Source organism: Hyalella azteca, unplaced genomic scaffold (assembly GCF_000764305.2).
Source record: "Hyalella azteca isolate HAZT.00-mixed unplaced genomic scaffold, Hazt_2.0.2 contig7398, whole genome shotgun sequence".
Lineage (NCBI taxonomy): Eukaryota > Metazoa > Arthropoda > Malacostraca > Amphipoda > Hyalellidae > Hyalella > Hyalella azteca.
The window spans coordinates 730266-802354 of NW_025937524.1; the positions used below are offsets into that span (position 1 = coordinate 730266).

The 72089-nt window shown below is 39.1% G+C and overlaps 4 protein-coding genes across 4 annotated transcripts; all 4 read right to left on the minus strand.

The window, feature by feature from the left end:
* Positions 1–4312: 4312 nt before the first annotated feature.
* Positions 4313–17167, minus strand: LOC108673152 (mucin-5AC). The gene is made up of 14 exons (XM_018160938.2): positions 17049–17167; positions 15786–16108; positions 15106–15328; positions 14782–14867; positions 13659–14637; positions 13176–13363; positions 12497–12645; positions 11917–12049; positions 10532–11448; positions 9897–10050; positions 7555–7708; positions 6875–7059; positions 6138–6247; positions 4313–5817 (listed from the first exon to the last, which is right to left on the minus strand). The coding sequence occupies exons 1-14, from the start codon at positions 17113–17115 to the stop codon at positions 5703–5705; spliced, it is 3783 nt and encodes a 1260-aa protein (XP_018016427.1). The 5' UTR covers positions 17116–17167; the 3' UTR covers positions 4313–5702.
* Positions 17168–30732: 13565 nt separating this feature from the next.
* On the minus strand, positions 30733–36893 carry LOC108673144 (transmembrane protein 205). Its single transcript, XM_018160929.2, has 5 exons — positions 36483–36893; positions 34025–34209; positions 33169–33332; positions 32212–32298; positions 30733–31829 (listed from the first exon to the last, which is right to left on the minus strand). Exons 1-5 carry the CDS (start codon positions 36737–36739, stop codon positions 31632–31634), a joined length of 891 nt encoding a protein of 296 aa, XP_018016418.1. The 5' UTR covers positions 36740–36893; the 3' UTR covers positions 30733–31631.
* A 13658-nt stretch (positions 36894–50551) lies between these two features.
* LOC108673153 (RING finger protein 145) lies at positions 50552–61791 on the minus strand. Its single transcript, XM_018160939.2, has 5 exons — positions 61206–61791; positions 55018–55188; positions 53611–53786; positions 53028–53183; positions 50552–52740 (listed from the first exon to the last, which is right to left on the minus strand). The coding sequence occupies exons 1-5, from the start codon at positions 61228–61230 to the stop codon at positions 51046–51048; spliced, it is 2223 nt and encodes a 740-aa protein (XP_018016428.1). The 5' UTR covers positions 61231–61791; the 3' UTR covers positions 50552–51045.
* Positions 61792–62570: 779 nt separating this feature from the next.
* Positions 62571–68440, minus strand: LOC108673151 (U3 small nucleolar RNA-associated protein 25 homolog). The gene is made up of 8 exons (XM_018160937.2): positions 68231–68440; positions 67239–67826; positions 66199–66830; positions 65311–65524; positions 64924–65058; positions 63555–64043; positions 63007–63186; positions 62571–62777 (listed from the first exon to the last, which is right to left on the minus strand). The coding sequence occupies exons 1-8, from the start codon at positions 68399–68401 to the stop codon at positions 62601–62603; spliced, it is 2586 nt and encodes an 861-aa protein (XP_018016426.1). The 5' UTR covers positions 68402–68440; the 3' UTR covers positions 62571–62600.
* Between the last annotated feature and the right edge of the window lie 3649 nt (positions 68441–72089).

A 72089-nucleotide genomic window follows, 5' to 3' on the forward strand; every position in this document is an offset into this window, starting at 1 on the left:
AGAATGAACATCTTCAAAAACAGACTACCTAGACGAAGCTATGCAGGAGCAGGAGCATATGTTCAGTCTTAAAATGCCTAGCATTAGCAAATTACGGATCAGGCAATAAGTTCAGCAGCTATCTCAATCAATCGTCAGCTATGGAAAGATCGGGTTCCAAAGGCCGGATCCCTTGTGAATCACGTCACGAAAAGTTCAAGAATCGGCAACAGGCCATGGGCCTATTTCTTCAACGCCGACACTTCTATTCTATTCTATTCTATTCTATTCTATTCTATTCTATTCTATTCTATTCTATTCTATTCTATTCTATTCTATTCTATTCTATTCTATTCTATTCTATTCTATCACAGTTCAAACGAGACTCCGGAATGTCCGGACCGTAACTTAGACGCGTTCAACAGTAAGCTGCCGACTGCTTCTTCGCACGCATAACGAAACCACGGAATTTCTAGAAAATGCATAAAGTTGAGGTCTCGGATAAATTCACGGCCGGACCCGCGGCCGGTTTCGCGGCCGAAAGGTTTTCTTGGTGTTTTTATGGGTTTCTCTAGGTTTTTTGAGTTTTTAATGGAACTTGTTCCTAACTGGACCTAACCTGCGAGGTTTTCATTGATTGGCTAGGTTTTTTCTATGTATGTAGTCCGGCGGCCGCGAGACCGGCCGCGGGTCCGGCCGTAAATTTGTCCGAGACGTATAAAAGTTGTAGCCTGAATTTTTTATTAAAAGAAATATTAAAACAACAAATAGCTTTAAAGATATTCCCTTATCAGGCTTATGGATGGAGATAACTCCCTTTTGAGTAGATTAGCTAATACGTCTTAATTAAGAGCTTGTAAACATTTATTGTTAGAATTTAAAAGACCAAAAAACAGTAAGGAATATGTATGAACAGTTTTTATATAAACGTGTTATAAACAGTTGTTATCATATCTGTACGCGTTTAGTTCATTTGTATTCATTTTAAATGAAAGTCACCAGAAATAAAAAACAGTGAGCAGAAATTATGATTTCTTGCAAATAATTTTTCTTACACCGGGAAACAAGAATTGTTAGCAGTTTCGGAATGCATAAATCATTAAATTTTGATCTTAATATTGAGTGGTTAAGAGCAAAGAGTGTAGTATGGAGAAGGAGCATTTTAAATACTGCAAATGTACGTGAGAGGTGTCGTCGATCAGTTCCAATAGTACTGCAGTTGTTAAATCTTGGATTGCTATGCAGGATCTACATGACCTCAGTTCGCAACAACTTTAATTCTTCTGCTTAATCTGACCCCAAAAGATCCTAATATAATAATTAGTTAGTCGCCAAAAATAAAAACCGCTGCAAAACTAATTTACACTAATCTGAACTGATGCAAAACTGATTTACACTACTTATTTCCTTTATTTCACTCAAACCTTCAACGCTCACCAAAAGTTGACCATCGAATTAACCATCGTCGCTTTCAATGTTAAATTTCGATATCGTGAAAATCTATTTCGATTCGAAAGAAGAGTTGCTGGCGGTAAACGATCTACGAAAATGCGTTGCACTCGAAAATTTAGAGCTCACAAAAAATATTAGACTCTCAAAATATCTAACACGAATTGAATTAAACAAACTCTAAAATTACAACGAAATGAAGTCTCACTGTAGTTATGCGATAGAGACGAGAAAATATTCCAATTAGTACCTTTATCGTGTCTTCTATCATATAAAAATCTACTAACAGAATACAAATTTTCGAGTTGACACTTCATTGTATGTTGGTAAGCAAAATCTTACACCAATGATTCGGTGCGCAAAATTCTGGAGCCATATCACACCAGTATACTTTTATTGCACTCTGTTAACAGTATAAACAGTTTTTTGTGTTTGTATTTCAGTTAAAATTTGTTAAACATCTATTAGTACCGCATTTCGTTTTGGATAGATGATATTCATTTCTATCGCCCAGACCTTATTGAATCATAAATTTATTACACGGCTGGTTCCCAGCTCTTTAACGAAAATATCATACTGTTGCCTGCTGTAAGTTTGGTGTTTAATAAAACTTGCAAAATTAGTGATAAAATTTGCCAAAGGACCAAAATGTTTTGAAATTTATATAGTTTCCGGGAGACCAGCGAAAAAAACACTAGGCAGACTAAAAACACTAGGCGTAGAAGTGTTATTCTTATTATAAAATAGGCATTAAACCCAGGAGTGAAATTGGATGCATTGAATACAAAAATGATAATTTATTTGTTAAAATATCGAGTAAGAATTAAAAACAAAGGCGGAAAAAAATGATTCCGTTCAAGAATCAATGTTGTGATTCGGGTATAATTCGAAGTTATCCCTTGAAGTTATCCCGGGGTGGCCCAGTGGTTACAGTTCAGAGTACCAAGATTGGCGCAGAGAGACGCGGGTTCGATCCCAGCTCTGTGCGCCAGTTTCTGGTCAGAATCGGCAAGGAGGCCAGGCGGTTAAGCGAAGCAGAATTGTAGCAGTGAGTTGCGAGTTCGAGACCGCAGCGAGCTGTGAATGTTCTGCGATGTTAAGAATCGGCGACAGGCCTACGGCCTAATAAACGCTGAAACCGCTATTATTATTTGACATTTCCTGCTGCAATTGCAACTATTTCGAAAAAGCTCCAGCAGTCAAGTCAAGAAATTGACACCTCAGACCACGCTTTTCTTATGAGCCAACAATCTAACGGCAAGAAGGCAAGAATATTTTAATCAAGGAATAACTTTCAAGAAGTAGTTAGAAAAATCACGGCCAATCAAGAACAACGAAGAAGAACCACAAGATTGTTACTTATTCTTATATAATCATTCCTTGAATTTAATTGTTATGCTTCAATTGCTTCTTTCGATGCTTGCGAGACAAAGGAATTCAGTGCAACAGAGAGACCAAGCGCACTGAATGCTTGTCCCGGACAAAAATTTCCTACAATAAAAATTTTTTGTACAGGATCGTATATCCTGAGGTGTGGTTTGTGGTACCTTCCTGTCTACTTTTCCAGAGCTCAGAGGTATCGCAACAGCAGTACGGATCATGGTTGTGTATTAATTCAACCATGAGCACGGATCATCAATGTGAACTAAAAAAAATCGATTCAACATTCAACATTGCTTGAATGAGGTCGCAATTTTTCGCCGTTTGCTTATCTTCGTAGCTCAAAATTTTTTAACCATAAATTCCATATTCCTTCATTCTATTCATAAAGTTTCATTCAAAGGATTGATGCTATCATGAATGAACTAATACTTTATAGCTCAAACATGAATACTATTTACACAATCAAGTTCAACCGAAATCAACTAGCATGCAGCAGAACGACCTGTTCTCTTCGTAGACTTGCTGGGAACCTGCCGTATTGGTTTTTGCGATATAATTAGATTTAAATATAGTCGACCCGAAACCAAATACGTATTAGTCAAACACAGACAGAAATGTAATACATACGATAAAAAATGATTTAAAAATGGTAACAGAGTGCAATGAAAAAAAAACCGTTGAGCGACGTTAAAACTGTGCGCGAATGTGTCGGACTGGTGCACTGGAAAAAAAATCGTAATAGCTTTAGCCTTCGAGTTTGATGGTCACAGTGTGCATTGTAAAAAAAATATAACTCAGTACTCACTGCAGTGAGTGGCAGAGAGCGCATTTTCCCGTCGACAAAAACGGGAAGTCACGGACGGACAGGCAGACAGACGGACATGGCGAGCACAATAGGGCCTTTTTCTCAATAAATGAGAAAATGTGCTAAAAAAGTAATTTTACGAATGCCCTAAAATCATTACGCAGATGTACTAAAATTCAGAATTGTCAATGAAAAGTAACCAACCATCTTATCGGAAATGGTCAAATGGATGAGGACTCGAGAAACTGTTGCTCCCTATCATCAATCCTATGTATATAAAAAACTATGTAACTAAAAAACTATCCTATGTAAAACGCAATATAACTTGAATGAATAATCAGCAAAAATTCGCAAGGCAGGCGCAATAAATTAGGAATGTTTTAACCTAAGTTCTAAATCTTCCCGTCAGCGCGACATTTTGGTTCAAGTGATAGGTACATATACTGGCACTGCTCCCTGCAACGGCGAACGAAAATAGAAATGGAATCTTCATCCAGAATTTGACAGAAAAAATTAATTTATATACGATTATACGCAAATAGAACTGGCCAATAGAGCTGGTAAGGTTCTCAGCGTAGCTTGGATACGCTCAGAGGAGCAATGATTCTCTTCAAAATTTATGTAAATTAAACTGTTTTTGCCACACAACACAGTTAACACGCAAGAATAATTGGTTATGTATGAAAAAAAGCAGGAGAGGTATAAACAAATTTAATTAAAATCCAAATAAATCGATAACTTCAGAGGCGTGCCCTGAAAAATTATCAAGTTGCTTCAAAGCTTCTTAAATTTTCAGCGGTTGTGTCATCATTATGGAACTAAATATATTCAGGGAAGACAGCAAGAAAGAAGAGAGAGAGTTTTCAAGTAATTAAAATTACGAATAAGAACAAGATTTCAGAGGTAGTCTCGTAGAGTGAACAAACGTTGCTTTGTTAGCATGGCTCTCATGATACGCTGCCAGAGTACCTTGATAGTTGCTGAGATGTAGCGCAGACTATTCGCCAGATAGAAATGACATTCTGAGATATTAAAGACAATACAAGCTAAAACTTAAAATTCTTTTTTGATGGCGAGAAAGTAACAAATTATAATTTTTGTTGGCGCGATAGCTAGGAGCTAAATTTTTTCATACAGAGATTCGACCTCAGAGCTTAACTATTATACAAATAATACGTAACAAAAAATTTACATTTATCAACTCTAAGTACAGATAAGGAGAGGAGAAGCCGTTTAAATTATTGAACAAGTAAGAGCTCAGTCAGGTCAGTAAACTGCCTACGAATGGCACGGGTCTTCAGTGACCTGCCTATACCAATTTGAGTCAAAACCTAAGAACGTACATATCACAGATATAAATTGAACTAAACATGAGCGTAGTCTCCTGGGAAACACACGGGCAAAACTGTCGCACCCACCACTTGCAGGGACAATTAACAGTATCGTAGTAGTTTGCCAGCTAAAGACAGCAGATGAATGCATTAAAACAGTGAAACGTTGGGCGCTGCCGCGCTAAAAAATATCGTCGGCAAACTCAATCATTTAAATAAAAATTTACACTGGAACGAGCTATATAATTAAAAGCATAAGCATCTGTATAATTACTGATGTCGGAAATTGGTCATCAATTTGTAACTAGTTCCTTTAAAAGTACGCGTGCATTGGAGCTATGGAACAAAGCAACAAAGGAAGAAGTTTTAAACTATAAATAAAGTCCAAATCAAATCGTCAAGAAAGAAGACTAGTAAATAATAGTTATATTCAAGTATTTTACTGTTGAGCGTCGATTTTAACCTATCATGTTCTCGCCAAAATACGGACTATCTTATGCTAAACTTGGCCACCAAATTATTTAACTCAATATCACAACCACTCTTGAGATTTGTGACATGGCATAATTAAAAGTAAAGTCAAGAGTTGCAGCCGACCAACATCGCCTTGATCCGTTCAAAAAGATAAGCTCCCAGATCAATTAATACAAACACTAAACGGCGTAAAAATGTTCATTGGAAGATATCTTGCTTGATTCAAGGCTGATGACGTAGCCAGTCTACCGGCTGCAATGAGAGCTTTGTGCCGACGAGCGTTACTTGGAAGGCTCACAGTCTTCGCAGTACCACGAGTAACCACGACGCTTGGGGGTTTTCTTCAGGGGAGGTTCAAGGCAGTTGAAGTGGTATGCCTTGTGACATTCGTCGCAACTGCGGGATAGCAGTAAACATGAGTCGTATGCTTTATTATAATAATTTTCCTTCTTCTGCTTAAGAAGGTAAGAAATTTTCCAAACGATAAACTAGAACACAGTGGAATAATTCACACTAACCAATGTCGCAAATTCAATCATCAAACATGCATAACCTCGATCCAGTCAATAAACCAAGCCAACTTCTTAGTCAGTATGACGCTCTTCCATATCTCAAGATAGTTCAATACAACGACACAACATCAAATAACCAAGTCAGCATTTACATTGAATTAAAGTTCTAAGTTGAAGAAGACATTAGGAGCAGTGAAGACTAACCTGACCGTATTTGTTACCCCGCCGGTCTCGCCACAAACGTCGCACTTGCTGAACTGCTGGCTGCACCCAGCGCTGCCGCCGTCGCTCTTACGACGAGAGCACGCATCACCCTTCACAGTAGCAAATAAATTCACATAAACCTTATATTCGAACTTTTAATTCATTCAAGTCTTCTCGCCAAATTGACAGAAACAACAAAAATGTAACAAAGTATTCTACGCTCGTCAACAAAACCTGTTCCTGCTCTACAACTCACTAATATCAAAACCGTAATAAAATTTGCGGAAGCAAATCAGCAGAGGATTCAGCAATCAGCAGAGGAAAATTCCACTTACTAGTGCCTGTTAATGCAGAACTGGTAATAAATCAGAAGAGCTCAAATCATACTTTTTGTGTGCTTTGTAGAGTTAAATTAATCACTACTGTGACCAAAGTTGTTGAAGTTAAAATCGAAAGAATTGATGACCGCGCATAATCTTCTTGCATAAAACCCAGTCATTAGACAAGCATGGATCATCAGTACTTGCACTTCAAGAGGAGTTAAACCAAGATGGTTGGAGGTAAACATGCAGCAAGGTGGCTTGTAAAACAAAGACCACTCCAATACAATGTTGCACGAGCAGACCAAGCGTCTCACCATGGCAATGATGCTTTTGTGGTGCATAGAATAACAGCCAATGCCTATTTTACTGCAAGATAATCAACGAGCAAGTTTTGAGATTGAAAAGAAAACAAACCGCAGTGGTTGGAGATGCAGAAGTTTTATCAGATGAAGGACGCTGTAGCATGGGTTGGGTAAGGGTGTACCCAGGAGGAAGGTTTGGGTAGCCAGAAGGAGGAGGAGACACCCGACTGCTGCTCTCACTGCTACTGTTGCTGCTCTCGCTTGCGTGGGACGTGGCACTTGCCGGTGCGCAGCCCACTGTAAATAATGGTACTGTGAACAACAGGAGCCATGGCAGGGTCACTGAAATATTATTAATTACATATGACAATTATACTAAAATCAAAAGTGTCAATGCCACGACTGCTGAAATATTACTGAGGCTGTAGAAATTTTGTATAATCCACGGAACCAGAACTGAAATATAATTGATCACACTGAAATTATTAACGGATCACTGAAATATTATTGATTACATAAGACAATTATACTAAAATCACAAGTGTCAATGCCTCGACTGCTGAAATGTTACTGAGACCGTAGAAATTTTGTATAATCCACGGAACTAAAACTGAAATATAATTGATCACACTGAAATTATTAACGGATCACTGAAATATTATTGATTAGATAAGACAATTATACTAAAATCAAGTGTTGATGCCACGACTGCTGAAATATTTACGACGCTGTAGACATTTCGTATAATCCACGGAACCAAAATATTTCGGAATTAGACGGCATTTTTCTAACCGGTTGAGGCAGCACAGGCGTCATCAAGACTTGAAGAGGACGAAGAGGGGAGCAAGACGTTAGCGGTGGAGGAGGAGGCGTTGATTTCTATGATGGTGCACGAGGGGGGGTCAGGGGTGACACCCTCGCTGGGACGCGGAGGCAGCGGTTTGATCTGGAACATTGTGGTTGAACTTGCATAATTCCATTTGTTAACTTAACAGAAGCCACATAATATATAACTTACTTTAGACCAGAGCAGGATAACAATTCATGAGTAGACCATTAGAAGAGATTGATGGTATCAACTCTACAGGGCGGGGCAGCAGTAGTCAGATCTGGTATATTGGCAGTCGCATGTATGCAGACTGCCTGGTTCATTTCATGATTGATGTAATGGGATAATTATCAACATCAGGCCATATATAACCGTGAAAACAAAGTAGGCTTCAATAATCAAACCTGTCAAAGTTTTACTAATTGGGAATATTTTGCATTACATTATGTCAAAGAATGTAGTGGTACGAATTATGAATGTTCTGTTATTATGCGAAGATTACCTATAAACTCTAACAGGACAAGTTTATAATGGAAAAAATAATCTATATTTTGAAGGAAATAATGTAACTCGGGAATTTATAATTAAAAGTTAGCGCATAAAAACAGCCCTAATGAGAAAGTGTATCGGGCTGTACAACATTCTCATCATGCAAGGTTCAGCATCAGAATTTCACTCAAAAACAGAGGCTGTGTGTACAGAACGTAGTTCAAAAACGAATAATTAGATTACTTGTCACAAATTTCAGACTTGCTGCTGATAAGTGCGACCGTATAGTCGACGTTACTTGAATGGGTTTCCGGCTTTTAACCGCTGATAGTCTGGTTGCCTCTCGGGTTGTCTTAAATAACTGCCAACGCGGTCATTGCTTTGACCCCGGCCGTACAGGAATGTAGCGAAAACCTGGGGCCATACTTTCAAAACTCGCTAAGTGAACGTAAGTACTTACGCTCTATTTTCTTGTCTATGATTGGTGAATTTTGCTTGAAAGGCCGTCAATGATTGGCTGATGAACTTACGACCTCTTAACTTTTTTTGAAAGTATAGTCCCTGGTCTTCATTTGTAGATTCTCTTACAGGGATCGTAGCTGTATCAATGAACGTGAATTTATTGCGATTGGTACTGTTCGGAAACGGGCTAGCGGACGGCCACCCGGCCGCGGGCCATCATGACAGAACAACCTTCGGCGCGAGAGAACAACCTTCGGCGAACAACCTTAGCTAAGTGAACGTAAGTACTTACGCTCTATTTTCTTGTCTATGATTGGTGAATTTTGCTTGAAAGGCCGTCAATGATTGGCTGATGAACTTACGACCTCTTAACTTTTTTTGAAAGTATAGTCCCTGGTCTTCATTTGTAGATTCTCTTACAGGGATCGTAGCTGTATCAATGAACGTGAATTTATTGCGATTGGTACTGTTCGGAAACGGGCTAGCGGACGGACACCCGGCCGCGGGCCATCACGACAGCAGCAGACCGTACTTGACGTAACAACCTTCGGCGCGAGTTTTAGGGTCCTTATATACGCCGCCATCACGCAATCTGGACTGATGGAATCCCAGACTGATCGATTCCCCGAGAGATGGAATTTCTAACGCTTGGTCTCGAGAACAATCGTGCCACACACTACACCATTTTAACCCACATTCCAGTAGCCTTCTCAACTCCCTAACTCTCAATTAAATTTATAACTGAAGTAATCTAGTTATTTGCCCTTGAACTACATTTTATCATTACAACTGCATATCATTAGTCAGCAATGCTGAGTTGAGTATGTTAGTTTTTGTGTATATAGACTTACGTTGATCTTTTTATCAGTAGTTAATTCTCTGAAGCTGTCTCAACACTCGGAAAAAACTTCGATTCAGCACAAACTCACAACAAGAGTGACACTGAAATATCAACTTCACGGATGAAAACGTCTCAATTTACTAAAAGATACTTCTGATTTTTTTTTTGTAAATTCCACTTAAAATTAGCCAACATTAACCACCTAGTGAACAAAAAAAAATTTCAGAAAGAGAAAGAAAATTTAGGCTACCAAATAATTAGTATATTTGAAACCCATTGAAAAATCTCCGGATTCAGAGAACTTGGGGAAAGGACAAAAATCCTTTAGTTTCAAGACTAACAACCCAAAATAAAACTTCCGTACTTTCAGACTGAGTGGCAGCCAACAAAGCAATCCTTGACAGAGTTTTGGACAGATTAATTTTCAGTTTTAATCCACCTTATAAATAATATACAGAAAAAGATAATTTAGAAGTATAGAAGTTAAACTAAGGCTAAATGAAGAGTAACAACCTTGAGTCGCAGAGGAGCTAGCATCTCCGACGTCTGGTTGCTCTGCCAGTACGAGTGGTGGTGCTTCTTGCGACGCTTCTCACCGCTCTTCTCTTTATCTCGCTCCTTCTCCTTCTTCTTTTTCTTGGATCCATCTCTGTGTCGCTTTTCTTTCCTGAAATTAGATATTCCGATTATGCACAAGTCTAGATTACAAATGAATCTCTAAAAATAAATACACATCATAAAGATATGCCAAATAAAACAACAAAGCACAATTGATTGCCTTTGGACAATTTTCGCCGCAGATCAAGTTCAAAACACATATATTACTTTTGAAGCAGCATGAGTTTGCGACTTGCAATAATATGGTGACAGGGCCGAGTGAAGGAGTGCGACTGTGAGAGGCACACATAAATGCGATAACTAATGCGGCAGATAATTTTCGTCACTTGATCACGATCTACACATGAACATTGAAATATTCATTGAAATGCTGAAAATATGAGAGCAGTTTCTTAACAGACTTAATGCAGGCTAAGGCCAAGTACTCTAAGCTTTAGTTTAGTCAAGAAATGAGAGGCTAAACATTTCTTTTAAGTTAGTTATTGAACCGAATTTAATGAGCCCATTGAAACAGACTAAAATAATCATGCCTGGGACTGGAGGCAGACACGTCTTCCTCGTGGCTTGGGGCAGAATCAGCAACAGGTGAGTGCAGAGCAGACGGTAACGTGTCAGCGCTGATGTCGAGTATAGACGGGGACGGCGAGCAGACAGATAACGCGGGCGTGACTGTGGATGGAGAGCTGACACTCAACGCTGACACGGATGAAGGGGATGTCGTGGGTAAAACGGAGGTAGGTATTGCAGATACGGGTGTGGATAAAGACGACAAGACCACAGTAGGGGCCGGAGAATAAATAGAAACAGATGATGAGGAAGAAGCTAATGAAGTTGATGAATTATTAGAAGTACTGGATGACGACGATACACAAGACTTGTTTGGATCAGGAAGCGATAAGGGTACACCCGATGCAGTATTGTCAGATGGAGTTATACTTTTTGTCACTGTACCACACGGCTGAGTCAGGTTTGTTGTTTTAGGTTCGGCACACGAAGTTTGGCACTTACTGCTGTCTTTGGTATCGTTTATAGAACTACCATCAATATGGTCTTTCTTCGCACTGGTCAAGTTGCTTTGACTCGCATCAGAAGCGGAAGGGTCTGTATTCTGAAGCGTAGGTAAATCATGCAATATTTTCTTTTGATCAGTAGGCCCGTGTTGCCCCCTGCGTGTTCTGCTACCAGGTGACCCTAGAGGAGATATTGGTGTCGCTTTATCCTGTTTAAGTTTCTCATCTCTGATAATATCCTTGGTGACGTCACTGATAACGTTCTCTATCGTCTTCCTAGCACGCTTCATTGACGACGTCGACGTTCGCTTGGCACCATCGTTGCTACGGCGTCGCTTCACCGGCGTCGTGATGGCGCTGCCACAAGCTTTGTTCTTGGTGCTCGACGCTGGCTCGGGGACAGGGGAGGAGCAAGGAGGGGGGGAGCGGTCCAGTGTCTGACAGAGCAATACATAAAACTGTACTTTTGAGACGTCATGCTGTTTGAATATTCAATATAAATAATAAAAAATATACTATGAAAATGAAAATAATAATAAATGAATACACGCCGAAGGATTTAAATCAAGAGCCAAAATCATCATTTTGACTTGTGAACTTCATTAACTATATTAAATAAAATATAATTCTCCAAAATGATTGTCACTAAATAACAGGATATTTTCTGGGTAATAAAGCAAATACTTAGAATCAACAAATACAGTGGACGCGAGATCCTAGTTATGAACACGCTAAATTTTCAGAGTAAAGACGGGAGGGGAGAATGTGATCAAACTTCAAGATAGCGAGCCCAAAGAAATCCCATGTAACATCACAAGTATTTAGTACTCGTGTGAAAATTGTATTGAATAATATCAACTGCGCTCATAAGTAAAATACACGTTTATGAAGTAGAACTGAGGTACCTTCTGCTCAGATGTGACGGAGGGCGAGAACTTGGCAGGCTCTTTGATGATCCTGCGAAGCTGTCGGGGCGCATTTGTGTCAACTTCAGGCAGCTTTTCCGAGTCTGAGGTGCGACAGCAGTCTGAACATTGCCTGCATACAGAACACGTATTAATAGTCATTACCAAGCATACAAATTGAGAAATATATGCAAGGTGGGCAGCAATGATCATGCTACTATGTCTCGTTTAGAGAATGAGAAGTTGTAATTTCAATTGAAAAAGATTAATTGAGTCAGAAATTTTGTGTGAAGCACAGCATGGCTAACAATTAAATGTATAAAATTCTTTCGACCAAAATAACAAAAAAAAAAATAAAATTAAAATAGTGATAAGTTAGCAATATTAGGAGGCAAATAGGATACTGATGAAGTATTTGAGATCAATTTCTCCAATCCATGCAGAAAGCGACCGAGCTTATGATGAAAATAGTAATTGACATCAGAGACTGTTGTTGGCCACTCGCTGTGCTAGTACTAGAATAGAGATTTAAAAATGGCAATAGAGATTGCAATGGACGAAAAAAAAATGCGGGGTTTACCATCCCATTTGTTTAGTTTTCTTTGGCATCCTAGAGAGGGGCGGGTCGAGGCAGCAGAGATGGTAGTAGAGGGCGCAAGTGTCGCATAAGATCTGCAGGTGCTGGTCATTTGTTTGCAGACACACGCTGCACGTGTGCGTCTCTCTGTCCTGTGTGGACAGTAAATAATGTTAGCTCTTCATGAAACGTGGCTGGCATATGGAATCAACAAAGAAAAACAAAACGTTTGACACAAAACATGGTACAATTGGACAAAACTAATAATACAAATTGGCAAGAAACAGTTGACTCCAGATAAAGTCCTTTAACATCTCAGCCTATTGAGTCCTTTAACATCGCAGCCTATTGAGTCCTTTAACATCTAAGCCTATCGAGTCCTTTAACATCTAAGCCTATTGAGTCATTTAACATCTAAGCCTATTGAGTCTTTTAACATCCAAGCCTATTGAGTCATTTAACATCTAAGCCTATTGAGTCTTTTAACATCTCAGCCTATTTAGTCCTTTAACATCAGTCCTTTAACATCCAAGCCTATCGAGTCCTTTAACATCCAAGCCTATTGAGTCATTTAACATCTAAGCCTATTGAGTCTTTTAACATCTCAGCCTTTTTAGTCCTTCAACATCCAAGCCTATTGAGTCCTTCCACATCTAAGCCCATTGAGTGCCCTGATAATTACACGAGAATTAGATGCTTTGGCAGGAGGCGTGGATGGCGTATCAAGATTCGGGTCTTTAGGAGTCAGTGAGGGGACGATCTCCCCCGCAGACGCGGGAGGTGCAGCTGGCGTTGACGCTGTCATCATCACGTCAGCCGGAGCCTGGCGTTCGGGAATGGTGCTCCCTATTCTCGGCCCTAACACTCCGCCTACAAAAATATTCAAAATAACAGTTTATGATATTTATAATATAAATTAAGCAATTATCAAACTGCAATCATTGATTCGGTCATCACACTATCTTTGGTCATGTAATTTCATTGGAGGTCACGTAAGAATGGATCCACTTTGTGTTCCAAAATAAAGAAATATTGTAAACAAATGATCATATAGAAATGAGAGAAGCAATTGCTACACAAAGAGTTTAACAAAAAGGCAATGAAGGAAAATATGGAAAAAAATTCCCTTTAAAGTTGTAAATCAGTTGCCAGGTAAAAAGCGTACTCATATTAGACGGTAGAGGATCAGACATCATCTTGGCAGCAGCTTTAGTGATGAGCCTCCTTGTCTCCCTGCCTCCTCCCAGGCCAGGCTGGTTATTGACTGGCGGCTCAGGCGGCGGCACTGCCGTCAATGAGTTGTGAATGGCGGCTACCACTGGAGGTAGGGGCAGTGGGCGGCCGGCAAGGCCTTTCAATATATTGTGAAGCTCCAAACTTTTAGCGAGAAGCGAGTCCTTTAGTTCGTTTTCAGCTTTATTTTCTCGCTCTGCTTCAGCAAGGAGTTCACTAATTTTCCTGTCATCTTCTGAAAGCTTTGCATTCTCAGCAAGCAGCTGCTCCAGTTTTGATTTCATCTCTTTCAGCCTGCGGCCCCTGTCGACATAATAGCTTGTGAATTCAACTGAGAAGGCCGGAGGTACGTGCCACTTTTTCCTAATATCCCCAACTGCATTAACTTCCGCCTCGTGCGTCTCAGTGGGCAACCCCATGAGTTGCGTTTTGTGCAGCAGCGTCCTGAAGAGACTGGCGCAGGTGCTGATGGATCGCGGCATCTTTTGTGTAGGGAACCACGGTGTAGGTCGAGCTGCTTTCACCTGGTCGTACTTCTCCCTATACTTCACAAGCTTCCGGTCCAGTCGGCTTTGATCTTTGTCGCTGATGACGGCACTATCGGTGTGCTTGACATGAAGCTGGAGCGTGAGCCAGTTGCGCTTGCGGCGCTTCATGAGCTCTTTGTCTGTGTGTAACTTGCAGTGAGCATAGTAAGGATCCGCTTGATCTGCTTCTCCATGGTTTACTTCTGATAAAAGGCCCTCCCGTTGTGCACACGTCACATGGAAATATGAACGGCACATGCCTGCATCACAGCCTATGCAAACGCCTGTCTTGGCATAACGAATATCCTCACACAGAGAGCAAACTTTGCTGCCCCAGCGGCTGTAGGCCATCTCAAATAACGTCGGGAAAGAGAGCTTATCCACCTGAAATACAAATATGTACTTTAGATGTTTTAATATTTGCATAAAAACATATGCATCAAACAAAAAAAAAACATCTTTACCTAAAGTTACATCATGTCATGATGTCACAGTTGGCTCAGTATCATGGAGAGAAAGTTAGCTTACCTCACTAAAAGCCACACCAGGAACGTAGAGCGCACAGACAAGATGCACCCAGCGGCCCATTTCTGTTTCTTTAAAAATGCTGTGTCCTGTAAAATTGATTAAATATGAACAATGTAGTATAATCGATTTCTAACCAGGTTATACTCGATAAATATATAATATGGACAATTATGAAGTACCGGTAATTCAATAGTGAGTTATAAAAAACACCTAGAAAATTTAAATAAGCCTTCCAAGGCTTTCATCTAACACAAACCAAAATAGGAATTGTTCTTTTGGGAACATTTTTCACAACAGACCAAATATGCAAAAAGTGTTACTGACCAAGATTTGGACAGAGCTCACAAGGTGGGTTACGAACGCCAGCTTTGCAGGCGTCACAGAACCAGGGTTCAGTGGAACATGATGACACTGTGGATGACACTGACACTGTATCACTGACACCATAGCATCCCTCATGCACGCTGACATGACACCAACCATCGCAGGTGACAATTTCATTAGCATCATCTGAGTTGTCTCCAAGACAAACAGCACACACGAGAATCTGCCGAATACAAAACATACAAGTTACACAATTAAAAAATTCTTTATCTCTAGTTTAATATCTATCATTAATCATCATTTGTATATAGAAGGCATGACAACATAAGTTAATTTTTTTGAACATTTTTATCAATGGATAAAAAGAGGTTTATGTGCCTTGAACAACCACTTAGATTAGTTTGTAAAACACATTTGTTCCTGAATAATTACTTAGTGAGACAGGCTAAATCTCTAATTAACCAATCTTGAAATGGTAAGCACATGGATATTAAACAAAATTTAAAAGAATAAATTGGTTATCTTATAAATTGCAATACACACACTACCACCAGTAAAAGTTGAAAAAAATAAGAAAAGTCTAATCCTATCAGAAAACTAAATTGGAATGGTTGACAAAAAATGATCATGGGGAGATTCATTTTGTAAGTTATTTCTACAATAAGCTCTAGCAAACAAACTTTGTGGCCATCAATCTTCTGTTTCTTCTGTGCACTTTCCAGCAACTTTTGCATGCTGAGACCATTTGTTGATGGCTGTGCATCTTCAGGCAGCATTGCATTTTCAACATCAGAATTGCTGCCATCCTCATCTTCATCATCAGAGCTACTGCCATCATCAGCATCAGGATCACTATTGATGGAGATGTCATCATCGTCATTGAGCTTTGCTTCATCAACGTTGAAGTCACTATCATCGCTGCTATCGCCCATGTCCAGGAGAGCAAGGTCTATGAGGGCAGCTTTAGACGCCTTCACTTTCCGCTTCCCAGGCTCACGATCAACTGCAAAAGTACCTTATGTTAATGTAAAATTCATATATAGAAAATATTTTCAACAGAAAATTTGTTTATGTGATAATTTATTGGCTTTTCAAATGTTATTAATTTCATCATTTTATGGGTTAATTGTTTAATTTAAATTGAAAATAATTTGTAAAAGTTTATTAGGTAAATGGTCCTTTCAAAAGAGAACAAATATATAAATCTACTTTTCACCAAGTTAGAAAAATTATTGATTTTTATTATCTATATTTTTTACATTTCAAGACATAAAATACAGATTTAAAAAAAAAATCATGAAATTATGACTTCAAAAAAGTATCCATAGAAAAGCTTGAGTAAAACTTGAAAAATTATTAAAATAGACAAAGTTTAAGCCCTTTTTTGAGTCAAAAATTGAAAATGATTTATTCTTTAGTTCAATGAATTTTCACCATTCTCTTTGCAATATTTTACTGAATGTTTAAACTGACAATGGAATGGAGCTAGAAAACATTACTACAAAACATTTTCTTTATAGATATGATGACCTTTTGTGGACATTTCTCTGCTTTTCAATTTCTAATTTCAATCATCTGATGCCAAATTCTCCTTCTAGGCCTAAAGACTTTACTAAATTCACTTTTAATTGCTCAATAGCCTGCTCAAATAGCTTCCTTCATAAAAATCACATCAAATATTACCTAAATTATTGGAACATCAGTGAATCACCATTGAAAAAAATGGTTTTCAATGGCATTTGCGAACTAATTTTCTCAATGTTTAAAATTTCAATTATGCACAATTTTTTTAAATCGGAATTGATACCGTCGTTCAAGCGCGCTTCAACTTTCAAGCTGCCCTACTACTACTATAACAAACTTCAAAGCACTGAGTGCAGTGCGACGCTAAATTGGTGATTTCAAGTGATTAAATATTTAAACGTAGATAATGATGAACTTACCCATGGCTCTGAGAAAGAGGCCCACTGAATCTGCTTTTGGATCATTGTTTGTGCCGTCTTCAGACATCTCCAGCTCTAACGTGCCAACACGTTCATTGAAGTTGTTTACCTGCGGCGTCGCGTTCGGAACTTTGGACTTGTCTGTGAACAAAACTTTACCCTAATTATTTATTTTTAACCTAAATCCACTATGGCAGCAGAAAATATAATACCTATGACAGTATTTTTGTCATTGCACTGTTATAACATAATGAAATATATTTGGTATTTGTACAAACTTGATGAACAGTAGACAAATTGGAAAAAATGTTAGTTAAAGTTTAAGTTTAAAGTGCAAGGCCTCATCAAAAATAGATCAGCTGAAGAAATCCTTGGACGAGGACAAGGCTAACGTACTTCATCAGTTCTTTAGCAATTGACTTTAACAGTATTTCAGCTATTTAGGAACGCCCAGTGTGCTCGAATTGAACAATTTTTTATATACGCGAAGAGGTTCTCGAGCGCTTGGTCTCTCGGAACCCTAACAAATCATGTGGACCAGACGGTTTCCATCTTAGATTACTAAAAAAATCAGCAACTGTTTTGGTCGGCCCTATGACTGTATTTTTCATAAGACCTTGAACGAACAGACATTGTAGGCCAATTGGAAAGAAGCAAGGGTGATACTTTTGTTAAAAAAAGTGATATTGTTCAAAAAGCGTGACCCCGGTAGCTATCGTCCTATTAGTCTTTCAAGTGTTGTTTGTAGGACTATGGAATCTGTAGTGCAAGATAGGATGACTGATCACTTGACAGTTAACCATATCCTATCAGACTGTCAACACGGCTTCATAAGCCGGCAGATCTTGCGCCACTAACATCTTGTCTACTTTGAATGATTTTGGATTTGCCTGCTGGACGAAGGCGAGGCAGTGGATGCAGTGCATCTCGATTTTGCCAAAAAAAAGTTTACAGTGTTCCGCATGAACAGCTGTTACATGTGGAACATGGGAATAGAGAGAAATGTACTTCAATGGATTAGAAATTTTCTTCTAGGTTGGCGTCGGCTGGTCAGTATTAACGGAATTTTTCAGAATGGGCATAAGTGCACAGCGGCGTGCCTCAGGGAAGCGTTTTCGGGCCAGTTCTATTCGTTGTGTTTATAAAGGAACTGCCGGAAGCAGTTGCAAGCGTGTGCTAATATGATGACGACACAAAAGTTTGTAATACAGTTATGGATGCGTCGAATAAAGGACAATTATTACCAGATGATCTTGATAGTTGGCTAGGCTGATGCACTGCAACTGGGTTTTAATGCTGTAGAGTGTAAAAAGATTTGAAGTTTTTTGTCAACAAGGAGTTGAAATTTCAAAGGCATATAGAAACACGAGTTGATAAAGTCAATGAACTGCTTGGACTCATCAGACGCTCCTACGAGTACCTGGATGCAGGAACGATGAAGCTGTTGTTTTTTGCTGTCGTGCACCCAAACCTAGAGTTTGGAAACGCCGTGTGGTCACCGAAATTAAACAATATACAAATTTAGTTGAGAGTGTTCAAAGACGTGCACCGATGATAGTTTTATGCTTGAAGGGCAAGGCTTATGAAGGAAGGTTGGCAATTATGAAGCCAATAAGTCTTTGCTATCGGCGTCTGCGTGGGGCCATAAGGAAGTATACATGTAAACCCATGTTTTCTGCAGATCCAGAAGGATTACTAGAATTTGTAACAAGAACCAACACCAAAGGCCACGGCTATAAACTAAAAAACTGCGCAGTAACTCCTCCTCACAACACTTATCGCTTCCAGTCATCGACGTATGGAACAAACTCACTGCTTGCATCGTTGGCACTTCGACTGAACTTTACGAAAAATATTGACATGATGGTTCATTATTTTTCTAAATATCTTTGGAAGCAATGACATCCATCGAATTCCTTTGTCTCACAACCATTGAATGAAGCAATTAAAGCATAACAATTCAATTCAATGTTGGATTTTCAGCAGATGCTCTAAGCTTCAACTCCAATTTTTGGATTGATCCGGTCAACAGACCAGTTCTCAGATCTTATAGCATCAAATCAGAGAAGTCAAGAAGTCATCATAGAAGTCAAGAGCATCATTAGAAGAATCGGCGACAGGCCAACTCGGCCTATTCTTTAACGCTGATATTGTTATGTATAATGGCAACATCGATATATAAATATAATAATAAGTAAAAAAGCATGACTGACAGTAGAAAATAACCACATAGTCCATCGACATAGTCCACACATGGTCCCAACGGGTACATCTGCCAACTTCTTACGTGCAAATATAATTTGGTGTGGCTTTCATTATAAACAATTTTCATTCTGTTAGTTTTTACGAAATATTTTGGAGGATCATCAATGACGGCACTCATTTTAACTCAATGCAGCCTTGTTGTTAAGACCACCAAGTTTGAAGCAGCGAATTGCGAAGCGAGATCGAAACTCATAGGTAGCTGTGAAAATTTTGGTGGCGAAACCAGAATTTTGTGTGTGGGTCACGGTTTCGTGACCCGCCGCTCGCTGTAAATACATAGAGATGCTCGGAACCGGTATCTGGTTTTGCCTGATTCACTTTCATTGCCATTCATAGTTTCATTAGGTGCATTATTTTCGTTAGTTGATTGATCATACGGCTAATGAAACGAAGGCAATTTTGACGGGTCGGTTTAAATTGGCAATTATGGCTGGGTTCGGGTGTTGGAACCAAAATTTCGTCGAGATCACAAGGCTTATTTTCTAAAATAAAACAGTTCGAAATCAACCGAAAACCTGACGCTGTTATGACTGCGGAATTTTCAGACTTGTTGATTAGTGTACGCCGTGTATCGTCCCAGACAAAATAGATTTCCGTTCTGAACTAAACTGAAGCTTAGCAGCCTAAAATTCAATTACCGCAATATGATCACTAATTTCTCTGTTGTTTTACCCGTAGCGTGCTGTTTCTCGAATAAAAATTACACTACATTATAGCTTTTAACTGGACATGAGATCACGGTTGAAAAAAATTATCAAAAAAATAACTATTCGTGTGACTTTATTACTGTGAAAAAGTCGCTGTCCACTCGTCCGTCATGCGCCTCCATCCGCAAGTGTCTTAACGATTGAACATTCCAGGCACTGACGCTCACCAAACAATGAGACAAACTATGCACCGGCCGCACTTGCAAGCCGGCCTTCATACGGAAAGGTTCAGTGCGACTCCATGGGGTGCAACAATCATCGATCTAGTGTTATTGTTGCTCCAACTATAGACGTCGCGTACGAATCAACTATTTTGCTGACAGATGATTGAAACACACGCTCTGAATTAGTGATTTTTTAGCCGTGTCTATTTTCTCGGTGCTGTAATCTTCTGAATTTTCATTTATTCGGTATCAATTAATTGTATGTTTAAAATAATGATCAGAAATTGCCAATGGAACCCTTGCGCTAATGATTAACATTCTATTGATGAAACAAAGCTCGATACAGACGAAAAATGGCCTAGGCTTGATTACTCAATAATTATTCCGGAAATGTAACTCCACATATTGGACCGCGATTATTGTAAATTAGATATTATTTTCCTGCAACAATGGGGTGTGCCCCAAGTTCTGTGGCTGATGTAGAAGAGCCCTGCAGCACAGAAAGAACTGATGCCGGCGTTGATATACAAGCAGCAGTAAAAGTTCCAACTTCAGGTTCGATTTGCAATGAAAACGTGGCTTCTCCCATATCTCACACCGAGTCAAACAAGGTTGTGCCGCTCAGTAACGACGCACTCAAGCAAAGAGGGTCCGTTCCCTCCCCTAGTGACTTGTCAGTCCGACGAACCATCAACTCGTTGAGGGGATCAGCTGGTACAGTGAGGAGCGCTAAACTCAGTCAAACTGTGGCGCCTTACGAAGCCGTGCCCATCCCGGGCTTCATGATGGACCCTGAAGACAACCTCATCATGAAGCAACGGACACTGCCAGCCATTGGGAATGAGACGACTCTAATAAACAGTAATGAGAATCCAGAGTCATGTAACGCAATGTCTGTTCATGCTCCAATATCGTCTCCTCTAGGCAGACAATCGTATAAACTGCATAACGATGAAGGTAAAGAATTTTTCGGCGCCAGCGAGCACGTTAAAACAGGAAACAGCAGTGGGTTGGATGGTCTGAGCGAAAATGAGACACACGAACTAAATTGCACCATCTCCAGCGATCCAGACTTCATTGCACCACTACATGAAACCACAATCGATTCTGAAGATGTTATAAACAGTCATGCGGGTCCAGGAGCCACAGTCGCTAGTGAATCTTTGCATAGCTTCATTGTCGATCACGAAGAGCCCAACTGTAAGCAAAACATGATTGACACTGAGTGCGACAGCACCAGCACCAGGTATAGTCCCGTTACAACTAAAACTCAGCCAGGTAAACTGAATGAAATAGACGCTGATGAACTCGTGGATCAGTTTGATAGTCTAGACTTGCATATCAACACGTGTGATTCTGAGGCAGCAGGGAACGTCCGTGAAAAATTGTCACCTAAAAATCTGTCTGAAAATGTCGTACCAGACAATGGCGAATTGAATCCACCTACAAACATCGCCGACCTGCACTTTGACCAACATTTTGAACATGGAAGCGAAGACGAAAATTTTGCAAAATCGCGACCACTTAGTGGAGCATCGCATAATGACGATGAAGAGCATTACGCTTGTAAAGGTGAGTCCGCATTCCACAGACCAGTGACTTATATGCACTAGATGTCAGACAGTGTCAGCATTGCGAGGAACATGGGAGACAGTAGCTGCAGCTAGTGAGTCATGCCAGCGTTCAAGCGTGGTGTAATAGCGCTAAGTGCAATCGGACTTGACAAATATCAGTTATTCACATATAAATACCTGGTATTGATGTAATTTTCATGACATATTTGCATGTTTCTTCTTTCAATTTTTAGATTGCTTCATTAGAATAAACACTAGAAGCAACGCTTTTACATAAAGATACGTTTTCATTATTAACCGTGCGGCATACGTACAGTACCAAAGTCCACGGATTTCGATTGCCGTTATCAAGCAAGCTAACGATCTAGCAAACCTCTAATGTTGTTTAGGGAGAATATTTCTACAATTAAAATTGTTAGGTTGTACATAATTTTGTATTATTTGATTTTTGTATCTTTGATGTAACATCAAGTGACCTCGTCACTTTGATGTAACATCAAGTGGTCTCATCACGTTGATGTAACATCGAGTGGCCTCACCACTTTGATGTAACATCAAGTGGCCTCATCACTTTGATGTAACATCAAGTGACTACATCAATTTGATGTATCATCAAGTAACTACATCACTCACTTTTATAATCAATTTGTCTTGGAGTCGTGAGCAGTGCCACGTTTTGGCCCAACAGGACCGGTAGCAGTGTTCATTTGACGACAAATGTTTTGTTGCGTGCTGGGTGACAGTGCAGTAGTTATAAGAATAGTTCTGCTAGTTCATTGCGGGCACGAGATGAATAACAGTGAAATAATGGCTACAGTAATGTTGATAGCTCCTCCTACCCACAAGCTGAGCAGCAACTAGTATAGGTCCGTTCGCCCCTCCCGTCATCTGTTGCACCTAGTTACGTGGTCGCCCGCCGTCATCTGTTGCACCTAGTTACGTGGTCGCCCGCCGTCATCTGTTGCGCCTAGTGACATAATAGCCCCGCCGTCATCTGTTGCACCTAGTGACATAATAGCCCCGCCGTCATCTGTTGCACCTAGTGACATAATCGCCCGCCGTCATCTGTTGCACCTAGTGACATAATATCCCGCCGTCATCTGTTGCACCTAGTGACATAATCGCCCGCCGTCATCCTGTCTCTTATACANCTGTTGCACCTAGTGACATAACAGCCCCGCCGTCATCTGTTACACCTAGTGACATAATCGCCCCGCCGTCATCTGTTGCACCTAGTGACATAACAGCCCCGCCGTCATCTGTTACACCTAGTGACATAATCGCCCCGTCGTCATCTGTTGCACCTAGTGACACAATCACCCGCCGTCATCTGTTGCACCTAGTGACGTGATGGTGTGACGTGGTGAAGGTGTGGGCATCTGCCACGTTGGTGCCGTGTCTGTCATCGCAGTATCGACATGCAGACGTCACTGTTTACCGTAGCAACGCTACTCCCAGCGCCGACGGAACTCTTTGCCAATGTCCACTATATTAGAATAGAATAGAATAGTATAGAATAGAATAGAATAGAATAGAATAGAATAGAATAGAATAGAATAGACATGGCCTGTTGCCGATTCTTGAACTTTTCGTGACTTGATTCACAAGGGATCCGGCCTTTGGAACCCAATCTTTTCATAGCTGACGATTGATTGAGATAGCTGCTGGACTTATTGCCTGGTCCGTAATTTGCTAGGCATTTTAAGACTGAACATATGCTCCTGCATAGCTTCGTCTGGACTTATTGCCTGGTCCGTAATTTGCTAGGCATTTTAAGTCTGAACATATGCTCCTGCATAGCTTCGATTTTGCAGTATGACTTATCAGCGCAATTTCCTCCGTTGATTTCATATCTTCAAAATGAAATAAATTTGTATTCTGAACTGTGATCCGTTCTTGTAGTTATTGGTCGAGGTGGCGCTCTGTAAGAAGAAAATTTGCTTATTGCCGTTTGAAAATAAACCTACAAAATACGTAGATAAGTACAGTGTTTTAATTTATTTCAAGTAATGAAGCAATGAAACATGTCAGTCTTCCGAACTACAGCTTCCGAGGGTGTCATAAAATGTCTTAATTCTCGTTGTTTTTATCGATTGCGTGTGCCAATTAAGGGTGCTCATGTTATGTAGGTTGTTAATATTTGAATGTTAATTTACTTGATATTTATTTCGGTGTCCGAAACAAATTAGTTTGAAGTAGGGTTTCGATAGAAGTAAAATTATCTGCATCTAAATTCGACACCTTTTTCACTGTACTAAGAAATGTAATCAATGAACTAGCTGGTGCACCACAGTTTCAGTGTCCGATTGATTCCTTCTTTAGCACTAATTAACGCTCCTCTCTCACTCCCATAGCTGGCGCTATCATCGTGGGTTCCAGCAGCGATAGCGACCCGATCGTGTCTCGTCAGCAGATCTACGCAATCAGCACGGATGACGCGGCAGAGCACAAGACACGGGAAGCCACTCTATCAAAGACCAGCATTATCACAAACTTCTCGATCAAGTCTGCTGCTATGTCCACCAACGACCACCTTAGCGATGGCGATTTCATGAATGAGGACGTAGAGCGGTGCCTGAGCACCTCAGCCGCTGCGCAGCTCGCATTTCCCACTCGAAGCGCTACTGCTAAATATCGTCGTACCTTTGATCCAGAGAGCGGCAGGAGCGAAGAAATAAATGAAACAGTTGGTAAAGCGTTGGCGCCTGAGGGTTCAGAGTCCAACTTTACCTCTTATCTTGGCGACGAGTCGCACGAACGCCGCGAGAAGTCCGAGGACAACCTCAAGGGTTCCCTTGGAAGTCGTGATGGAGACGCAAGTAACGAGTTTGCATCGACTCTTAATATTGGCAACAAAGATGATGAGCGCGTTCATCTTGTCGATGAAATCGAGCAGGAACCCAACATCAGTGGTAATGAATTTGCCTCCACGGAGAAAGCTTCAAAAGAGACATCATCGACTACATTTCCATCAAATACAAACAGTGCGGTTGCGGTGTTTGAAAAGACTTTTGAATTTGGTACACTGGGAGCAAGCTATCCCGAAGAAGTTGAACGCAACCTGAAGGATTCAGACGTTGTAAAAAATGCCCAAGTTGAGGAGAGAAAATTCCACGATAACGATGCTAATCAGGAACCAGTTGAAAATTCTTCCATTAATCATGAATGCGATGCAATTGCCTCCGATAGAACCGTCGCGGCCACAACGAATAAAACTTCGAGCAACATTGATGAATTTTCAAAAGAATATCTAAATTCGTCAGCAAATATTTTAACTTCAAATGGCATCTTTGAAACAATGACATTCGATGAAAAAACTTTTATGGATTTTTCGAATATAAGATCAGTTGATGATTATGACAAAGACCCAATTCCGGTAGCTGATGAGTCAATGCCCCAATCGCATACATTTGAGATGAACGAAGAAAGTTTTCCTTCTTTGAACATTGAGGGCCCTGCATCCCGATATGAAGCTCGACAACTTGGTGAAGATGATGGCCCTCGATATTCGTTGGATGAAGAAGATACAAGCGACCCAGCTTTATATTTAGCTCATGATGACAGTCTCCCATCGTCAATGGAAGCTAATTTTCCATGCTCTAAAATAGATTTGGTTTCCGAAGCGAGTGACACGTTTTCTGTTGAGGACGCTTTGAACTCAAATGACGAGTTAAGGACTGATGTGAATTTTGAAATCGTTCAGCAGACCATCTTCGAACAGTACACGGATGAAGAGGCTGAAGCGGCTTCGTCGAAATGGTCGTTTAAATTGAAATTGTACCCAAGTATTGATGCAGATACGACAAACACTAACTTAGATCGCGATTCTTCTCATGGAAATTTGCAAGCGCCTCGAATTCATGGCCCACCAGTGGAACAAACTGAGCCTGATGATATTACATTAGTTGCAAATCAAATGATCTCGGAGCGAAATTCGGAAGAAAGTGAACATCCAATTTCGACAAGCAAGACTGAGCTGCAAGGTGATCAAACTGATGTTGCAGAGGAATTGACAAAACGAAAGTTTTCGATTGAAGAAAGAATGAATGAAATTGACGAAAGAACGGAAGGAACCACGGCTGTGGAATTAACGTTAAATTATGGAAAAGAACATTTATCGGTGGGCAGAACTTCGTTCTCTCCGATAGACAACAGCGTCTTTGGAGGCAAACAAGAAGGTGATTGGGCGATCCGCTCGACAGCAAAAGTCGCTGGTGATGAAATAAAAAGGAGCGAAATGACAGACAGTGAAGATCACTTCCTCTACCTTCGAGAAAATCCTGGTACTTCTGAGCCTCTGACAATCGTGGATGACGTAACCCTTTTCAAAAAGCTGGATCAAAACGATTCGGAAGACATGAACAACGGCGAGGAGGAGAAAACAAACTATACATCAAACTCATTAGTTCTAAATCACGCCGAAGCTCGGGAAACCACAAATCTTGATGACAATTTGTTCATAATTGAAGCTCCTGCTGTCATTCACGACATGAATTCTATTGCTCACATTAAAGTTCAAATTCACTCCGGTGTCGAAGATCATGCTAACATTTTAGACCAAGCATCAGATTACAAGTATAATCGAATAGTCTCTGATAATATGGCGGAGCGGTCTTCTGTTTCCAATGATGCTCATGTATTCAACGAGTCTGGCAACATTCATGAGGGCCCAGGATTAATAACTAAAACTGCGCCAGTATGGTCACAAGACCGCCTAACAATCCAGCAAGTGTCAGGGGAGATGGAAGAACCATCTTCGGATCCCGAGGCAGTCAAAGGAGACACGGATCCTAATGTTTTAACTCAAACATTACCAAAGGAAGAAAATTCTGTTGATAATAATTTTCACGAGCCATCAAAAGTGGAACAAAATTATGACGGACCACATGGATCCGAAATTACAATGAATGATGAGTTGAAAGTCTTCGAAAATGTCAATGCTCGTCAAATGCCGCATGAAGAAAATATTGAATTTATTGACGAACAAAATTTCACTACGAACGATGACGATACAAACGAAATTCATCACAACAGACGTGGCTTTGAATCGCAGCAAGGCAATAATATTTTAGAAACTGATCGATCAGTGGCGAGTCAGTGCTCATTTTCTCCCGAAGAAGTTCATGATATTGTAACAAATCATCCACCGATGCGCGACATTTCTTCCCCCATTTTATCAATAGGCGAAGATTTGATCCGAAACGCCGCCACCGAGTCAGACCGCGTGAGCATCAAGAATCAAATTAACGCTTTGATCGCCCAACAGTACAGCTCGCGGTCAAGCTCTCCGGCAGCAGTAGACTCTAACTCACAGGCCAACTTTCCAGCAGAAACAAATACTGAATCTCACACCAACGTTCCAGCAGCAGCAACAGACTCCAATTCCCAGTCCAACTCCTCAGCAGCAACAGACTCCAGTTCCCAGGCCAACTCCCCAGCAGCAACAGACTCTGATCCCCAGGCCAAATCCCCAGCAGCAACAGACTCCAATTCCCAGTCCAATTCCCCAGCAGCAACAGACTCCAGTTCCCAGGCCAACTCCCCAGCAGCAACAGACTCCAATTCCCAGTCCAACTCCCCAGCAGCAACAGACTCCAATTCCCAGTCCAACTCCCCAGCAGCAACAGACTCCAGTTCCCAGCACAGTTTGTCCCCTAGGAAGCACCTCTCCAGCTCTTCGTCAAATTCGCCCACATCTTCCACCTCAATCCCGCGGTCGCAGTCCACAGCAGCGCGACTGTACGGGAGCAACACAGGACAAGCGAGTCCTGCGTTGATGGCTGTGCCCTCATCAACGGCAGTCGCGCACGCAACACTCGAGCGCGTGTCGTAAAATGCCATTTGAAGATATCACATATTTTAACAAATAATTTTTTTCGAATAAAAACCTTGAGAAATTCAATTCTTTTCGGGATAATGTTTAAAATTTATATAAAAGGTATTTGTTTGTGTTGCAAGAATTCTAAAGCTCTAGGCGGTTGTATTCTGCTTTCAACGCTCTCTATTTTGTATTTGTCGGCCATGCAAAAAGAAATTCCAGATTTCATGTTCCAGCTTGTGGAAGATGGTCAAGTCTGCCGTCATTATGTTAAACAATTTCGCGCTAGTGAACGAGGGTAGTGAGAGCTATTTTTCTAGGCTACCCTTCTTGAGGAAAATACATACGGATGCCAATTATATTATTTATACCATTAAATATGGTGTGAAGAATTTCGTAGATAGAATCTTCTTTGTGGGTAAAATGATTTGATAAGCGTTGAGTGAAGTTACTTGCCAACGGTTTCTGGCGAAGTCAAAACTTTTAAAACCAAAACTAAACAACTTATGACGAAATATAAAACGTGCATATATATATATATACAATAATTGTACAAACACAAGTCAGTAAAATAGCCGCGAATACAGTGGTTTGACTTACCAAATTATTTGGGATAAGCTCGGTTCGTCTATAAGTAAAAGCTTTCGTCGTACAATGACGGTCTATGCTAATAGCAGCGCCCTAGTTGGTTACGCTTGCTAGGGAATGGGACGAATCTAAAATTGTATATCAGGTTCACATGAGAAAACCCTTTACATATGGTATGTGCATTAAAATGGTAGATTGCGGATTTAGGGAAAATATGTGCCGGCAAAGATGATATCCTGAGAGACCGGACATTTAATGGTCAATTTGCAGGCTGTTAACTGTTATAATTTTGATAGAACTTGATAAATGTTATATTATTACCTGGTTGCATTTACTGAGCATATTTAGAGTGCGACTCTTCGGGCGATACAATTGAATGAATGATTTTCATTTGAGTTGTGGATTTTCAGTTGGTAGTCTTTGTATTGCTGCACATCACCATTTTTCTTGTTTATCTTCATAAAGAATATTCAGCATTATATGTCTTTGTTATTTTTCTATTAGCAGTAAACTCACCATCTTCTGATAATGTATTGTACAAAAATGTGTATTTGTACAGTCATATTAGTATTAGATGATAAAATATGTTTGTTTAGAAACGTGCAGTACGCGTAATCAGATAAAATATTCACTATAATAAATAGTGTACATATATTACACTATTTATTTATTTATTTATTATAATATATTATTATTATATTATATTATATATATATATATCATATTATTTATTATAATTCATGTACATATATTGCAGCTTTATTGCTCCAGCCTATACAATAAATATTGGCCTCTCATCCACGGTGTTTTCTTTATTACGATTAAACTTTCTTTAATAATTCTGATTCCCATTTGCTTTGCAGTATTTGAAATATTTACAGCAAGCTGTTTAACATGTTGACTACGATTACTTCATCTTGTACTATTATTTCATTTTTTGTACTGTTTTTAAGCAGGGTTGCCAGACGGTCATTTTTTTCTGGACAAATTCCGTGATTTAGTTTTTCTCAATTGCGTTGGCCGGCTAAAATTTATGATAGGGGTACTTCCTAATTAAATTTTAAATACTGCAAAAAAGAAAATAAATGGAATTTTTATAGCGGAACCTACAAATAAACTAGTATACATTGAATTAACGGCCTTTTTCGTTCTCGGATTTGGCCGATTTTAGACTATACCTGTATTATGTACCACTACCTCCTGCAGAAATACATTTCGTGGTACGCATATGTACCAATACGTAGTCAACGTGTTAAATCATGATTTGGAGCGTTTTACATTTATTCCCTTCATGATCTCCTCAGAAATGAGTTCTAGTGAACTGTCATTAAATCAAGTTGAGCTCTCATGTTCACTTATAATTTAGCTCTCATGTTCACTTATAATTTAGCTCTCATGTTCACTTATAACAGCTGCCAGAACAATTGCACTTCTGTCGCTTATCACGCAACGAAAAATGCAAAGGACTAAAAAATTCAGTGTGATATATGGTGAGGACTCCAAATCGACCCATGATTTTCATTTTCCAGCAATAATATAGCTTACAATTATCAGTAACTGCCGAGGATATGTCTCAGGTAGTCTTCTACGGAACTCCTAAATTTTTTATGACAACTTGCGTTAGAATTCATTTAAGAATTCAAAAAATATATAAACTATATACAACTTTAAATTTCCCTAGGAACAAAGGGTTCAAAGGAAAAAATCGTAAGCTTAAACATTATATTGGATGCCTAAGTTCAGAAAATGTCCTTATTGACCTCGACCCTAATGCAGCTAACGGTGAATGAATCAAATTGCTTATGAGTTGAATTGATGATCATCAAATTCACTGAGAATAAATTGTGTTTTCAAATTGAACAAAATTTCATACCTGGGCTGAAGTAGGAATAAGTCACGGAATTGTAAGACGGAACAATTTTGAACACTCGTGACATCCATGGTTGAACTAGTAGATTCAACCATGCGTGACATCAGCCGCAGTGACAATCAATAACTCGTGAGTACGTAATGCGACCTTGAGAGCGACAGGTGAATGCCCTGCACGGTACAGGGCAGACACAGCAGTAAGACCTGCCATCAGTCAGCAGGCTAATGCCCTGCACGGCACAGGGCCTGTCTCTTATACACATCTAGATGTGTATAAGAGACAGGCACAGTTGAAGGCCCTGTACTGCACAGGTGAAGGCCCTGTACTGCACAGGTGAAGGCCCTGTACTGCACAGGTGAAGGCCCTGTACTGCACAGGTGAAGGCCCTGTACTGCACAGGGGAAGGCCCTGTACTGCACAGGTGAAGGCCCTGTACTGCACAGGTGAAGGCACTGTATTGCACAGGGCAGGCACAGGAGGAAGGCTCATCAAGTGTACCGATCTATTAACAATTCCCCATGTTCAAGTTTAAGAGATTGTTCAGGAGCTCATGACGTGCTTTGTTAAGAAGATAATTCATGAAATCATGAATTATGTTGATGACCTGAAGCCTGAAAGTGATAATATAATGGGTGTCACACAAAAATATTCGCGATATTTAATGATTGCATCTTCGCTCGGACACAAATTGTGGGGCACCCTGTATCTGTTTTTATGACTTCTTGCACAATAAAAAACTTTTTAATTTGGATGCGTAAATGAAACATTCTACAAATGAAATTAATGGACAACATTTAATTTAAGGCATAATTTTTACACTCGCTACAACAAAGATTGTACAACGACACAAATTCGTTTCGTTTCAACAGGTAAGTTCTGCAACTAAACTAAACTGTCTGTCGATTAACTATATTGCCGCATTCAATGATAGTTTTTCTCGTTTTTTTTTCTGCATTTTTGATTGCCCACAATCACAAGCGAAAAAATAGAGACATTTTCTTTCGTGCATGTTCAAGATTTTGGACTTGCAACTATTATTATCGCAAATTATGTAGAAAATCCTCTCAATTGAAGCCTAGTAGTTTTGAGCCGAACACGTTAATTCTGTCCATATGATGAACCTAATCTTGTTAATACACTGAAATATGCAATCCAGTCTTGTTTAAACACTGAAAATCAGGGATTCAAAATACACGAATCTTACGAATAACTAGCAGGCGAAAAAAGTTAACTTCTTTTTACTTTTGCCTTGTAATACAAAGTGATTCTCGACCATTTTAACGTCCAATACGGCTAGACTTAGTAGCTACAATGCTTATTCATTGTGTGGAAATCTACTTATTGAATATTTCACAGACTATTAAGAGTTTTGATTTTCAGTATAAAGCATCAGTAACTACATTGTAGCTACTTAAGCCTTCGAAAGCACAAAAAGCCGTCGTGCAGGTCAGTAGGACGGTAGTTGATCTATAGTCTATACAAATGAATATTTCGTTGACTCGCAGGGTCTTGACAAATACCCTATTAGTATTAAACTCCCCTTATGATACTGAGATTTAGATTATACTCGATAAGTTAATTCTTCATCTAATAATGACTAAGTGGTAAATTTTAGAGCTTGGTATGAGACGAGGATGGCAGTGCACGTGAGACTCGCCATGTTGGCGGCGGCTATAGTGGAGTGGACGCGTCGGAAGGCGCGATGCAGCTTCATGTAGTGAGGGCAGTGACTAAGCCGACCAGGCGCAGTGCTGCCAACCTCTCCGCCTAATCCTTCCTCGCTCTCGATCGCCATCTGCAGTGAGCGTCAGGGGCACGTCAGATCATGGTTGAATGAATATTAATTCAACCATGCGTCGGATGAACAGCGACTAGCATTTAAGTGAGATATGATTAGTGATTTATCTCGTAAAACGGACGGTTATTCGTGTGCTTGGTAAATGGTAAATGAGCTTTGACAAAAAGGATGGTTCCATACAAGAATTGTTGCGGGCAAACGACACAAAAAAATAAAAATTAATAAAAATTTTCAATTGTATATATGTATATAAAGGACATTTAATTGAATCTTATATAATAAATTTGATCCTAATTAACGTAACTTGTAATGTTATACAACATGAAATAGCATTATCTGACACATGACAAGTTACAGAGCAAGGAGAATACGTTGCGACCTTGATGGCGATGAGGCGCGTGAGGTGTGGCGCGAGATGCACACGGACCACGAGGTTCGTCAGAAAGGCCACGGTCAGCAAGGAGCTCTGCCACAACGGTTCACATTAACGGAAGAAAGCTGAGAGCATAAGTCTATGGCAATTGTGAATGACAAGAATTTAGGGACATCATAGCATGTGCAATGTATGATATCTCTGGCAATTGTGAATGACAAGAATTTAAATAGATAAATAAATAGCGGTTTCAGCGTTATTAGGCCGTAGGCCTGTCGCCGATTCTTAACATCGCAGAACATTCACAGCATGTTGCGGGCTCTAACTTCGCAATTCACTGCTACAATTCTGCTGTGCTTAACCGCCCGGCCTCCTTGCCGATTCTGACCAGAAACTGGCGCACAGAGCTGGGATCGAACCCGCACCTCTCTGCGCCAATCTTGGTACTCTTAACTTTAACCACTGGGCCACCCTGCCCTTAAAGACATCATATAGCATGTGCAATGTTTATGATATCTCTGGCAATTGTGAATGACAAGAATTTAGAGACATCATAGCATGTGCAATGTATCACAGTCAGGAATAGTTGTTACTATGGCGAGGCATAATTTGACAAGGACGTAAATATACTCAATAAAGTGCGATACGAAAATTATTGTCTGTTAATAAGAGAATTTGAAATTCTCATTAGGTTAGATAATTATATACAAACTACACAACAGGAATGAAACGGCACCTTGTTTACTTTGGACAAATTGCAATGCAAGGCAATACCTGCGAACCTTCACTATCCTGGACTTATTGTAATGCAAGGTAATACCTGCACCAGCGCCCGGGTGCTGCTGGGCTGTCTATGGACCTTCACTATCCTGGACTTATTGTAATGCAAGCAATACCTGCACTAGTGCCTGGGTACTGCTGGGCTGTCTATAAACCTTCACTATCCTGGACTTATTGTAATACCTGCACCAGCGCCCGAGTGCTGCTGGGCTCGAACGGCTTGTGCACGATGAAGCAGAGGAGCGCGAGCAGCAGCAGTGCCGCCTTCACTAGGAAGTACAGAGGGAACAGTACGATCTGCACCTGCGCGAACACGTGTCGAGGAACACTGAAGAACAGCGCTAAACCTGTAATGAATAGGATTGAGTAATTAGAGAAACTCGTCTGACTTAAGGGAAAACATCGTTGGCGCTCCAAGTATGAACGCGTTCAAGAACAGACTAGATAAAGCTATGGAAAAATATATGTTCAGATTTGAAATGCCTAGCTCCTTATCGAACCCGGTGGAAGTCTAGTAGCTACTTCAAACTATCGCCAGTCATGAAAAGATCCGGTCAAATGACACGAGTTTAGATCTATGAACAAGGCACGAAATGGAAAAGAATCGGCGACAGGCCACATCAGGCCTACACTTCAGCGCCGACATCACTATGTTATGTTATGTTAAATGAGTGATCTGGCGAGGCTTGACCGTGTTATATGCTTAAGTAATCAATATGTCAACTGACGGCAACTTTCGTTGCAAGGCATTTACGTAGAATATCATTGCTAACGTTTAATTTATTCTCCGATAAATTGCCAATGCAGGAAAACAAATACACGAGCATATTTGTTTGTATATGAGCACTTATAAGTGATCTGAACTTATAGTTAATTAAGTAATACGTCAACTAACGGCAACTTTCGTGTCAAGGCATTTACGTACGAATATCATTGCTAACGTTTAATTTATTCTCCGATAAATTGTCAATGCAAGAAAACAAATATACGAGCATATTTGTTTGTATATGAGCACTTAAGTGATCTGAACGCAACTCACCCGAAAAAAAAGTCATCCAGCACTCAGTGCCGAAGGTTGCGCTGAGCAGGACGGCGTAAAGGGTGCGTGTGTGCGCCGTGTAGCGCTCAGAGACGTGCCACGGCACGGGACAGAGACGCACGGCTATGAACACTGACAGCGCCACTGCCAGCAGCGGCAATGGGCTTACCTGCTGCGCCAGCTCTCTGTGCAACATTGAACAATATTATATCGCTTTCTAAGCCTTCATTGACAGTTATAAATAATGTTAAAAAGTTGAATACTTCAAATTGACAGTTACTTTTATATAAATAATGTTAAAAAGTTGAATACTTCAATTGAAATTAGTTTATCTGCTGCGCCAGCTCTCTGTGCAACATTGAACAATATTATATCGCTTTCTAAGCCTTCATTGACAGTTATAAATAATGTTAAAAAGTTGAATAATTCAATTGAAATTAGCTTGGCTGCTGCACCAGCTCTCTGTGCAACATTGAACAATATTATATCGCTCTATAAGCCTTCATTGAGTTATAAATAATGTTAAAAAAACTGAATACTTCAATTGAAATTAGCTTATCTGCTGCGCCAGCTCTCTGTGCAACATTGAACAATATTATCGCTGTCAAAGCCTTCATTGACAGTTAGTTATAGATAAATAATGTTAGAAAAGTTGAATACTTCAATTGAAATTATAGCTTATCTGCTGCGCCAGCTCTCTGTGCAACATCGCATAATATTATCGCTGTCATAGCCTTCATTGACAGTTAGTTATATGTAAATAATGTTAGAAAAGTTGAATACTTCAATTGAAATTAGCTTATCTGCTGCGCCAGCTCTCTGTGCAACATTGAATAATATTATATCGCTATCTACGCCTTCATTGACAGTTAGTTACGTATAAATAATGTTAAAAAGCTGAATAATTCAATTGAAATTAGCTTATCTGCTGCGCCAGCTCTCTGTGCAACATGGAACAATATTATCGCTCTATAAGCCTTCATTGACAGTTATAAATAATGTTAAGAAGTTGAATAATTCAATTGAAATTAGCTTATCTGCTGCGCCAGCTCTCTGTACAACATTGAACAATATTATCGCTGTCAAAGCCTTCATTGACAGTTAGTTATATATAAATAATGTTAAAAAAGCTGAATACTTCAATTGAAATTATAGCTTATCTGCTGCACCAGCTCTCTGTGCAACATCGCATAATATTATCGCTTTATAAGCCTTCATTGACAGCTATAAATAATGTTAAAAAGCTGAATACTTCAATTGAAAATAGCTTATCTGCTGCGCCAGCTCTCTGTGCAACATTGAACAATTATACCGCTCTATAAGCCTTCATTGACAGTTATAAATAATGTTAAAAAAGCTGAATAATTCAATTGAAATTATAGCTTATCTGCTGCGCCAGCTCTCTGTGCAACATTGAACAATATTATCGCTTTCTAAGCCTTCATTGACAGTTATATACAAATATGATGTTAAAAAAGCTGAATAATTCAATTGAAATTAAAAAATTATAAATGCTTATATTATGTTTATTGTACTGTTTAGATTTGACCTGCTTAATGAACGATTGTAGTCTTTCAAGCCGAGGATATCCAAGGTACCGAGCATGTGAAATCATTGAACGCGTTTGGTTGTTCTAACATCACAACACATGCAGGCTGTTCGGTTTTTTGCTTCGTTCTGATTATCTTATCCAATGATAACTCTCATGTCAATGCGACACGAAAAACGCCACGAAGTGCTAAATTTGCAAGCGTGGAGATTAAGGTTTAAGATTCAAGGACAAACCACGAAGTGCTAAATTTGCAAGCTTAGAAATTAAGGTTTAAGATTTTAGGTGCGAATGGCACCTGTATTCATAAAGCTCTACCTCATGGTACAAAATAGACTTTTGAAAAGAAAACCTGAAATGAACCCTTCTATACGAAGAATGAAATGCCTTAAAACGCATCGTTATCGAGGCTTGATCTTTGTCCACGTCGTGTACGACGTGGAGCATCAACACTCCTGCTGACCTCACCGCCATCACTCCCGCAGCTACTGATGCAATCTGGTGAAACTTCGATTGATATGCAAATGAGGAGCGACAAAACGATCTGCCTTCAGTGGGGCAGCCTTTCAGACCTGTAGCCTTTCTACCATCCGCCGAGACTTGTGTTATGCACAAATCTGGCATTTCTTCACTTGTTAAACGATTCAAGATGACGGAACTATTGCAATGTGTTGACAGACAGCGAACAGGTAATTAAATTTTTACACCTTAAGCAATTTTTCATTATGAAGAATGATATATATTAAAGTATGATCTTTAAATATTTATGAACTGATCTGTCCATAACGAATAATTTATTTAGATATCGTTTCTCACGAAAGAACGGTCAAGTTTGACTTTATTTAAGAATTTACAAATTTTGTACCATGAGTTAGTTAGAGAACACTATGTTTAATTTATTACACTTACTCGTACCAAGGTCTCTCTCCGGAGCCGATACACTCAAAGTCTTTGTACTTAGCAGCAAATTGTTTGATTTTCTCTTTGGTTTTCTTAGTTGGCTCTTTAGGACTTGCTCCAAAAAGTTTCTTCACCTCTTCCAAACTCAGTTCCTCTTGCTGTGAGAGTCCTGGTAAAAGTCCGTAGCCTCCGAAAGAGTAGGACTTTCTTACATCCTTCAGGAAGGTCTGGCCCCCTAGTGTGCTGGAGTTTTCTCGTCTCTCCATTATAATGATTTAGATTCAATATCAACTAAAGTTTACGAGCACTAGCAGCACGATCACCGATTAAATTTAAATAGATGCAATTTACGATTTGTTCTGGTGGTGATTATTTAAATCAAGAATACTCCAAAATACTGCCTGGTGAACTAGTATATGACTGTAAGTAGAGAGCCACAATTAAGCCCGACATAAAATGATATCAAGTAATATAAGAATGTCTTAATATTTAATTCAATCGTCTTCACCCTCGCATGCCAAAAGAATGTTCAAAAATATTTTAAATATTTTATTAGGGTCTTTCACCGAAACAATCGTATAAGTTGCCTACCAATTATAGCTTTTTCAATTTCACAACGTCGTTATCTGTAAATGCGCTCTTCAAATTCGACTGTTATTTCATGCTCAAACCAGCAACCAGCGTCACACATTTCTCTACAGTCTACATGGTGAATATATTCCTAGCCATAGGAGGTTCTTAAGCTTATAGCAACAATTCTGAGGATGACGAAGTTGATGCGTTGAACCTGACGATGATTTGGAACCATGGGACTCGACCATTTCGACCAAAAACTACGAAAACAAACGAAAAAATAAAATGATTTACATGCAACCGAAGAAAAAGATGTTTTCGGTATTAAAAAAAAGTTAAATTTGTTGACATCGATGAACTTATACATATACTGTATACTTCAGACGGAACAAGTGATACAAAATAATTTGTTTATTATTGTTGAAAGGGAACCATAGAATTCTCTAGAACCATGCTGAGTCACATGAAGAACTTTAGACCAATTCTTCGGTAAAGATGATGTAGTTATTTAATTGACTTATCTGAGTCTGGCCAGCAGGCAGCTCTTCAGTACAATAGTAGTATATTCTCTATGTATAGTATATTCATTATGTTGTCCATAAGCAGTTACACCTACAGAGAAGGAAGATAGAAAAATGCTCGGATTGCGCAGACCAGATTTGGATTTTTTTTGTAAGCACCAAGAGAAAGTATTCACTAGTCAGGCGCGGCATCAAAGCAAAATAAGAAATTCGTTCAGACGTGGGTGTAAGAAACAGGGATTTAAAACATATTAACTGAACGTAACAAATTTAAAGGCAAGTTCAGTTGCTATCGAACAAATAAATGAAAACTGAAATATGTTGATTCATGCCTCGTCACTATAAAATTCGACTACTTTGGACAATACAATTGTAGGATAGTTATTTTTTAAGCTTATAGACTCGTTCACCTTCCACACAAATGTCAGCTGAGACGGTGTAGCGAAGTCCTCGGCGTTGCAGCGGACGGACTTCTAGCATTATTCGGGCACAGCGCCTCGGAAATAACTCATCAATGTGCAAATATACATTGGAATGCATTTTCATACTATAAAAATTCTACAACAATTTAGGACTGATCGGGTAGCATTTAAAAGTTGTGATAGAGCCTAAAAAAAGACCCTATTTCAAACTTTCGTCAGTCGTGAAAAGATCCGGTCAAATGACACGATTTTAGATCTTCTGTGAACAAGGCACGAAAAGGAAAAGAATCGGCGACAGGCCACATCAGGCCTACACTTCAGCGCCGAGATCACTATGTTATGTTATGTTTTGAATGATCTGAATTTAGGCCATAATAATGCAAAAATGGACTGGTGCATTATGGCTTGGCTACATTAAATAAAAATCACCGTGATAATCGTTTACCAATACACGCATTTAACATTGGGCCTTCTCATCCCCAGTAATGTTGCACGAGTTAAAAAAGTAGCGATTTAATTTCCAAAATTGATGAAGAAAAGATTTTGTTTGTAATGTTGACAGTTGACAATAAAGCAGCGAAGAATTATCGGAAAGTTAAATTTTACGAGCATTTTTGTACAGCCACTGGCAATGCTTGCGAAATCATAAGAATTCCATAATATCTTGAATTCAGCGTCGCCCATGCAGAAAAAGGGCGTCGTGAAAAAAGAAGTGATGTCGAAACTGCATTATTAGGAAAAAAAACAAAAAATCGAAGCAAAGAAAAGCAAGATGATTCGGATAAGTGTCTATAAGTAATAGACAAGATTTTTTACTATAACGAGTGAGCGCCAGAAAAAAACTCATGAAGAACGACAACAAACACCCGTGTTGTCAGTAAATGAACATTCAACATTTATGAAAAAAACATGACAGCGGTGGGATTCGAACCCACGACGCATCGACAAGATTTTTTACTATAACGAGTGAGCGCCGGAAAAAAAACTCATGAAGAACGCGTAGTTTGCTTTTTCTTCATCCTAAGAAAAAGTACCATACTTCGTCGTGATGCAAAAGACAAAAAAGCCGAGTGAGCCTATATTATCTGACTGCAGGTTGTCAGAAAGTCTTCGACTGACATAGCAGATTAAACGATGTTAATTGAACTGCGGTTATGTTCATGACTATTTCAACGCTTTGGCCGTAACCCAGCTGAGTTCAAAGTCGGCTATTCTTACGGTCGATAGTACAGAAGTCTGAAAGCTGAATCCAGTTTAACCGTTTTAATTACATTTATACCTCGATTGCACTGGGATGAAAAATAATCACCAGATTTTCACAAGAAAAATAAACTGAAAACGCCTTTTGATTCATGCATCTAGCAGAAAAATTATTAACAACTGACCCTTCAGAAGTTATCGAGAAACGAATATGCGCATTTTCAAAACTTTATAAACTAAGCCTCAGTGTCAAGGTGGAGTTGACATCAAATGAAGGCAATGGAGTTTGAAATAACAGTAACAAATACTGGCAGGCTGAATGAAGCATGCACACTTCTATACATTGACATGCACACTTCTAGCATTGACATGAACACTTCTAACATTTACATACACAGTTCTAGAACAAATAATGCGGATAGAGCTGTTGTGGCCGACACCGTGTGATGGATGGCAGGATGGAAGTCGTAGCGGTAAGTTTTCTTAGCACTAAAAGAGCACCAGAGATTCAGGCCGCGGCAGAACAATTTGCCCAATACGAACATACAAATATATGTCCCTATTGCAAGATGGAAAGATAACGAGTGAAATAGAAACAATGTTTTCAATGTAACTACTTATAATAAAATACAACAAACTGTCATAGATGAATGATGAATAGAATCAGTTTCTTACGCTTGTTGTCACGTACATTTAGGTAGAATCATTCGAACAATAAGAAATTTACGACGAAGCAGTGAAGGCAATACACTCAAGGAATCAACGAGCTAACTGACTAGTTCGTGATGACTTGCGATATCATGGCAAAATTTTGTTATTTTATATAACTTAACTTTATCATTTATCTGATATTATAACTTATAAGAATATTTTTCGTTTATATAATTCAGACACTGGTGGTAGATACTCCCCTTTTACTACGAGTATTAAATTCTCCTCTCATATATACTGGGTCTCTAATTTTTTCAACTATAAAATTTTATTTAACTATATATATAGTTTCCATTAAACGAATCATATATAAACCCATGCCTCATCAGAGCTTTGGGAAGGAAAAAAGTGTGTATATGGACTTACGTACGGAATGCATCACCCTAATTTACGTGCTAGTCTAGTAAATACACCAAAAGTTTTTAAAGTTCTTGGAAGGTTTTTGTTATTATTTCACTCTAGGGCGATTGCAATAGACCAGATTTTTGTACATTCCTCGCTTCAATTGCAAGGCTGCTTCGTGTACTGGGAATAACTGTGGCTTGCCGTGACATTTGTTCTGAATCTCGTAAAAACTAATAAGATTATAAGTGAATTCATTTTTAACTTTCGTGATTGTAGTAACTTTTAAAAAAACGCAACAAAAAGCTTAGGGACGTTGCTGTCTTCATTCCCATGCATATATGAACCGAGGTGCATATTGCGGTGTTATCATTGACGTCTTTCTACACCTCAAGTAGGAGGCAGACAAAAATACAAAACAGGATAAAATACCAGCGCAGTAATTTAGACAATAATGAGAAATAAATAACTGCTAAACAAATGAACAAATTACATAAATCTCCATTTCGACAAATAAACAGAGACCTCTGAATGATAGGGATGACATAGAGTCTTCGGACCCAGTGAAAATTTACAGACGCGGCAGCATCTGACTTGGATTACCAGAAGCTGGTGCGACTCTAAATTTTGTTAGGAGAGTAGCCCCATGGTTGAACTAGTATAAGTTTGACCCATGAGAAGCTCATTTTCGCGGATGGAGCTTTTTGTTCACATGTGACGTCACGATCTCAGTGACGTCATGGGCATTACCCAATCACCGAAATGCGTTCAAACCTGACGGCCGATCATGGGAATGACGGGTTTGTTTACGTTTCTCGATCTACGTGGCGTAACAATAAAGGTGAACTGAAAGACGGAACTTCTCGTGGGTCAACCTTATATAGTTTAACCATGAGTATCCCTGATACGCGCTGAGGAACACGTGGTCTCAAGGAGCGGAGGATGCCAGGTCAAGGACGCCTCCGTCTGCCGTGCCACAGGTCACGTAGCGAAGACGCTTCCTAACGGGACCTTAAGTTCTAGTAAGGAGGACGGTGAATATAGAATAGAATAGAATAGAATAGAATAGAATAGAATAGAATAGAATAGAAGTGTCGGCGTTGAAGAAATAGGCCCATGGCCTGTTGCCGATTATTGTACTTTTCGTGACTTGATTCACAAGGGATCCGGCCTTTGGAACCCGATCTTTCCACAAGTATGGAACGCGTCAAGATTCTCGCATGGCTTCTCATGTCAATTATATTATCTATGGCAGCAAGCTTGGAGTACAATTTTAAGTCTAATTATGTTTATGTAAAAGAGAATAAGAAGAAAATTTGAATACTTTATATTCGTGTGTAAAGATGATGAACAAAATGTAAAGGAAACTTTGTGAGCGAAATTTACCGAATTTAATTTTAAAGTTATTTATGCAATAATATAAAAAAATATAAAAATAGGGCATTCGAACACAATAATATACAAATGAATTAAGTCATTCAAAAATTAAATGGGTGAAAATTAACCGGGCAGAGAAAGGCTGAGCGACACGCGCCCCAGTTGCGTAAGCTTACCATCAGTCCGCGACATTTTAACGGCACAACGGAAAAAGGCAATCGGGGTTGCGGAGGCTACGAACGATTGCACAATGCACATTACCAGTGGTGTACAACTTAATGCTTTGTGGGGAGGCTTGTGGGTAAGCTCGAGACAAGAAAAAATATTACGTAACAGATATCTTTGATACACTTAAATAAACTCGTGAATAAATTTCTGGAAGTAGAGTCATATTCTCTATCCGGTAGATCAAGTAAGTATCTATCATAATCAAGTGAGGGTTGAGAGGAAAAATATTTATCATGCCATTTCAAAGACGTTTTTCCCAGTGGTAATAACGGTTTCCGGTGACTCATTTAGAAGCAAATTTGGCTGATTTGAGCACATTAATCTAATCTTCATCTGCCAAAACACTCTTTGTAGATATAAAGAATGGGACGAATCTCACTTTAGGATCACCAATAATTAATTCAAAATTTAGAAAATTCTGCTTTCAGGTTAAGCAACACGTCAAAGAAGACAGTCGGCAGCTGCCGCAACCGAGGCGGGATTGCACTCCCTGGCTGCACGCAGATGCTCTCGCTTATATAGCCCACCCGGTGCTGCTGTGGATGTCAGCCTCTGGCCGCGCCAAATCCAAATTCAGAGAAAAAAGTGAGAAAAAATACAACTCAGTTCTCACTGCAGTAAGTGACAGAGAGCGCATTTTCTCGTCGACGAAAACGTGAATTCACGGACGGACAGACGGACATGACGAGCACAATAGCGCTTTTTTCTTCCATAAATGAGAAAATGCGCTAAAAAGTGAGCATTTTCCAGACCTGCAGCACGAACTTTCTGGAGCGTCAGTTGTTCAGCTCCCTCCGAACGATGATGAACATCGGTTATACACACTAAGTGTTTGCAGGGAAATAATCCAACCTTCAAGTCTTGAAGTTCTTTTTACGCCAAGAAGCCGAGCTTTAATAAAAGCTTAACGCTGTCCAGTTGCAATAGCAATACTGGCAAAGTAGCCAGAGAAGATCGTTGTTCTCAATTATCATTTAATGCAGGTTTCATTGAAGACCAGAGAGTATTTCTTATCGACAATTTTCTTATTATTTTTCTCGATTCGGCGAATTAGGCTCTTGATAGGAAGTGAAAATTCAAATAGTGAAAATCCAAATCTTCCTATCAAGAGCCTAATTCGCCGAATCGAGAAGAATAATAAGAAAATTGTCAATAAGAAATACTCTCTGGTCTTCAATGAAACCTGCATTAAAGAACATCTTCTGCCAAACTACACAAATTATCATTTATTGGACAAAAGAAGCATTCACTTCAATTGCATTCAGTAGCTCACCCTGACATGCTTCAAGGTCGACGATCTCGTTCGCGTTTAGTTACACTGTTATATCAACAGCCTTGTGATTTTAGTTGCTGAATATTTCCGGTATTTAACTTTTAAATAAAATTAAAGACTAAAAAATAGGCTTCAAGATTGCAATAGCCACTTCACTTCTGCCAGCCATAAACATTTCGTGATTTGTTTCATCGTCTTCACGACTAAGAAGTTACTTAGTTATTTTCTATGAAGCATTCTATTGAAATATACCCACAACCACTGATAGAGAGCCAAACCAATTGCAGTAGCTTGGCTCACTGCGTAGATTACTGCGTCAATTGCAGTAGCTTGGCTCACTGCGTAGAGTGTTGGCTCACTGCGTAGAGTGTTGGCTCACTGCGTAGAGTGTTGGCTTACTGCGTAGAGTGTTGGCTCACTGCGTAGAGTGTTGGCTCACTGCGTAGAGTGTTGGCTCACTGCGTAGAGTGCTGAGTCATGTGGCCGAGACCTTCTTAGTAATACACGCAAGCGGTGGGCGCTAGACCCTGCGCCGCATGGATCAAATTACCGCATGCAGTGGCTGATCTCCATGCCAAGCCATCATCGTTTAGGGCCTTTCATGGTCCAGGAGATGAGGACATGCATACTGAGCAATAATAACTTCTCGCAGCCACGTAACCTTAAACTTAAAGTCGAATGAGACATTAGCAGGGTGAAAACAAGAAATGAACAAGAGGGAAATAAGAATGAAGCAAGAGTGCGAGCAGGAGTTATTTCTAAGCGGAGATCACTCCAGAGGAGTTTGAACGCTGGCTGCAACTCGGTTAATTGTTCTAAAGCAGTGGCTCCCAAACTTTTGCAGGCTGGCGCCCCCTTATATTTCCCCTCCCTCCCCCCTCTTCCACAGACACACAAAAAATCCAGATTTTGAATATTTTCGAAAATCCACACTAGAAACTCAGGAGAGGTTTAAAAAAGACCAGATCTGGTTGCAAAACCCAACGCTAGGAGCTGTGTGCTTCACGTGTTGTGTACAAATCGTCAAACGTTCGAACTTCTGACGTCGACTTCAGACTGCCAACCCCTACCGCCCCCTTCTTCCTCACCGCTCCCCCAGATGTTTTTACCACACCCAGGGCGGCGGTACCGCCCACTTTGGGAACCACTCTTCTAGAGGGACCCTTCATTTCGCGAAGATATATAACTATTAGGTCTCACTTTCAAGTTTAAAGTCAGTCCGGTTATCATCTTCCAACTGTACAGTACCTCTCCCTCCTCCTCTAGAGTGAGTACAATCCCAGGAACTCCAACCCATGGTTGAACTAATATAAGGTTGATCCATCAAAAGCCCATTTTTGCGGATGTAGTTTGTTGTTCGTCTGTGACGTCACTGAGATCAGTGACGTCACGGGCATTGACCATTCACCGAAGTGCGCTCAAACCAGTCAACCAATCCGTCGTGGGAATGAAGGGATTGTTTACGTTTTTCGTTCTCAGTGACGTAACAAGAAAGCTGAACTGAAAGACGGAAATCCTCGTGGGTCAACCTTATATTGTTCAGCCATGCTCCAACCTGTCTCAGTAGAGCAGGTCCCTCTATACCCGCTGATCCTGGACGTGAAGGTTGCCTGCAATGGCCGCACTACTCCCTCTTTTTATTCAAGACACGACCGGGGATTTTTCTGCATGTCTTACCAAAAATGCATTAAAAAATCGTGTTGCAACAGAATGATATGTGCAATTTAATTTATTTTGCTCTAAATTCATTTCATGGTGTTTGAGAACATTTTCTCTCATCCGATCACCCTTTAATCCTATTTTCTTTCTTTCCGTTTCCAAAAATAATAATCTTGAAAGTAAAGAATAATTAATTAATGAAGTAACCGTTCCAGCTTAGAGCCTAGCATCGGCTCTTACTCAATTTTTTTTTAATTTGAAACAAACTTAAAATTCACTCACTTAAAAAAGAATGTCTCTAACATATTATAAATAGACAAGAGAAGTGAGGTGGTCAGGCGCAGTAATAGCTCCTTACACTTGCGGCGCCGGGCGCTATACAAACAACCCTTGGGCACACAAACACACAGAAACCTACACAAATATGCAATAGGGTGGGTTATTACTACCAAGGTACATAATTTTGCTCTGAAGGATCTGTGTATAGGAGCATGTTTATGCGATAGGTAGAAAAGTGAAGCATTATGCTGTTGAAAAATGAGCTATAATAACTGGACATACTTGAAGGCATTCGAACGTTTGAAGTCTGTGTATGGATTGTGTATAGTATGCACGAATAACACGAGGAAACTAAATTATTGATGTTCTAATAATGTGTGTAAGATGAATGATCGAGGTTTGAATAATTTGATGTATAATGGATTATTGGAAAATGAATGGAGAATGAATTCATTGTTATAGCTCTGCATGAATTGCAGCAATATTACGTAGGATTACAGAATCAAATGTCAATTCTATTGTTAACCTATCTTGCCCTAAATTTTCCATAAATAAAAAGTGTAATTCTCGTCAAGTTCAAGATTTGGAGTCGCTTGAGGGTTTAAACATGCTCAACCACAAGTCGCTTGCCTTCCCTTTGAAAGCTTTTGTGACATCTGGATAGACGATTTGATAGGAAACGAGATTTTCTCGTTATCTCTCAAATGTTGGAGATAAACAATCTGGAGAAACAATTGGGTAACCTGCTAGTCAATTTTTAGAACTTTTTTTATCGCAATAGGTCTAGAAATCTTAGCAGTAGAAACTCCTAAGCATGGTTGAATTAATAGTGTCGAGGATAATTTTAGTCTAATATACCAGAGTAGCGTTACCTGCTAGGAAAGGCGTACTCTCATGGAGTTGTTCTTGTTCGGGGGCACGGAGCGGAGCGACTCACGCGCGTGCAGCGCCCATAGGCTTTACCATGCCATTGTTAGATACGCTCTGTCGTTCCAGAACAGCCTTGTATGAGCATATTTTTTCTGTTCAAACTTGTCTAGCTCATAAAATGGAAGACGCTGCTTAAGCACATTATTGTAGACATCGTGGGATGTGCGACGATAGAATTATACTATTGGTATTGATATTAAAATGTAGGGGGCGTAAGGAAACTTCTGGTTCTGAGGAAAGTCTGTTAGTGTGCTTGTTTGAAGCCTATCTACAATACCTGCCGTGTTGAGATGCTGCCACAGGCTGATATTGTATTCATATATATGGATAGGCAGTAGGCAGGGTGGCCCAGTAGTTATAGTTCATAGTACTAGTATTAGAGAAGTGACACGAGTGTTGAAGAGAAGAGCAAGCTGAAGAAATTTAACTCAGTACTCACTGCAGTGAGTGACAGAGAGCGCATTTTCTCGTCGACGAAAACTTGAGGTCACGGACAGACGGACGGACAGACAGACACGGACGACGGAAATAAAATAGGACGGACGGACATGGCGAGCACAATAGTGCATTTTTTTCCATAAATGAGAAAATGCGCTAAAAAGATTTATAAGAGAGCGAACTGCGGTGGTGAATAATTAAATTGTTTGAAGTAGCCCCAAGGGCGAACAAGACTCAAGATAAACAAAACTCTCGTATGATCATGACTCAGTGAAGCACATGATTGAATAATTCACACACTCGAGTAAGCTTCGACATTCCCCTCACGGCATCAGGCGCAGCTTCTGTACAAAAAGAAAGAAGAGAGTCTACTAACATAAACAGTTTATGAGAGAGCGGCGGGCGTGGTGCGGTCCAAAGGTCAACCACAGCTGTTTTCACGGGGCGTCTGATCACTTATTCTCGATGTTGCCAGATTTTCTCGATTAACTATATTGTTAAAACAAAATATTGCAGATATTCATGAAAATAACAAAATTTCCCTTCCGCTAGTCGCGCTCCACCTGTCAACGCGTTTAGTGGGCACCTTGACAATATTTTTAGTTTTAATATATCGTTTTTGCTGTGATTATTCGTATCTAACTCCACCTACAACTAATATTGGACGAGATGCTGATACAAAGCTAATTAGAGAGAGTAAATTCGGCAACGAGCTACATTCATGACGAGAAGTGTGATCGAGGGTGACGATGCTGTGAGACCTCACACATTTATCAACTCATTAAACTGTTTTGAAATAACAGTTTAACAAGTTAACAGTTTTTAATAAAACTGAAGTTTCATTAATATAGTGTTAAAAGTTTTTAATAAAACTGAAGACAAATAACTCCAATGAGTTGATGCAAGAAAATCGGATGAAAAAAACGGTAATACACTGGCTCCCAGCCAGCCATCGATTACTGACAACGCTTAGTGGACTTACGAATAAATAAATAAAGCTTTGAATAGTGACCACGTGATCATTGACGTGCGTAGCTCCGTGGACTTGAACGAAAAAAATCGTCTCGTGGTCTGCTGATCAACTGTCAGTTGACAGGAGTAACTGTCTCGACAGTGAGCTCGGAGTTCTACGCAGACAGTTTTGTGGTTTTCATAAACTTTTTGCGTGGCTCATTTACATTTTCACTATGGAGTCAATTAACCATAATAAGAGAAATCAGCTTGCAGATTAGGCAAAACCAACCGCGAGGGAATTCTCATTAGCCCTCTATCGTTCAAGAGCAAGGTGAAAGAAACGAGGATTTTTAATTCTTAATGAAATGCTCGTGAAAGTTTAAGAAAATTTATTTAAAAGAAAAATAAGATTGAAGCTACAAACCACGAACAAAAAATTCTAATATATAAAAAACAGCAAAAAAAAGTTCGAATTTAAATTTCGAGCATGCGGAATGATTAAGCTCTCACAAAAACATAGTATATTACAATATACTAAGAAACGCACAATAAATATAAGAAGTTTGTCCGCATGACCGATTTGTTCAGTTTCGTCGTTGTGTGCAGCTCAGGGCATGTCGTGACCTGGATCCGCGCTATCAAAATAGTTACGAGTTTCAATTCGTGAGCTAATTACTAAAGTCATGTAACTCTAAACCCACCAATGACAGACAAGAAATCGGTCGCTACGTGTACTTTTGTGAGTTAAAGACGTACGGTCGCTGGAGCATGCGATGGCACAGCCAATAAGAGTCATCACATGGAAACTTAACTACCCCCCAGTGGCCCAGTGGTTAAAGTTCAGAGTACCAGGACTGGAGCAGAGAGGCGCGGGTTCGATCCCAGCTCTGTGCGCCAGTTTCTGGTCAGAATCGGCAAGGAGGCCGGGCGGTTAAGCACAGCAGAATTGTAGCAGTGAGTTGCAAGTTCCAAGCCCGCAAAATGCTGTGAATGTTCTGCGATGTTCAGAATCGGCGACAGGCTTACGGCCTAATAAACGCTGAAACCGCTATTATTATTATTTATCTAATTGGAGCATTAATAAGGGGTTTAGTATTGTGTTACGGCTTTCTTTATCGAAAATAGTTATGTGCGCGCAAGGTTTGTAAGTTATGGGTCGTCGAACACAGGCGTGCGGTCGCCATGTGCCTGGATCAGTTGGGAGACTCATCAGCTGCTTTGCTAGCGCATCATCGTGGCTTGGTGCAAGCTGGATTAGTTAGGCTGGATGCAAGCAGGATTAGGCCACTTGTTAGCAAGCAGCTTCATCATCGTGGCTTGGTGCAAGGTTACTGAAGGATTAGTTAGGCCACTTGTTAGCAGGCAGCTTCATCATCGTGGCTTGGTGCAAGCTAAATTAGTTAGGCTACTTGTTAGCAGGCAGCTTCATCATCGTGACTTGGTGCAGGGTTGCTGTAGGATTAGTTAAGCCACTTGTTAGCAGGCAGCTTCATCATCGTGACTTGGTGCAGGGTTGCTGTAGGATTAGTTAAGCCACTTGTTAGCAGGCAGCTTCATCATCGTGGCTTGGTGCAGGGTTGCTGTAGGATTAGTTAGGCCACTTGTTAGCAGGCAGCTTCATCATCGTGGCTTGGGCAAGGTAAGTGAAGTCAGTTTTAAGCAGCCGCCGTTCAATTTTCATCAAAGTTGGCACTACAACTCGCATAAAATATGCGTTTTATGATATAACACGAAGGAATAATTTGTGTGAAGTCGCACTAAAATAATGTAATATTTGACTATTGGCACATTTTTAATCTAGCACTACAATAAAAGTACATTATTGTCATCAAGTTTTCAATTTAAACTTAACAAGAAAACAGAAATTTTTATAAGACGAGCACGCAGAAAAGAATGAAATCCTGCGTACAATTCGTTACCTTTTCAGTATGTGGACACCAACAAGTCTAGGGGGAAGGGGATGAAGGGTCGCATTGTGCTCGACCTCACAGACACATGGTAATTGTAATATCACGAGCGAAATTTAAAAGGAACCGTCCCTTGAACGAGGAGAGTGAACGAGCTAGTGAGCGGTTATTATAGACTTATATGCGGTAGAATGCCCTGACCAGACGGCAGCCCAGACGACCAGAAGGCAGTGCAGCTCCATAGGCTACATCACGCAGGTTCATGCATAGGGTACGCACACAGTGGAAGCAGGTTTGCCCGCGCGGGCAACCTGCTCCAACCTGCCACAAGAATGAACATAGGATAATAATGTAAGTGTTCACAGTGAAAACCTGTACGATCAGTCTTCTGTATTCTATGGTTTCAGGAGCCAGCCTGAGCAGGTAACCAGCACGCTGGCAACCTGCTTTCACTGTGTGCGTACCCTAACGCTTGGGTGACGCATATATACTCGCTTAATTAAGTAACGACGATGTGTTCCTCCAGTTTGCAAACAATGGCGAAAGAAACGTACCTGATTTCGTAGAAAGAAAGTATTAGCTTGATTGATAGCACCGTTTTCCCGCTGATTATATAAATAAGGAACGTGGAATAAAAAACGATGATTATGACAACAAGCATTAGCTGTTTGAACTTGGGCATCACAGAGATCTAGTTTGGTATTTCATTGCGCAACCTCAGACGCGATCTTGTCGAAACTTAAATATCAGAAGATTTTCCCAGTAAAAATACATTTCTTTTAACAAAGTCAAAATGAAACAAAGGGCCTTTTTCAGATTTTCAAATGGGCAGAACAACACCGAGAACTTTCTACTGAATAGCACATGATTTCTGAGATTTTATCCACATCAAATTCACCGGAAACGTTTAGGGACAATGCACGTATATATTAAAGACGGTACGAAACGATAAAGTTGGTGTTAATTAGATAGCATTTGAATATCATAGTTATGATTAATGCACAGAATAATGAATATCAGGAATGACAACCACACATCAAAGTTTAATTGTTCTACAATTAGGACCTCGTCAGAAGAAAATCTACGAAGATATAGAAATGTAGTTTGGCCACCAAAAAGGCCTCTTACTGAGGCAAACCTATGCTGCTTTATACAAACTTCAGATTAAAACTGAGATTCAGTAAAACCTGAACCCGTCCACTGGATTTTCTTACTCCACTATTCATTAACCAGATATTTATACTCTGATTAGGAAACCTACGGCTTCACATTTAATAACATCTACAATACGTACATAAAAACACCATTTGAATGAATTCAGGTTGGAAACAACTTCTATTTGAAATGGAGTGGGCAAACAATTCAGCAGCACAACTCGACAACATATGCACCAGAAAATCAAGCAATCACACAGAAGTTAAATTGAGCGTCTTATTCCTGCTTGAAACTTAAAGAAAAGCGCAAAAGTTAACTGAGAAAAATATCTGAAATGTAGGTTGATATGAGTTGGAACGCATGTTTGACGCTCGAAATTAATAACAAATTTAACTGATATCATAAGATATTAAATTAGAAGCGCCCAAAAGCAGAAAGTAATAAAATTTCATGGAAGGTTCACAAATGAAATAGGCAAGAATTTTAGTAATGAAAATAATTATCCCAGCCATGACTAGATCAAACAAAAACTACGTTAAACTAGACTACAATATCGTCGACATCAGCAATTCTATTGTTCATGATGTCTCGTACAACCATCATTCATTGTTGCTCGTCGTCTGAATCTTGAATCATCGGTATAGTTGCACCGACTTCTTCTTCAATGCTCTTTCGAGACGGCTGAGCGAGAGATCTCATCGTTTCAACTTCATGGGCGTCCTGGCACGATGCCTCCAGGCAGCGACGAGGTACGGGATCAATAGAAGAGGAATCCTGTACATTAACTACTGGCGTTTTAGTTACCGGTACTGCTGTTATTGATGCTTCCAAAGTATCGGTGCTTCTTACAGTATTGCTTGAAGCCTCAGAATGAGCGTCCACAGCAGCAGAGGAAGCAACACTTGGCGGTTGTTCTACATTATCGACAACATTAGAATCATCTTTGCCCTCGGTGCCAGAGATTGTGATGCTCGTTTGGCAAAGAGGGCACTTGTCCTGTACATAAAGCCATTTTCTGAGGCATGGTGGGTGAAAGAAATGATTACATGAAGTAATGCAAGCATTCTGCAGCTCCGAGAAACATATAGAGCAAAGATCGTTGTACTTGTCGAGCTCTTCTTGCGTAGCATCGGGTAGTGCAGATATTTTCTTCGCAGCTTCAAGTCTGAGCAAGAAGCTCTTCCAGCCAAGCTGCAGACGCTGGAACACATTGAAATAGCAGTGAATGATGAGAACCAGGATGTTCATGAGCGTCCACTGGCCGGCTAATGTTTCCTTGATGCCCGCACCCACCACAAATACCGCCACCAAGAACTCAAAGACGCGGGTCGTAGCGCGGCTGTAGTATATGACGTCATCAAGGCCTGGCCAATCCTGAGCGCACAGAGCATCGTAGGTGAGCAGGCAGTAGGTGGAGAACAGACCAACGACTTGCACGGCAGTCATGACGCTCGTTGACACCACAAGTAGAAGCCAGAAATCCTGCTCGAAGAGTAGCGTGAACATGTACACCATGTACACTGGGAAAGCGAAGAGCGTAACACACATGGTGACAATGCGCAGATGTCGAGAAACAGGCGCCACGCCCTGGGCGCTCAGTGCCAATACTTGAGGCTCGATGAGCTCATAGGTGCTCTGTATGAGCGATGAGAGCACGATCAGCAAAATGACGGTGAAAAGACTGAAGCGATCAGGCATCTCAATGGAACACAGCGAAGTCTGCAGGGACAGCAGGAACATCGTGGCGCCCTCCGTAACGCCGTTCTGAGTGAGGTCCTGGACACGGGGATACGAGCGTCTTCCCATCACGAACCACTGAGCGCAGTACAGCAGTGCACGAGATAAGTAACCAACGGCTGTACACGTGCCCACCAGCAACAGTGGATTGTAGCAGACCTTGGCGGCAGAAAGGAGCAGAATGTAGGGCAGGGGAGGCAGAGAAGCAGATGCTGCAGGCAAGTCATCTCTGTCTATCCCGTCTCCAGCAGGTGATAGTACGCTCACGTAGAGGCTGCTGCTGTACATTGACAGCCAGAAAAGGAGCACTTGAACTGGGACAAAGAGCCTATTGATGAGGCTCATCGCCAGCCCCAGGGCGCCGTATAGCTCGAGCATGAGGCACAATGACAGGTAAGTGTCACGCACGAACTTGAGTACGTGAGGGAGGCACACAAAGATGTACATGACTGTGAGGAAAAGCACAAAGCAGGAGGAGAAGTTGTGCACGATGATCAAATGTTGCACAGGCAGGCCAGCCAGCCTCGCAAACACCGGCACCACGTACACCAACAGGAGGATCTGCAAACCAGGACAACTTTGTTCCACCTTCTTATGGGTATTTTTAGTATGAAATTTGTTGATATAAAGAAAATGAAATTGTAAAAATAATGATATTAGGTCAGAAAGACAAAAATATAAAAAATCATTCTAAAAACAATCTTAGTAAGAAACTTGCAAAACTGGGACCTTCTAATAAGGCAAGTCAACATGATCAAAATAATTGAAGATATGGCAGGTAAAATATTTGCCAATAATACAGGACTTCTAAGAAGAAGAAGCCATAGTTGATGCGGGAAGTTACATACCTTTTCCCTGTTGTTGTTGAGGTCGAGGAAGAAAGTTACGAAGCAGGCCACAATTGTATGGAAGACTATGGCTGATATTTGTTGTCTCATGAAGGAAGACTCGGCGGGATCGTCGTCAAAAAGAGGCTTGTGAGGAACCACTATGTTGGAGAAGCCCTGCACGTCACACAAATAAGCACCAATAACTTTATCTAAAAACAAATGCAGACTTAGCTACTGCATTTCAACCAAGAAATTGCATATAATGATTAAGCAAACTCCAGCTTTGATAATATCACTTGATTGCAAATCGGACTTGTGAAGAGAATCAAAATGCTTCTGAACATAGAAGTTAAATATATGCCAGGCAGGCATGAATGCAAAACAATGAATAAACTGATATAACTGATGATGAGAATCGAGTAAAGCCCAGAAGTACCTAATTAAAGGATAAAAGAGAACTAAGAATGAGAAAATTAATTTCATAGGGTACATTTTATCAAGTTTTGCACAAGAGTAGGAACTAGTCTGTTCATATGGGACAGTCAACGGAATTGGTATGAGATTGATGAGATGGAAACATATCTCAAATATATTGTCTTACCTGGAAAACCACAGCTTCATATCTGGGCCATTCTTCAACTCTGGTGCTCTCTGACGAGACATAATAGCGGGAGAACATATCTGCAGCAGCCAGTACGGCTATTGTGAGGTAGTGCATGTACAGCGTTACCAGCTGACGGAGTGGCAGAAGCAGCAACAACAGCCCCTGAATTAGAACTGCAATAACAAATATTATTAGGAGTACAATACAAGTACTGAGCACAATACATACAATTATGCGAGTACTTAGGAGTACAATACAAGTACTGAGCACAATACATACCTACAATACATACAATTATGCGAGTACAATACTGCCAGGCATAATGCTCAAAATTGAAGAAAAACAGCTGCCTGTCATAGGTACGATATCTATGCTATAGTGAAGGCTAGACCCACAAGTTAAAGCTGCACAAAGCATGAGCATGTTGGACATGTTTGGTTCACTAAAATAAAAGAGAAATTCTAGGACTTTCCATCACATTTTTTTGCAATGATTATTTCATTCAGAATGATTACTGGTACAGTATATACTGTTCTTCATTGAAATTTGTCTTTAAAGCAAAAATTGATAAATGAAGAACATCCAAAACAAATTTTTAAATGAGTGAAACTGTTGAACTTCTTCAACTGTGCTCTGTGATTTCCACAACACAGTAAAATTAATCAAAAACAGTACGAGATCTTTCTGTAATATAGTGGCTGCTGGGAATGAGTTCAACCTATCTCCTTGAATGATACCCTTCAGGCGCCAAGACACGAGGCAGTCATGGGAAGACTCGGGGAAGCAATCCCAAGAACTTCCCAAGATGACCCCTCAGAGTCGCCACCTCTCCCTATAGAAGTTTCTACAAAATACCATTGCCCGCACAAAAATTTTTATAGAATTTGCCTGGCCAGGCCAAGGACTGACTGTGCAGCTCAATCACACAAAGATTTCATTGGTTATGTCAAACTAACATACTCAAGCAACAGTCATGATGAGAGGAACCTAGTTCAGCTTAATAAATATTCTATATTGGCAGAAAAGCCATAAAGGTATCATTAACATTTCTTTGGAGGTTATTTGGAGAGTATAGATTTTTGGTTATGGTGGCAATCTAATGGTTAATCCATTAATGAAGAGCAAATAATGAAATAATGTAGTAGGCAGGAAAAAATTTAGCAGTAATGTAAACCAACTTAAAATAATTCAACTTTGTAGAATATCAATAGTATCAAATCACACATGATTTAGAGCTGCCTACAACAGCATCCTTAGTGCAGGACATATAAAACTCATTGTTCATGTTTATGACTAGTGAAAACATAAATAAAATACAAGCACCTTAGAAGCATTCAACTGATAATTTTATTGCAAAAAATTAATTTGCAAAGTACTTAGTAAATGGGTGTTGATATGCCTCACCAAATACAACAAATCCAGATGACACAACATCAGACCAGGCCATGGAGCGTGGAACAGAATTTGCAATGTCAAACTCCCACCAGAAGTTGAGAACAAAGTAGCCAGGGATACGCAAGATGATGGTGGCTATCGTCTCAAAATGCTCACAGTGCATCTTCCACCGCATCCCACCTGAAATGTAAGCAAAACTTTAGTTAAAATTGTCAGGATTATTATTAAACATTACACTTGGAGACTTCAGGAGCTCCTAGTACAATATTGAGGCAAATGAATAGATATATACTATCAAATGGTGTAATAATGGACAGTTTTTTGTTTTTCATTGATAACTTACCATGAAACATTTCATAAACAAGTTTAGGCTCATTCCAAAGGCCTTTGCAAGGGCTATTGTATTACATCTCTAAAAAATCCATATGCTATTTGTAAGGTGCCAGAAGCAAAAAGAGTTTCCTGAATTACCCCTGGAAGCGGGGTAATCCGGGACATTTGAAATAAAACTCAATTTAAATGTTTGAAGCATGCAGAGTGTACTCAACCATTACTAACAGTACTTTGAAGTCCTCCTCTTAAGTTGTAGATGATATAGATGTAGAATAAATGATGTTTTCTCTTATTTATACTTGTTTTTCCCTCATTGATTTTACCATATCCAATTTTCATTAACAAAAACTACCATCAAATGGGGTAATGAGGGACGAGCGGGGTAATAAGGGACAGCCCTCTGACATTTCGTAGAAATGTCAGCAAAACTAATTGAAATATTGAAAAACTACAACTAGTGGCATTAAGTTAAGAAAGTTAAGAAATCAAACATTTACCACCTCTAAAAAAAACCCAGAAAACAGTGTGAAAAGTGAGACAGACCACTGCTAAGGTCTGTAGGAAAAATATTTGCTGTATTAAAAAATGTTACTTGCACAAAAGTTGCACACAAGTGTTGCCTTAAAAACGTGATTGACGAAATTTGCATAGCTCATTCAGAAAAAAAGGCAGCTATTTCTGAGTGACAGGCCAATAAGGTACCCCCCCCCGGGGTAATAAGGGACCCCTACAAAAGCACATTTACAGCAGAACCTTGGTTAGCAAAGGCTCCAGTTAAAGAAAAAATCAATCAACAACAAAGAATTTTGATTACACATGCCTTGCTGAGAAAAAAAATTTAATTCATGAAAAATTAATGCATCATTATTCATCAGAAAATTGTGCATAGAATGTCATTGATAGAATGAATTGTGCACTGAGCAACATAGAAGGGAAAGTAATTAACCTAAACCATGATTAATTTCTCAGAAATTATTATGGTTGTCCTTAAAATATTCCCTGCTGTTTCAGGTATGTTTTTATGATCTTTTTTGTTATAGTGAATTCAATTGCATCAATTAAAATGGTACAAAATTATAAGCCATCCTGTAAGCTTATAGATGCAGAAGAAATGCTATATGGCTGCTGATATGAAGCTTGCATTGGACAAGGGTGTTGTCAAGGCTCAATGGCATGTTCATGGATACAGTAATACGTATCACATTAATAATACAATATTTTTTGGAAATGGTAATTTCAATGAGGGAAAAACTAGTAAAAATCATAGAAAAAGTCATTTATTTTACATCTACATCATCTACAAAGGAAGAGGAGGACTTCAGAGTACAGTTAGTAATGGATGAGTACACTCTGCATGCTTCAAATGTTTTAAAATTATGTTTTATTTCAAGTGTCCCTTATTGCCTTGTTTCCAGGGGTAATACAGGAGGCTTTTATGTTGTGTCTGGCACCTTATGAAGAGCATATAGAATGTTTTTGGAGATGTCATACGATAGCCCTTGCAAACTTGCAAAGATCTTTAAAATGAGCCCAAACTATTTATGAAATGTTTCATGGTAAGAAGTTATTAACAAAATATACAACCGTCCCTTATTACCCCTGACTTTTCCCAACCTATTCCCGTAATAGGTACCCCATCTTGCGGAAATGGCTTTTTGTTTTGAATTGATGTAAGCAAATTCTGTCAATAAGTTTTAAAGCCAACACTTGTCTGCAAGTTTTTCTTAAACCAAATTAACCCTCTAAAAAACTCTCTGCTTTGCCACTAAGCCACCATAGTGGCAGGCCACAGGCATGGAATATATCTACTTGATGAGCTGCAACTGGTCAGCTGTGATTCCATTTTGAGCCGTGAATTCAATATCTTGGCCATGAAAAGCCATCTACAAGGCGCAAACTTACTTACAAAATTCCAAGCACAAGTTACATCAATACCGTACCTCAAAATAGTCAAACCAGCAACACTAAGATTTGTCTTCACTTAAGTGGCAACTGAACATGTGATGATGCAGTCTGACCACTCTGATGAGACCGCAACTATGCAATCTTCAACTAAACATTTTGAGTTGACTTGTTATCAGGCATGGAATATATCAACTTGGCAAGCCGGCGGAGCCGCAACTGAATTTTTTGAGCTGTGGTTTTATGGATTTGCCAGTCATGATTCCATTTCTCCAAGCCATGATTAGATTTTTTGAGCTGTCAATTCCATATTTTGGCCATGAAAAGCCATTTAGGGTAAATGCACCCTATTCCGACATCGTGGGTAATTCTGATACTTCTCTCAACTTTTTCCTTTATATTAAGCTTTGTCTTAGTTCTATGCATGCGTAGATGGTTGAAATAGTAACGTCATACTATTGCCCGCCAGATTTACGCAAAACACTAGGTTTGGCAGGAAAATGTTAAGATCCTCAGAGCGAATGTCCACGCCACCCAGTGAGAACATCGAAAAACATGTCAAAGTTGATAGCTGACCTTGCTCTACCAAATAGTGATAAAACTGTTTGTGTAGAAAGAATATTATGGTTTGAGACTTTTAAATAAGTCTGTGAATATATTAGGAATCCTTTAGGTATACTTGTATTTGCTGATTTTAAGTGGCAAATAAATTAATAGATGATTAACTTAAGAGATGGTTTTAGACACATAAAAAATAATTCCGATACAGCTCAGAATTAGACACACAGCCAGTGTGGAATTCTGTATAGGTAATATATTCTCATGTTAACATGAGAAAATGTATTGAAAAACCTACCCTACCATGTTACACCACCTTCCACTGCAGTGAAAATTGGTTCACGAAAATTGGTTGAAAATTGGTCGCACGTGGTTTGACATCCAATCCCATGTTGGCAACGCCTCAATCAAGTTAACTAGTCATCTATCTGTAGGGTAGTGGACAAATTTTTGCAATGAATATGTTCTAAAATAAAAAAGAAAACATCCACATTTGCAAAAAATTCTTACGATTGGACAATACCAACAAAGTTTTTGATATCACACAAAATTATGCGATTAACTGTAACTTTTTCAAGGCGTATGTTCACATCGTGCTTCTACAATTGCATTTGACATGGCGGTGGCACACACACATTTCTTTTGGTCATGTCAAGTTCAATTTCACAATAAATAGACTTGATCCACATTCCATCCTGAGATTAAAATGATTGAAAGTTTTTCAAATTTTAAAAACCCATTTATACGTTCCAGATTTGAATTTTTTCAATTTTTTGCCCTATTACGTTGAATTTATCTCAATAAATTCACTTCAAATTCTGAATGATTGCATCTGCCATCGCAAGTTTTCAAAGGTTTTGTGTCTTTTAGAAAATGTTTGTTGTTTAAAATGGATAATTATTTTATTATATGAAACATAGAGCATGTACCATATACCTAGTGCATTAATACCGTTAATACACTTTAATTTAATAAAATTGGATTTTTAATTTTAAAAATATTATCAGATTTTTAATTCAACATTTTTCTAATAGAATTTAATTCTATAGCATGTACCATCTAGTGTATTAAATAATAAAATTTAATTTAATAAAATTTAATTTTAATTAATTTTTTAATTTAATTTAATTCTACAGCTTCAACTGGTAAAAATGAGCATCATAGGAATGAAAGTAAAAATGTCATTCATATATTACAAATTGAATGACATTGGGTGGATTTGATAATTATTTTATTAATCCTGTTTATATATAATAACGGAAATGACGCTTCTATTTCAGAATGATAATGGAAATGTTTCTACTATTTCAGAATCTTTTCTTGAATACACTTGCAAAAAATAAAGTTCTGTAATCAATGGAGTCTTTGAAATGACAAAATCGTTCAATTTAAAATTTTTAGCTATATGAGTGAGATTGTCATTCATCAATCATCATAGGAGCTGGAAGAAAAAATTTGTTGTTTTTGATGTAAAAGAATGTTTTTCAATTAAAAGAAATGTAATACTTGATTTTTGAAAATATGATGCTAAAATTAATGATCCATATTAGGATTCAATAGATGTTACGCTTTCAGAATTATTTTCAAAAAGTTTGTTTTGTTTGTTTGATCAGAAGTTTTTGTTCATTTGATCAAAAACAGAAAAAGTTTTCGTTCATTTGATCAGAAACAACATAATTAATCATTCTCTTGCAGTAAATATATAAATGATTAGTCAGACTCAGTTAGCGTCCGCAATGATCATCCCGCTAGCATAGTGGCAAAGCAGAGTTTTTTTAGAATCACTTCATTTTTAATTTCCTCATTTATTCAAGATCTAAACCAATTTATTATGTATGATGATACTGGTTTCCATGATACTTTACTGGTCTACTTATAGGACTAAAAAATGAACTTGAGGGAGAGTCTATAAAAACTCTCTGCTTTGCCACTATGCCCGCTAGATTATGCACCGGGAGCGGGAGGCAGGAATGAAGCTAGGTATTTAATTCAGTTGCACGCTGGCGACTGGCCCACGTGTTATGTAGTTCTGCTCGTCTTAACTCTGAATCCAGGGTGCAGAAGGTGGAAGCAGCGTCACCAATATATGGGTTTTTAAGCCCAAAGAGTCGCTAACCATTTTCAAGATGCGTTGCCATGTAATTTTTAATGAAAAGCCATTTACGCTGAGTAATGAAAAACTATTTACAAGCTGCAAACTTATTTACAAGGTTGCATGCACGTGTTACCCCAAATAACTAATTTTACCCTAAAAACAGTCCGATTGTACAGCAAGCATCAACTGAACATGTGATGAGGCAGTCTGACCGCTCTAATGTGATCGCAACTATGATTTTGTTTATATTTTTTTGGCGAGAACTCATCGCAACCAAACTCTGGACAAGCTTTACTCTTTACTGCATGCTGATCCATCCAACGTACCAGAAACCTTACTTTTTTCTAAATAGTTGGCCAAAGATTGACAAATATATTAAATGCAAGAATTTCAATCTAAATCTATACCGTAAAATGGGGTAACTTAGACCACTTTTTTTTATAAATGATGCCATTTTTTTACTAGCTAAATTAAACTTGAATTGAAACATGCAAAATACAAATTTTTTAACCTATTAGATATGCAAACTTTTCAAATCTTTCTATTGTGTTATGTAGCCTCAGTATTAGGCCATTAATGCCCATTGACAAAATTTTTCTATGTCAAATCGTTTTTGAGTTGTGAGGGTTTTTGTTAAAAAAACGAAAAGTGGTCTAAGTTACCCCGCCGGTCTAAGTTACCCCATTTTACGGTAGGCAAGATCTTCTGATGACATAAATTTTGCTACTGAAGCCGTGAAGCGTTGCCAAAGATCTTGCAATTTTCACACACTCTCTGCACAGTGGCTCTGAGTTGCGTGTTTAGTATGCATGAAGGAAAACTCTGCTTTGCAGCGTACTTATAATTACTTAATGAAGTTTAGTTCATTTTGCTAATTGTGGTCAACTTAAAAGACAAATTTTCAAATTTCAACTAGGTAACTAATACTTTTTATAAGTCTAATTTTAATTGTTGAGTGAAAGACTGAAAGGTGCAGGGCAGGCATACCTACAACTTCCAAGTGATTAGGTACTTTATAGATTATATTTATAGAAACTAAGCAAGTTAGCGTGCGTGTTTTAAGCATTTAGGAAGTTCATTTTTTGCCTCAAATAACGATGTTGGACAAAAAAAGTGGTCTTGGTGGATTGAAATAATATATGAACCTTCAAAATTAGAAATCCATCCTATGATCCTAGTTCAGAGCACAACAGAGGTTGGCACTTGGCAAGTTGGCAGTTGGCTAAAGATATGAACTCAACAAATTTAATTTACAATGTAAAAATTGAAATATTTTGCCAAGTGGCAAGTGCTTACCCTTACTGCTTACCTGGCAATTGTTGTCTTAAGTCCATTTTTCTGTTATTTCTAACATTAACAATGTTACAAGTTACAACATTAAACAATTGAAGTTTTCAACTCATTAATCTTAATGGTGATCAGCAGGAGATAACAGTATTTAAATAATGCTAGGTACACTCAGTAGCAAGTAGAGAGATTTTTGGCAAGGTAAGCTGGTAAGATAGTTCCTTAGTACAACAATAATATTAAAAAAATCGAATGGCATCACAAGAAGTTGCAATCTCGCACAAACTTTTCAGTCAACTGTCAACCTTGACTTGCTCATCTTCACTCTAAAAGTAAAACGTCATTGATTAACAAAGTAAGTTTTCACGTTAGTACCGACTACGAAAATTATTCCTTTGCCTTGATTATTTCGATACTTGTTGCTGTTACCACTTGCCAGGTAATTATTTCGATACTTCCATAGTGATCATGTTACAGCTGAGCTGAGCTTTTGTGGAAATGTATCGGATTCGGATGCTGTCATTATCCGTTGCTCCGTAATGTTATGCCAAGACCGTCTTTTGTCAATTTAATTTTGGAAGCGCAGCGGAGACCATGGTCGAACTATTAAAGCGGGGACCACAAATGTAGAAAAGTACGTTAAATCTCCAGTTAGTAGTAAAAATTAGCGTTCTTTTCGAAAAATTACTTTTAGTATAAGTTAGATGAATGAGCGTATGTTAGAGCGATTCCAATTAAGCGAGTTCGCAGGCGGGTCCGGAGAAGTGTCGATTCAGTGAAGATTTCTTACTCCATTCTTCTTTCCACCAGTGGGCCGGGTGTTTAAACGCACAAAAATTATTGATGCCAGGAAAGCCAGGTTCAGGTTGAAAGGTAGAAGCCGCAAGGAGCTTCCACACGAAAATTTTAGCAGGCTCTCTAGCGGTCAAATCAACAAGTTAATGTTAGCCTAATTCTCGAGTTAAATCGAATTATACAACATTATTATCTGAACAATGGAATTTCCTCGTCAATATGACAATTCAGTTGTCAAAATTCTGCCACAACTTGACACTTACTTACAAGGACATCTGTCACCTTAACAATGCCACTGCATCGAACTCGCTACTTTTAAATAAAACCGTACTGATCAGATACACATTTAATTCTATTCGAGGTTTGTCAGAAATTAACAGCTGTACATATAATACCTATCATAGCCTATGCATCTTTTATGAAGGATCGCGGCAGTCAAAGTTCCATAGACATTAACTATTCTTGCAACGTAGCAGATGTGCAGCCAACAAGCTTTGCCTGACACAATTGCTTCTAACGACTGAATTAAAACTTACCTTGAAAGTATACAAATACATCACAGCGAAGTCTCATAAGGAAATGAGAAAGGGTAGACAATAAATGATTTTATTGAACATTAATATCAACTCCCTGAAATAGCGCACATGTGTACGTTTTTGTTCGAAGATAGAAGTTCTTTTGCGTTGGTGTTGCCCATGACAGCCGCGAGGCGGGTGACATCAGAGCGCTGGTACAACACCGTGATGGAAGAACGGTGCTGTAGCTGGGACCGAGGAGCCGATTGATTCTGCAGCGACCCCTAGTAAAAACATGGGTAAGATAACCGTATTATCTACTCCATAAGCAGTAAGTAAAAAAATTAACCTTTATGGCTGAAGATTTTCCTAATATTTTCAAAATTTAATCAATACATTAAAAATTGAATAACCAAAAACAAAATATGTTAGCACATGTGTTTTAGTTTTATAATTATAATCAGAGGTCTAGCCAAAGCCATCTTGATGACATAGTTCGTCATCTGCACTCACAATCATCAAGTTGCACATTTCACTGAAGAAGGAACTGAAGGAAGGCAACGCATAGAATATGAGGTGTCTGATACCCTTGATGACAGGACGCTTGTAGTAGTGGAAACGCTCCGTGTACAGCAACAGTGGACTCGATCCTTTGAAGAAATCACTGCGCGCTACAGCAACGTGACTCATTTTCTGCCATAACAATGAAGTTTCGATTAACAACAGGACTTAAAGTTCTTCAGCTTTAAAGGCAGACATACGCAATCAAAGCACAAATCAAGCGCACTTTCTTTTATAAATTTTGTAAATTTCAAAGCCAAAGTTGGGTACGTTAATGGCAATGATATTCGTTTTACATGTTGTGGTGCGAAATAGATTAAGAAGGTAAAAGAATGAATAATAATAATTTCCTGAGTAAACACTTATGAGGTTTGCCAATGAAAAACGCAATACATAACAGAAAAATTAAATTTAAAATACCAACGTATTAAGCTGTAGTTCTTAGCGCTTATTTGTGATGGGATAAATATGAATTAGTACGTTCGTCTGCAGATACTTACGGATGTAAGGTACTCGTTAATAGATGAGAATTCGATAGCCCGCTCCTGAGCCAGGAACTGTGATAGAAGATAGTAGTCACTGGTGTCCGGGATGTAGAGCAGCGTGAACGCCTTACGAGAGGCAACGTGTTTAGGGAAGAACTCTTGCGTGAAGTAAGCAAGTCTTTGCTCGCCATCATTTAATCCAGGGCACCTCAGTAGCACCAGCTCAGCACTCACTAGCAAGTCACCGAGCACGCCAGCAGAGACAGGCAGCACTTCGAAGCGACCAGCGAAGTTACAAGAGCGGCTGAATAAGGCACGCTGCAGGTCATCAATAGCGGCGCTGAACATGAGTGTTTGGCGATAGAATTTGGCATGTCCGTCGACGCTCCAGGACCGCACTCGGCGCCCGTCGCTGACTATGTCGCGCACGTTTTTGATGGAGAGGTTCACGCTCTCCAGCACGGAGAGCACGTGGTCCCAGTTCTGCATGAGGAAGCATGACGCCTGCACTGGTAAAGGGCGTCCTTATGTCAGTACAACAATTTAATGAAATACGGGTTGAGGAAAGAGGAAGTAGATTGAAAATTGATGAATAGTATAAAAAGATAATTGAAAGGGGAAGACATGTAAAAATATTCAACTCGGTACTCACTGCAGTGAGTGACAGCGCAAATTTTCTCGTCGAAGAAAACGTGTGAAGTCACGGACGGACGGACAGACAGGCGGACATGGCGAGCACAATAGCGCATTTTTCCATAAATGAGAAAGTGCGCTAAAAATTAAGAAAAATCAAACAATAAGAAGAAAGAAACAAGACGATGACAAAAAAGACGACTGAAGGGTATGATGAATTAGAGTGAGAAGCATGAGGACGTAGTAGAGTAGGGGAAGGAGAAAAATAAATGTTACGAAAAAAATGGTTGAGAAGAAGAATCAGGAGGTAATTGATGAAAGAGTGGAGTGAGGGAGGAAGAGAGTGAGTATAAGAAGAAGCATAAGAATGAAAGCAATTAAATCAATGAAGAACAAGAATTAAGACGAAGAGCAACAAAAAATAATAATAATAAAAAAAAGAGAGCGATAACAGAGCAGAAGAATGAAGAAAGAGAAGAAGAATGTAGACAAAAAATAAATGAGATAAATGACGGAACAGAAGAATGGAGAAGAGATCTATGAGAAGAGACGTAATCATTATGATAGATTACACAAATTTGAAAAGTAAAAACTTAGACTAGATGATTTTCATACCACTATTTCTGGGCTGTAAATTTGCCATAGAAGATGCCCAGATTCGGGATACCACCGTAGAGGGATACTACCGTAGAGGGATACCACCGTAGAGGGATACCACTGTAGAGGGATACAACCAATTGCAGTGACTGGCCTGGTCAAGCACGAGCATCTCAATGGACGACAAGAAGCCTGCATTGTTGTCTTCCTCGCCCTCCACGCCCGCGACGAGACGGAGACCCAGCGGCGAGGCCAAGATTATGTCCGACCGTGAGAAGTTCGAGTACAACTGACCAAAGAAAAATATTTATTTAAGCTGTACACAAAAGAAAAAACTTCAATGGGTCATACAGAAATGAACCATCCAGCAGGTGAATGGTGTAGGTTCATTACACAAGCGTTTGAACTGGTGCTAAAAAATATAAAAGCTGGTAAATCATAATATATTCATGGAACGTGATATGCAAAACACCAGTTGATGACTGAAAAACAAGGAATATATACGAGTTTTTCTGCCCATTATACCCTACATCTCACTCACCCCTAGGCTTTTATTGCTGACAGTGATGCCAATTTTAAAGTTTTCAGATGTGTCACCAGTGAAGGTTGCAATGAAGTCTTCTGATCTTCCTTTCAGAGCTCTGGGTAAGTTGGTGTTTGTGTCCCCAGGGCCAAAATCGTCTTCAAAGCGCGTCAGATGCTTCACTTGTTGCTTGTTTGATAGTCCGAGTAGCTTCTGCATTGCCTTCACGACCCTGGAAAATAATACAACATTGAATACATTCTTGTTTGGTTTTGATGCTATGGATTAAAATGGAGCCTCATAAAGTCAGGAGTGCAATCACGAGCATTGGTTCAGTCAGTGTCAGTTGGTTGCGAGATGTCAATGAGTTATCTTGAGCACAGACAGCCAAGTCATGCCTTTCCAAATATGAACTGTGAAGTTGTAATAATGACCAACATTCACCTAGGAAGAGGTGATGTTCACTTGTGCTATTATGATAAAATATTTTCTTTTTCGGACCTCTAATATAATATACAAAAATCTGCCATCCTGCAGAGCAACATTGATTATGAACATTTAGAAGTTCTGCATGCATCTTACTTCCAAAATCTCGCAATTCAAATATGTAAACATTTTTTATTGTATTGAAATAAGTAATTCATGGAAAAATACCTAAAAGATATAAGAATGTTGACTAAAATCAAGGTACATATACTGCCATTATACTGGCACATTAAATTTATATTGGTTATAGCAACATGGACAAACTATTTAAATAGTTGAGAAAGCTTTAATTATGAACAATTTGAAAAGGAATGAGTACTGAAGATCACAGCAAATAAAACATATTTCAGTAAAAATATTGAACATTATTGTATGAACTAAGCACTCTTTTCTAGTATAGATGCTTCTAGATTTTCTTACCTGAAAGCAGAATGTTTGGAGGGCAGCAAGATGAGCACCTTGGCACGGGAAAGACCTTGATCTCTAAACTGATCAAGGTCTACATCAATCTTTGCAGCCCTTAACTTACTCAACTTGGAATTATTCTTCAGTATCCTGGTTCTTGTTTTCAAAACGTGGTTAAGAGCATGTATACTATAAACTTTTGTCACATCATCCCACTTTTCATGAGTTGATGATGGATAGTAAAGATCAGAATAATTAGCTATGGCATGTAAAAGGTGCTGCTGAAGAGGTGTTAGATCTCCTATATTCTTCAACACAGAGTCTTTGATGAACATAGAGTTTACATCGGGAAATTCAGGAACCTTGAATGGCCCTCCATACACTGGAGGAGGTGCATCAGAGTCAGCAGTTAGAAGAAGTTTAGGCTTGTTGCTCAGCGCTGGCAGTTTTGTAGGGTACGAGTGTTTCACAGCACCACTGAGCTCTGGCCACTGGTGATTGTCATGCTGCCAGGTGTTGCAGTCAAGCAAGCGCTCGGCTGCTTCATGAGACAAGACACGCTCAAAGTGAGTACAGAAAGGGTCATCAATGCTGGGTAAGCTATTCTTTTCTAGCTCATCCAGATCTTCATCATCACACTGCATCACCTGCCCAACACACAAGAGGCTTGAAAACTAGCCAATGTTAATAATAAACACAATAGATAAATGTTTCAGAATATAACAATAACACTATACCAGACTATACCAATACCACCATAGATAAATATTTCAGACTGTAGGCAATTTGAGGGCTTGTTCTGTTAGAAGTTGGTGGTCTTAGCCTATACCAATAACACCATGGATAAATGTTTCCAACTATATCAATAACACCATAGATAAATGTTTCAGGCCTCAAGGTTATGAATGCACCAAGACTTGTAATATGTAATAAGCTTCACAACTATTTGTGCTGAATACAGAACTACCCAAATTTATTAAATAACTTGATACATCACCAATCAAATTTTAAATATACAAATTTTAAATGCATATATAAGAAGCATATAAACAAACCTGTTTGCCGCCCTTCTGATTCTTCGTAGGAACAACCAAGCCCCCCAGATTTGGTTTCCTAGATGTGGAATTTTCATCATCAGAAGCACACATTAAGCTGTCAGCATCACTTTCTGCGTCTTCAGCAATTCCGCCCTCCAAATCTTCCTGTTCATCACTTAAATCATCACTTGAATCACTATCTCTGCTATTACATTCATCACTTTCTTCAGATTCATTATCATCATCATTGGACTCGTCATCTGACTGCTCATGACTTCCTTCACTCAATTGCTCATCCATGAGAGCTTTTTTTGCATTAGAAGAATTCAAATCTTTAATTTGTCTCGTCACCTGAACTTCTTCTGACTCATCTTCAGTGTCTTGTTGATCATCAGAATGATCTTCACCCTCATCATCACCCTCACCATCACCATCATCACCCTCATCATCATCATCTTCAGGGTCACTGTGAGTAGCCGTGCTAGCACCAAAGCTGTGCAGAAGTAGAGCATGGCTGTCAGTTGGCAGCTGCTCGGCATCCGACAAGTCACTGGAGCTGCTCTCTTGAGCGTCTTCCTCCTTGACAGGATGCGTTGCATTATGGGCCTGAATAGAATGTTCAAAATCAATATATCACATTTGGAGGAATAAATTAACAAAAATGATAAATTCAAATATAAAATTAAAGCTGTGTATTTATTGTATTCAAAATCAAAATATTACATTTGGAGGAATAAATAAACAAATATGATAAATTCAATATAAAATTAAAATTGTGTATATATTGTCAAATCAAATATGAAACCCTCAAAAAAATTCACATTCAAATAAAAAATTAAAGCTGTGTATTTATTGTCATATTAAACATCAAACCCTCAAAAATGATAAATTTACACAAAACACTTCAATGCACTTTAAACTATCACAATAAAAAATGATGACTTGATAGTTTTGAAATTGACAAATAAAGATAAATGTTTTGCTAAGAAAAAACAAATTCCAGCTCCCACCTTAAATTTTTTGTTGTCCTCTTCACATTCAATATTGTCTTCAAGTTTTCTTTTTCTAAGAAGAGCTCTCCTATAACTGGCTGTGTTATTCCTACTCTTGAAAGGTCTCCTGCCTCCACGACCTCTGCTGCCTTGTTTGGCTTTTGACCTGGAGTTTATGCCATGAGCCATTTTGCAAAATGAAAAATTTTGATGATGTTGACTGTTGCTGCAAAAAAGCAAGAAAATTAAAACCTAAAAAAGCTGCATTATTGATAAAGTAATCAATTAATACTTACTTTTATTGCATGAATGTACCCTATTAAAATGCACTTTAGGCAATGGTTTATACCTACTGTAACATGCTTGACATTGTAAAGCATGTTACAATATAAACCATTGTTGACAAATTGCGCAAACAATTGACAATTCAAGTTGACAAATATTTCAGTCCAGGGTGTCAGAAGCATAAGCAGTGACCTCAAGGGTTAAGGAAAAATAAACGTAACTTGTCAAAAACAATTTTTTCTTCACTGAAAATGAGCCTTCTTTTATCCATATTCTTTAAATTGTACTTTGTCTTTAATTTGGTAGTAGAATGCTTTAAATAAAAAATGCTACAAAAATACCTTAAAAAATACTTGAATGAATTTGAATTTCTTTGACTTACAAATGTTTAGGAAACCAATGATTTTAATGCACCCAAATAAATTTGTAATAAATTTATACATAAAGCATTCATAAAACATTTCTTTTACCCAAATAGTTGCTTAGGATCTTTGGCACAAAACATCAGCTACCGTATCTAGTGACAAACCACAATTTTTTTAGAATCGGTGCATTCTTTATTTCCCCATCTACTCAAGATTTAAACTAATTTCTTAGGTATGATAGTGCTGGTTGCTGGTATCCATGATTACTGGTCTACTTATAGAACTAAAAAAAATGAACTAGAGGGAGAGTAAAAAAAAAAGTTTCTGATTTGACACCATGTGACAGACACATCAATAACATATGTTACAAAATTGAGAAAATTGTTCTTCAAAATTTCCAGATGTTGCTTTTGAGGGAAAATGATCGTCTTATACCATCAGCTGTACTAGCGCAACTGAGTGCTTTTTAGCCTTATTTTTAGAGCTTAGAATGGTAATGACATGAAAAAGCTATGCAAGTCAGTGACAAAGTTTTACTGACATACAGTATAATTCTGAACTTAATGTAGGTGTGTTTCAAAACTCTTATTGATACGCTAAATAAATTTTCATCAACTAATTTTAGAGCACAGGGAAGACAGGCCAAAATCAATTCCATACACTTAGTACACAAGGGACACAGCCCCCAAATCTGTATTGCACTGCTTCTCCATGTTACAGTAGCAAATGATGTTAGCCTGTTAGTTGCAACAGCACACTAGAAGAAAAGAGAGATGAACAAAACACTGAATGTGGCACATATTTGACACTTATGCAAGATAGGTTTGAGGTAGGATCACTTTTCAATTGAAAATGAACTGCACCATGTGTTGCTGTTTTGTGACTTTCATCCAATCCAGACTCACAGAAGTAATTGTAGGCATCAATCAGCATGGGTTGTTAACTATGAGTATTTTTTTTGGTGGTTTGTTCTATGAGGGTTTAGTTGGTGCCTAACAGCCATTAAACAATGAAATAAAATAAAAATGTGGAGTAGCAGCTAGTGAGCTGAGCCATTATTGGTTTCAAGTTCAGATGATGACATGGGTCAATTTCATTCTGCATAGATACCAGAATGACAGTCTATGGCATGTGAAAGGTTTACATTGGCTACAAGGCTAAATTGAATTTTTGAATTTACAAGGCAAGTTGAATTTTTAAACTTCTTCTTCTTCTTGTTACTTCTTATAGGAGCACTGGAAACTGGTCCATTTAGCCCCTTGCCTAAGCCGGGTTTGGTTATTGCCTAACAGCCATTAAACAATCTGAAAGTCTGAAAACCTGCAACACACAAAAATGGAGAGAAAGAAAAGAAAAAAAATATAACTTGGTACTCACTGCAGTGAGTGAGAGAGCGCATTTTCTCATTGACAAAAACATGAATTCACGGACGGACAGACAGACGGACATGGCGAGCACAATAGGGCATTTTCTTCATAAATGAGAAAATGTGCTAAGAATGGCAGATGACAGTGGACAAAAGAGCATAGCACATTTTAGGCATAATCAGATATTAAGATTTGAAAGCAAGATGAAATAAAATAAGAGAGGAAGGGATACAAGTAAATGCAGGCAGGGCACATGTATCCACCCTCCTAAAACTTCTTTTTGTCCAATTTCTGAGAACTTGGTTCTTCACCATTTGCTTCACATTTGGACGGGCAGCGGAGGTTGGTCTGGACAAACCTGAGGGCAAAGGCCTTGGTAAGTTTGCAAGTCTGAGAAGATGTTTTGTTAGTTCATCCAACTACTAGGCCCTGGAATTAGTGATACATGCATGTTAGTAACCCTTACCTAACCGGACGTAAGAGTTACTAACATGCACTGCTACTACTAACAGTAACCTAACCTGGCTCTCTGACCCAGACAGAGAGCTAATGCTAATTGCTAATTTATTGCTAATTTATCAATTTAGATCTTGAACCTTGCCTCAAAGTGAAGTGTGAAGCAATGGCTATTAAATTTTAAAGTGAAGCAAGTGACTACATGTTTTCTTGGTTATTCAAGTTGATAGGACTGGTAGGTAAGGATGCTGCTCATCTCCATTACTCCTTACTAACGGGCTAGTAAATGGCTGGAGAGCATAACTTAAATCTATTGTATTTCAGTTGTTAAAATAAATTTTCCCCCATTTTTCAACATCGAATAGTCTATATTTTTGCTCTGCTCTACAAATGTTTTATTTAAATTTACAAGCTATTGTTAAACAGTGGTATAATTACGTAGATTTTGATGTGAATTGGCTTGTCACAATCGAAATCTGATGGTGAGCAGGGGCAGGGGTCCATCTCAGCTATTCCAAGCTGTGCAAGCTGGCAGCTGAGCCTGCGACACTGCTTCTCAGTGCGATGCTGAGTGAGCTCCACGGTGGTCGTGGGTGCACTACAAAATTCCATAAGTAGATGGTAATCCAGGGTGCAGCAAGTGGGTGAAAATCGCAAGATCTTTGGCAACGCATCAGCAGCAAAATTTATGCCTTCAAAAGATCTTGCTGAAACATTTAAATTGAAATTATTGCATTTCGGATATTGGCCAGTCTTTGGCCAACTATTTAGAAAACAATTGAAAATCTGAAAAACCGCAAGCACACACAGTAAGGTTTCCAGTATATTGGATGGATCAGGATGCAGTGAAGCTTGTCTGGAAATCAGTTGCAATGTGTGTAAGTGTTGCAGTGCATAAAGAGTAAGGGATATACCATCATAGTTGCTTGCAGCATTTTCTTATTGAAAACTACAAGGCAACGCATCTTAAAATGGCTGGCAACATTTTGGGTTAAAAAAACCATATCTTGGCAATGCAGCTTGCAAACTCTGCACCCTGGAATCCATTCCAGGGTGCAGAACGCATCCAATTACCATCCAGGCCCTGGATTAAAGGGAGCATGTAGGTCAAAATCTATTTTCTATATTTAGGGAAGGATCATCTCCAAACTTGGTACACATATGTAAAATCGACTATTTTGTTCATGTGAATTTTTCAATAAAAATGAAAGAGAACGTGAAATTCATAGAAAACGTCCAAAAAGGGGATACTCTAAAAAATTTATTAACTGTTGCAAATCACATGCTACAACATCAAGACACATATCATTCGATGCGTAAAGACCATATCTAGCAATTCTCGGTCACTTTTTCAATTTTTTTCTTGGTTCTCATGTTATGATGATTTTTCTGAAAAATTTTGAA

Bases quoted from the DNA above. Each gene is read 5' to 3' on its own strand.
- LOC108673151 (XM_018160937.2), bottom strand. From the start codon at position 68,401: ATGGCTCATGGCATAAACTCCAGGTCAAAAGCCAAACAAGGCAGCAGA. The intron at 67,827-68,230 runs GTGGGAGCTGGA...CATTCTATTCAG, and splicing joins AGGACAACAAAAAATTTAAG to GCCCATAATGCAACGCATCC. The intron at 65,059-65,310 runs GTGAGTGAGATG...TTCTTTGGTCAG, and splicing joins TCAGCAATAAAAGCCTAGGG to TTGTACTCGAACTTCTCACG.
- LOC108673153 (XM_018160939.2), bottom strand. From the start codon at position 61,230: ATGGACTTAAGACAACAATTGCCAG. The intron at 53,184-53,610 runs GTAAGACAATAT...TGTGACGTGCAG, and splicing joins ATGAAGCTGTGGTTTTCCAG to GGCTTCTCCAACATAGTGGT. The intron at 52,741-53,027 runs GTATGTAACTTC...CCTGGTTTGCAG, and splicing joins TCAACAACAACAGGGAAAAG to ATCCTCCTGTTGGTGTACGT.
- LOC108673144 (XM_018160929.2), bottom strand. From the start codon at position 36,739: ATGGAGAGACGAGAAAACTCCAGCACACTAGGGGGCCAGACCTTCCTG. The intron at 34,210-36,482 runs GTAAGTGTAATA...AATGTTGCACAG, and splicing joins GGAGAGAGACCTTGGTACGA to AGAGCTGGCGCAGCAGGTAA. The intron at 33,333-34,024 runs GTGAGTTGCGTT...TATTCATTACAG, and splicing joins CTGGATGACTTTTTTTTCGG to GTTTAGCGCTGTTCTTCAGT.
- LOC108673152 (XM_018160938.2), bottom strand. From the start codon at position 17,115: ATGTCTGAAGACGGCACAAACAATGATCCAAAAGCAGATTCAGTGGGC. The intron at 13,364-13,658 runs GTACGCTTTTTA...ATATTTTTGTAG, and splicing joins TCCTCTACCGTCTAATATGA to GCGGAGTGTTAGGGCCGAGA. The intron at 12,646-13,175 runs GTAATTATCAGG...CTGTCCACACAG, and splicing joins CCAAAGCATCTAATTCTCGT to GACAGAGAGACGCACACGTG.